General features: G+C 36.7%; 5 protein-coding genes and 1 long non-coding RNA gene across 6 annotated transcripts in view; all 6 read right to left on the minus strand.

Moving 5' to 3' along the window:
- Window positions 1–547: 547 nt before the first annotated feature.
- oscp1b (organic solute carrier partner 1b) lies at window positions 548–7,036 on the minus strand. Its single transcript, XM_041986754.1, has 10 exons — window positions 6,818–7,036; window positions 5,426–5,580; window positions 4,305–4,472; window positions 3,947–4,027; window positions 3,721–3,824; window positions 2,681–2,809; window positions 2,260–2,329; window positions 1,903–2,042; window positions 1,714–1,777; window positions 548–1,111 (listed from the first exon to the last, which is right to left on the minus strand). The coding sequence occupies exons 1-10, from the start codon at window positions 6,927–6,929 to the stop codon at window positions 992–994; spliced, it is 1,143 nt and encodes a 380-aa protein (XP_041842688.1). The 5' UTR covers window positions 6,930–7,036; the 3' UTR covers window positions 548–991.
- A 3,819-nt stretch (window positions 7,037–10,855) lies between these two features.
- On the minus strand, window positions 10,856–12,461 carry LOC121642405 (cornifelin homolog). Its single transcript, XM_041989133.1, has 4 exons — window positions 12,315–12,461; window positions 11,613–11,761; window positions 11,384–11,520; window positions 10,856–11,167 (listed from the first exon to the last, which is right to left on the minus strand). The coding sequence occupies exons 2-4, from the start codon at window positions 11,722–11,724 to the stop codon at window positions 11,063–11,065; spliced, it is 354 nt and encodes a 117-aa protein (XP_041845067.1). The 5' UTR covers window positions 11,725–11,761; window positions 12,315–12,461; the 3' UTR covers window positions 10,856–11,062.
- Window positions 12,462–13,448: 987 nt separating this feature from the next.
- mrps15 (mitochondrial ribosomal protein S15) lies at window positions 13,449–19,190 on the minus strand. The gene is made up of 8 exons (XM_041989132.1): window positions 18,939–19,190; window positions 15,283–15,351; window positions 15,118–15,193; window positions 14,990–15,038; window positions 14,737–14,821; window positions 14,572–14,630; window positions 13,954–14,145; window positions 13,449–13,734 (listed from the first exon to the last, which is right to left on the minus strand). Exons 1-8 carry the CDS (start codon window positions 19,078–19,080, stop codon window positions 13,630–13,632), a joined length of 777 nt encoding a protein of 258 aa, XP_041845066.1. The 5' UTR covers window positions 19,081–19,190; the 3' UTR covers window positions 13,449–13,629.
- Window positions 19,191–19,966: 776 nt separating this feature from the next.
- On the minus strand, window positions 19,967–29,893 carry csf3r (colony stimulating factor 3 receptor (granulocyte)). The gene is made up of 17 exons (XM_041989114.1): window positions 29,739–29,893; window positions 27,174–27,253; window positions 26,573–26,647; window positions 26,082–26,375; window positions 25,685–25,817; window positions 25,366–25,532; window positions 24,214–24,377; window positions 23,915–24,080; window positions 23,552–23,634; window positions 23,237–23,444; window positions 22,908–23,096; window positions 22,642–22,743; window positions 22,223–22,369; window positions 22,004–22,144; window positions 21,795–21,891; window positions 21,632–21,716; window positions 19,967–20,653 (listed from the first exon to the last, which is right to left on the minus strand). The coding sequence occupies exons 3-17, from the start codon at window positions 26,637–26,639 to the stop codon at window positions 20,171–20,173; spliced, it is 2,526 nt and encodes an 841-aa protein (XP_041845048.1). The 5' UTR covers window positions 26,640–26,647; window positions 27,174–27,253; window positions 29,739–29,893; the 3' UTR covers window positions 19,967–20,170.
- Window positions 29,894–36,166: 6,273 nt separating this feature from the next.
- On the minus strand, window positions 36,167–37,542 carry LOC121641987. Its single transcript, XM_041988420.1, has 3 exons — window positions 37,412–37,542; window positions 37,258–37,316; window positions 36,167–37,123 (listed from the first exon to the last, which is right to left on the minus strand). Exons 1-3 carry the CDS (start codon window positions 37,519–37,521, stop codon window positions 36,378–36,380), a joined length of 915 nt encoding a protein of 304 aa, XP_041844354.1. The 5' UTR covers window positions 37,522–37,542; the 3' UTR covers window positions 36,167–36,377.
- Window positions 37,543–59,040: 21,498 nt separating this feature from the next.
- The window catches only part of LOC121642092, a 22,846-nt gene continuing 10,378 nt past the window's right edge, over window positions 59,041–71,508 (minus strand). Inside the window, exons 2-4 of the long non-coding RNA XR_006010833.1 lie at window positions 67,795–67,801; window positions 61,424–61,431; window positions 59,041–59,052 (exon numbers count right to left, since the gene is read on the minus strand). This is a non-coding gene — a long non-coding RNA (uncharacterized LOC121642092). The remainder of the gene's footprint in view (window positions 59,053–61,423; window positions 61,432–67,794; window positions 67,802–71,508) is intronic.

Raw genomic sequence — 71,508 nt, forward strand, 5'->3', positions numbered from 1 at the left:
TTTTTATCACATCAGTTCATTCCATATTGTGTAAATGCAGATAACATATCTAATTATTTTCATCTATTTATTATAAATACTAAATTGTACATTCAATAATTTAACAATTGCAGTAATATACACTTTCCTATACACAGAAAAGTTTGCATTCAATAAATCCATTTAGCAATAAATATATTTACATATTTCATCAGCTTCTCACAATGCATTGCTCTGTGTTATACCACTGTCCTCACGAAGAAAAACATTTCTACGCCTTATCTCAACACTCATGGACACCACAGGGCAAAGGAATATGCTTTTAGGTTGATGATTGTATGCTCAACATTTTTTAAACAAAAACAAACATTTGAAGGAGCTAAAACCAAAACAGGAAGGGCACTTGGGTTTCTTTTGATTTTCTCACCGTGTCATTCAAGCTCTTGATGATTAGAATACAGAAATAGTTACTAACCTCCCCTTTTACACATGAAATGATGAGATAGACTTATAATAAGAACAAAATGTTAAGTAAACAATCATAAAATTATGAGGCATTAGCCTGGAAATTAACAAAAATTGTAATGCAACAATATTTGTGATAAAGCGCTAATGTTTGAAATTAAAGAGATGCTAAAATAAAAAAGCACCATGTACAGATGCTTTGGTATTACCACATATACACGTTCAACACATAAATATATGCCTACTGTATATGTCGTTGCACTAAAACCTCTCAGTTTACAGCAAACATACTATAATACCTTTGTGCAGTTCGTTGCTTTGCTCACCACATATTTTTTGTTGTTAGATGCAAATGAGCGGCTGCTAATTTGCCAACAAAAGGTAATATCTGCTCTCATCTGCATCTTAAATGCACCCTAAGAAGAAAGTCTTCTGGCTGAGTGTGAGGCTGTGCATTTGCAGGTAGAGACTGCAGGCTGATTTTCAGTGGTTGAGAGTGTTGACGATGCTGTTCCATTCTTGGAGTATGTCTGTTGAGCTGACTGTGTCACAGACCATCCATCATGGCCAAAAGGTCGTCTCCTTTGCTGCTAGCACCAGTGGACTGATCTCCAGACTCTGTGAATTCTCCCATGATTTTGGCTAGTTCTGCATTGGCCTGCTGGTCCTGAAAGACAACATATTATCCAACAGTCACTGTGCTGTAGTGGTAATCGCAGGACTTATACCTGATTATGGTAAATCCTGTTAGACAGGTAAAGACTCAGATCCCTGATCATTGACTATAGTCTGTTGGACTAAAGTCCAATCCTGTGGGCTGGCACAGGGGTAGAAGAGAGCCTATCAGCTGGTGGGCTGATATGTTGGGGCCAGTGCATACTAAAATACTTTGGCTAAATCTATCTACACAAGATTTGTTAGACTTTAGTTTAAAAAATGTAATCATGAAGTCTGGACTCATGTTGGCTGGCAAAAATACTGTAGCTCAACTACTTAACAAACATCAAGGCAATGCAGCAGAGTAATCTCTAATCAGTACACCTAATCTGAGATCGGATAAAGTTTGTTCAGTGATAACTGGGACAAAACTGTCCTGTGGTTGAGCACAGCTCTGAGATATAGAAGTCTGTAATCTGCAATTATCAACAGATTGCAAATGGCCTCATTTTTACCAGAAATTGTGCTGCAAAAGTCAAACTAGTGTGCGATTAATACTTGACATGTCACTCTTTCTAGAAAGTTTGTGAGCACACACTTAGTATTTGTTACCTTTGTTGCTTGGATGTTTATAACACCATATGAAAGCTCATCAGGTCTTGATATTAACGCTTCTCTGTGTTAAAAAAAGAGTTACAAAGTTAGTTTTGTTGAATTCAAGTTAAACAGTAATCCTTTTCACACGGGATAGTAGCAGTGTCATTTTATTATTTGTTCTACAGTGCACATTTTGACACTTACTCTTCTTCTTCATCTGTGGCAAAAAGGTTTACTCGGAAGCCACTGTCTGTGTTTCCTGGTTTCTGAACTTCTAATCCTCCCATTAACTTGGCCAAAAGATTTAATTCCTCTTTAGCCAGAGGGTTCGGAGCAGCATTGACCTGTTGACACAAAATAGTTTGTTCACTTCAATGTATTTATTGTTTAATGACAACTGAAGACCTTGAATCCAAGTTCCTGCTCCCAATAATGCTACATCAGAAAGTCACACACACTTACAGTATCATGTACTGTTAGCAGTGCAAAATATGTCAAAGTAACATATGCTTGTATAAAGTAACATTTTCTTGGGTGATAGTAAAATCATTAGTGTGTCACCTTTGTGTGCTGAGTAGAATGTTTAGATGTACCAGACATGTGAGTTTCCACAGGGCGGCTTACACTGTACCTGATGAAAAATAGAGAATGACCATTAGTCAATGTGGGCCTCAAAAAACAAAAAAACAAAACAAAACAAAACAAAAAAATGTACATGTTTTCTTTTTAATATGTGGTTCATAAATTTCATTCTTGTTATTTAGCAGTGGATACCAAAATTCCAATTCCCAAAATATATCTTTTATACATCGTTCTCACTATAATATCAATAAATCATGTGTAAACATGAACTTATCAAACCTCCAGGATGAGAGGTAACCTCTACACTCTAATTTAAATTCTGTCCTTAATTTAACCTAAAAACAGCCAGAGTATAAAACACAAACTCATGTTCACATATGAAAAGTTTAGAACACCTTACATGTTTGTGCCAAGTTTTGTGACCCTATCACCAAAAATCTCAAAGGATCCTTCCCGAAGCGCAGAAGTGTAGTTCCCTCCATTGTTGAACTGCAGCCGATTCAGTTCTTCACCAGAACAGCTAAAAATCCTAAAACGACCAGATAGGAAAACAATGATGGATCAGCAATAGAGATTTCAACCACCAAAAATAAAAGACAAGAAAATATGATGAGGCAAATCTTGCCCTTTGCTTGACCAGGTAATGGTCAAGAGTGGGTAATGAAGCTAGACCACAGTTTGCTGATATTTTGTCTCAATATTTTTACTTGTTTTTATTGTTTTTTATTTTTTATTGTCTCTTTTTTTATTATATATATATATATATATATATATATATATATATATATATATATATATATATATATATATATATATATATATATATATTAAATCAGTATTGTTGATTATTGTTAATTGTTGACGTGCAGCACTTTGGAGACTTTTCTTTGTTTTTAAAATGTGCTTTATAAATAGAGTGGATTGGATTGTAAACAGCAGAGTTGTTTTCCTAATGCAGCATCCGTCTCATTGAAAGCTCAACTCACCTGAAGTAGTTTGCAGAGTTCCCTCGTTTAAAACGCCTAACATTATAGCAGAAGAACTGATGAGTCCTTCTGCCACTGACATGGTTTAATCTATAGTTGCTTACATTATTACATTATTGTTGTCTATGAAAAGGGGCCCCTGCACAATAAGTTTGGGAACCACTTCACTTAGCAAATAAAATCCTTCAAAAATTTTATCCAAGTTGTAACTCATTTAAAATTTCAAGTCAAAAGTTTGTTACAAAAAACAAAACAACTACAGACAAGGCCTACTTAAGATTAGATCCTTGCATTTAACTACGACTATATGAAAGACAAATAGGCAAACATTAAATATCACTGGAGGATACAAAGGCTTTTTACTATCAAAACCACTTATTTAATTTCAGTCACAGGTATCTGCACGGTGAAGCGTGTTTTGTTTTGAAAGATAAGAAAAGTGAACTAAAAAAACCTTATCAAGCCAGGGACTTGTGTTCCATGGGGCACAGGACCACTGGTGGGCAGAACAAAACGGCCATTTGAGTTTTGCACTTTATCCTTCAGGAAAATAGACACCTGACAAAAAAAGAAGAATGATACAGAGAAAGGCATGTTATAAAATACAATAATAATAATAATAATAATAATAATAATAATAATAAATGTATTCTTTTCCAATGCTGAAACAATAGACTTACCCTTATATGCATGTCTTGGAAGAAGATAAGAAGGGTTTGTCTAATCAGCTGGAATTCACCAACAGACAAGGGTGTATACATCTAAAAAGTAAAAATAAAGAAAACAATAAATAAATAAATAAATAATCTTAACTGTTAAAAAAAAGAAAATCTTTAGAAGTAGCTTGGACTGTATAGGTAGAGACATGAGACACCAAAACGAAATGTTTTGTTACCATTTTGTTGTGTAGATGTGTGTATTATAATAACACAATAAGAGAGAGGGAAAAAAATAAACACATTGTGGCACACTACCATAGAATATATGGCAATAACAGAACTGTCAAACACCATGATGGTGAAGTCCCACATTTTGTACCTCTATGAGCTGTTGGTAAGTTTCATCAACCTGGCTGAGAATACTGGGAGTATCTTTCACAAAGTCTTTGATTGCATCCATGTGGTTAAAGGAGACGAGAAGGACGTCCTTTGGCCGGGAACAGAGCAGCACCTGATATTTGAAGGCCATGGTCATCAAGTCATAGAGCTGTAAAGGAAGACAGATACTCAGTCTCACTTAGACATCCATTGGTAATAAATGCTTGCTGTTGTATAATAAACAGCAGAGGGAGCCACATTCAGTACAGTGAATAAAAATGGTGCTGCAATGCAGTTTCAGTGTATTACAAACAAATATATCACTAAGACTAGGTTCACATTGCAGACTGAAGTGACCCAAATCCAATTTTTTGGCCCTATGCGACCTGTATCTGATCTTTTCATAACAGTCTGAACGATACAGATCCGATTTTTTCAAATGCGACCCAGGCCACTTGGATATGTGGTCCTAAAGCCGATAAGTATCAGATTTTTGGCCATGCAACCTCAGTCTGAAGAGCCAGGTAGCATTAATCTGATCTACACGTCATACACAACATTGTTTATAAACTCCTTTTTTGTAAAGGCGCTCGCATCACTCTCCCACCACTCCTGGCTACGACTCCGTACCCACACGTTTCTCTGTACAGACATGGCTACCACTGCTCCACAAAATGCCATGGCCAAAAACCTGGCTCTCCTCTTTTGTAATCTCCTCCTTAAAACGATGCCATTGAAAATGTGCTGGCTACGGTTTGACAATAACTTTAAAATTGCAACATAACGCTCCAGTGTTAATGCAAACACGAAGACAGGCACGCTCACTGTCATGTCATCGTGTCTTCTATGCATGCGGGACACTTTCGGTGCGCATAAGGTTCATACAGGAGATCATATACAAGTCGCATTTAATTGGAAATGTGAACAGACTCTCAAAAAAATTGGATTTGACAAAAAAAATACGAATTGAGCATTATGCCCTGCAGTGTGAACCTAACCTAATATAACAGATGAATTAATCTATAGATTTATATGATGGTTTGCTCTTAAAACATCATTCTGTATGTAATTAAGAGCCTATAAAAGGAAAACAGAATGCATAATGTGCATGCAAATACTTACCTTATCCATACTAGCTTGATTGAGTCTCATTATAGATGCATGGGCCAGTCTGTCAAACACAGTCCTCAGGGCCTTCTTAGAATAAAGCTCCTGTGGTTTGAAAAGCTCCTCCAGGAACTTTTTGTTGAACATGGTGGTGATGATGTCATTCATAACTTGTCAAAACCAACCAATATAAAAACAAACAAAACAAACAAAAAAAATCCACAAACAGTTAATTAAAGTTAGACAAATGTACTTTCTATTTTGGAAGCTCAAAAGCAGGCAGATGAGCACTCTATATGTTTACAAAAATAATTCTATTCAGAACTTAACCCCAAAAGACCTGAAAAAGCAGCAGCATAGTAAGACATTAGCAGTCTCCAATTTTGGCAGCAGGTCTGTTGTTATCCGTCCTCTGGATCAATATTGCAATCTACGTCATCAGCAAACTACACTTGACTCACAGATTTATTTTTTTCTGGAATTGCAGCAGTTCAGCTTACTTTAAAGAAATAAGAGAGAGATAGAGAGAGCGAGAGAGAGAGAGACAGCTAAGACAATACACCTAGTGATGAGTAAGAAGGAAATGTGATTAGCTTGGAGAAAGGTCTCAAAAAAATACAGAAAGCCAGTTCAATAAATTTTGGTTTGTTAATAGTGATAAAACATGAATAAAAACCTACATGAACTCTTGACAAGGTTCTTTACTTTGAAGCAAAGAATTCACAAATCATGTGGCTATACAATTAAGATGACTGCAGCTGGTGTATATGAATTCTCGTCTATTGTCCATTTATCAAACCTGATTGTTTATGCAGTGCACTAATTTAAGATAAGCCAAAGCAGAGCAAAAAGCTACTAATGCAAAAGCGCACGATCAGACTGAAACTTTGAGTAATACCTCTCTTTCTGTCCTCCTCTATCCAGGCAGCTATGGTGGAAACTTCATATATTAAAGGAAGATATATAATTAACTTCTGTCTTAAAAATCAGATTGATTCATTATATTTCTAGATTGCATGAAATGTAGTTTTAGAAGTCCGTATAGAACTTAATATTATTTTGTGAGAGTATCATTGACTAAAAGAGCAGATTCCTTTATATTGGTAGCAGAGCTATGTTTATTTCACAATGCCATTTGCTCTGAGATGTTAAGTACATTGTCCTCCACAACACCAGCTGTAGTTGATGTGGGTAAATAAAAACATAAATAAACGAATAAATGTGTACTGACAAAATAATATTAACTCTTATCTCGTGTTCATAATATTTTCTAAATCAATTATATTTCCACTATAACAACCAGTAAATGAACAAACTGAAGAAAGTGAATGTGCGCTTATCGCGGTGTTACATTAACGTTAACTGCAACAGAGTGACATTTGTGTTTATAGCCGAATAGCTAGCTACCTTTCTTAGCCTTATCAGCGGGTATATTCTGAGCTCGAAGTCGCTGGTCTAAGATGTACAGCATTTCTCCGCCGAGATTAATAAAAAGTAGCGGCAAAGTCCTTGAAGACATGGTGGTGTTCTCAAGCGACGAATTTCCTTCCCAAAATTGAAGCAACTACAGGATGAAGCTAACTAGTTGCTAGTAGGGGGGGGTCTAACTGGTAAAGCCTTTTCTGGTTGCCAGGCCACGAAGAAATCAGCCAATCCCAGCATAGTGACGTAATGACGTAGTGAGACGTAAGTGAGACAAGAGTTTTAACCACTGTGCTTTCCTTCAAATTATCATCTTTCGTGCTCAGTGTGTGCAACTCCTTCTTTATTGAAATTGCAATGAAACTCGTGAAGCATAAAATAATGTTATGAATATAAATACAATCTTAATTTAGTTATTGATAACATTTTATGTTTTCATAATATGATAAGAAACAATTTGTGCAATGTTTATAAAGAAAACAAAACAAAACAAAATGTTGCAACAGTTTATAAAATAAATAAAATAAAATGCAACCACTTCTAAATAATTAAAACTATACATTTAATTAAAAATAATTAAAAAATTAAAAATACATTTAATTAAAAATAATTTAAAAACACTATACGTAAAAAATGTTAATATTTATTTATTCATTTTGAGGTTTTAGAGAAATTGACACAATATATTGTAAAAGAGGTTGTCCAGGTAGTTAAAAAAAAAGCTCTTTGGCATGGGGGAGCCTGGCGTGGAGGAGATTCACTCCAAGTAGCCAAAGGTTCTAAATAATTTGGGACTGTCTTGGATGATTTGCTTCTTCAGTGTCAGACTGAGGTCTGGGGCCAGTGGCATTGAGCAGCAGACTGGGTTGGTGGTCCCCATTTTCAAAAAGGACCAGTGCGTGTGTTCCAACTATCAGAAGGTCACACTTCTGGCTGACTGTTGATCCTCCGATTCAAGACAAGCAGTGTAGGTTTAGTCCTGGTCATGGAACAATGGACCAGATCTTAACCCTTCCAGATATGCCGGGGATAATCATGGGGGTGATTATCTAGTCTACATGTGTTTTGTGGACTTGGGAGAAGGCTTACAACAGCAAACCTTGGGGGATTCTAGGAAATGGGGTTGGATGGGGTGGCAATATAAAAATCAGTCCTAAATCTGAGGCCATAGTACATAATACCAGAAACTGATATGGCTTTTAGTCCGTTGTGATGAAGAGAGAGCAAAACTTTCAATTTACTAGTGTAATTATGTCCCAACCATCACCTATGGTCCCAAGATTTGGGTAGTGATCTAAAGCATGAAATTGCAGATACCAGTGGCTGAAATTAGGTTAGGAAAAATAAAACTATTCCTTTCGTGTTAGGGTTGGCACCAGTCCGTTTATAGGTTTTAAATGAGTAAAAGAACCACATAAATATGTCTATTGCACTGAGGCTTTTTAATTTAGTCAGAAACCTCTATTTCATCTAATTAAATAAATAAATAAATAAAATAAATTACTAAACACTCTAGTTGAAATTATAACCTTTGTTTTGTTAGGGTTGGTTTTGATCCAGTTGTAAAAAATAATATTATAAAGCAATAAGAGCCAAAACTGAAATAAGTGCACTGTCATCCACTCACAACGTCCTCTCCCAATCATTTGAGCTTTAGAGGATTCTTTTTTTGTGTTTTTTTTCATGTATACCTGCACAAAAACAAAACAAACAAAGCTGGGCATGTCCAGCATTCAGTATAGAATTGGTGACTTGCAGAATGCACATCTCCAGTTTGCAGTATGCAAAAATGAGAAGAAAATTTTCACTGAGCCAAGTTCTAGACAATATTCTTGGTGAAAATAAGAAAAAAGCAAAACAGATGAGTGGTTTTCTGAGAAGGACGACACATCTGATGTGTCTAATGAGGAAATTACTGTTAGTGATGTTGTTATTCCCGAAAAACTGAAATCCAAGATGATCACATCTGTTGGAGGTCAGTACCCCATGAAGCACATGGCAGGCCAGTTACTGTAAATATCATCAAACTGACCCCTGGGATCACAAGCCGTTACAAGTCAGTGACATCAAGACATGTTTTGAGCTATTTATGTCAACATTAGTAAACAGATGCATCCTTGCTTTGAGAAATTGAAGGGAAAAAAAGTGCTAAAAACCCTCTTTTTGGGCTTTTTCTTTAAGCAAATACAAATGGGTCAAAACTGACTTGTAACACCATAGATGTTACTATAGTTAATGAGACTTAAGATCTACTTCATTATTAAATTATTATCAAAATAACACCAAAGTTAAAAAAAATGAAAGCATGAATTTAGCAAATGGTGAAGGAAGAAGTTCTTGGAGCATCACATTGCAACTTTGTGTGGCATTTCCTACTTTACACCACATCTTTGTGTCACAAAATCCTTGTGAAATTTGACTCAAGTGGAACAAGCAATAATTCTAAACTGAGAAGTAATGGCAAGTAGTCTGTAATAATATGATGGAAAATACTGATGGAAAATACAAAGAAACATTTAAGTATCCGCTTTATGCATATGAGCAAAATAAATCTAAAGTAAAAAAATGGAGACCATCATTTAGTGAAATAACACCAGCTGCAACAGCAATGAGCTGTCAGTCCACAACTTTAAAAGCTGCTGTTATAACACTATCATGTTGGTGCAATCTGTCCTCAAACGTACAGATAGGCAGTCAGATAATGCCTTAGCGGTTCTGCAACAAGAGGTGTAGGCTACTCAGGACCACATTTTGTCACCCAATATGTTGACTCAAACAGCCCGTGTGAGTTTCTCATTGGTCAGTTTTTGTGCCTTATATGGACATGTTTAAATGGAACAAGTATACAGTAAGTTTATTAAGTTGTGCACCTGTTCATATCTATATTATTGGAGTGTAAAGAATGACTGGGGATAGTGCTGATGAAGATGCTGTAACACAAACAGATGAAGCAATGCGATTGCTTATTATGACATTGAATGTATTATAAGTTATACGGCCAGCCTTGCAAACACAGCTTGCAGAACTTTCTAATAAAGCTAATGTGGCTGGAAATGTGACACAATCAACTATTTGTTGAACACAAAATTTATAATAGAATTCTAAACTATGGGAAAGCTACAGAAAAGTTCACAAGCTCAAGTCAGACAAATCAAATTTACATGGCACACTGTACTGTCAGAGGCAGACAGATGAGCAGTTCATTTCCCAAATGCTGGCCAAAACCACTCAGTCCTGAGATTAAAGCCAAAGGGCTTGAGCTCTTCCCACTTGGTTGCAGGCCTAGAGCTGACTGAAAATACTTTGCTTTTAAAATCGTGTTTTGCTGTTAGCGCCTCTGTGCAGCAGTGTTGCAACTAATCACAGTGAGAAGTCATAACTATCATCAGAAAGCATTGCTTTGCATTTCATGCCAGTTGCAACAGACACGCTGAAATTGTCACCTATGTGAGTCAGAATGTGGTCCCTTAGACATTACACATGCAAGAAAACCCATTGTGAGTTATTGTCTGCAGAAAGACTTAGTCAACATAAATGTGTCAGAACTTATTTTGTTTGTAGTTTATAACTAAATAGGTTTAAAAGTCAGCAACTCAAACGTTTTAATAATGGCTGACTGTATGTCTTCATGCAGCCAGTGGTAGACTTTTATAAGTAAAATGACAAACTCACTTAAATTATTCATTCATTCATTTTGCTACATCAGGATAACATGCTTATAGTGTAAAGCTGGGGATGTAGAAATATAATAAATTAAACAACACTTTATTAATCCCCAAATTAGAAATGAATCATTCTTATAAATAAAACAATTAGAGAATAAAAACCAGTCTTTTGCTCATAGCCCAAGCATGACAGGATGGACGCATTGCCAATATAGACATTTCTATGTCTTGATGTGCCACTTGACCACAAAACTTCTTATTTTTGAGTTGCACTTTGAAAAGTAAATAAGGTAAAAAAAAATATTCAAAAGATAAAGCTGTTCATAATGTAAAATAAATAACATGATAAGTCTGAATATGTGTGAGCAATGCCATTTATTTACAGTAATGCAGTAAGTAGTCTGGTTATTTTTGTTATTGCATAATATAAGGATGTGGGGAAAATGACATGTAATACACTGAACTACAGATTTTTTGTTAGCTGTTTTGTTTTTGCTGATCACACAACAACAGTGAATACCAACAGAATTACTTCTATGTGATCTGGACATCAGCGAATATCTTTTTACAGTGAAATGTCCCCATTCCTGATGCGGATTTCTCGTGCCATCCTGCACACTTCAAAGTGTCCACAGCAGCAGGTCATGAGGGCATCATTGCATATGGTCCCCTATGGTTGAAAAATTGCAACAAAAAGTCACAGGATAAAATGTTAGCTCTGCATTAGGAAATGTGTTGCAATTCAGGTTTTTTAGGTTTAGGCAACACTCATCATTTCTTATGTTCATGAAATCCCTGGCTTTCCCAAGACCTAAGGTGGTGTAGACAGTAAACCTTCCTAACCTGATTCCTTACAGAGTGCATTATGGCAAGAAACTGAACATACCTGAATACCATAAGTCAGTCTCATATGAGTCCTCATGGCTGTCATGCCTCCTGGCACACAACCCAAACAGCAGTTTTCACCATATTTATTTGCTGTATAGCAGTTCAGTGCAAGTGGGCAGAAAAAACCGAGCGCACCTAAACAACAAAGTTAATTTTTATTAAGAATTGTAAGTAATAAACAATTACATGTTTCTCTACATTTGGAGAAATTACAGAGCTGTACTTACAGACTAAACAGTCACTGAAGCACGAGCACAAGCCTGTGCTCCACTCTCCCGTCTGGACATTTGTTCCATAGCCGCCTGCACCAGGTTGATGGGTGACCACTGGATTTGACATTTGGAATGCTGGATCTGCTGGTCTTAATATAGCTGCCCTATGAGGAACACACTGAGCTGTTAACACTGCTGCAAGAGTGCATATTGTTGCAGGTGGAAAGAAGAGATGGCTTACATCAATCTTTCTCTGTGACACAAATACTTGGATATGATGTTCTTTTTAGTTTGTGATTAATAGACTTAATATAGAACACCAGTTAATAACACTATTCTAGTGCTCTTTAAAATAGAATCATAGTTGTGGCCAACTCGATCACTTTATCAACAGTCAGGCTCTCCACAAAGTATACGATACTCCAAATAAGACAGAAAAAGTCCCTTCCTATATGAATTTGTGAAATAGTTAATAATGCTAGCTTGTTTGAATGCTTCTTGTGGCAATTGTTTCAAGATGGAGACGTCAATCAGAATTGGTAACGATTGTGGAGCTATGTGAAGAAATGTACACAAAGTTTTTACTTCACCTCAAGAACATAAAGACCGCTGTAATAGTTTGCAAATGTTAATCATTTTAACTAAATCAACTGATAAACAAAAAAGAGTTAATTCTTAAGACGATTTACTGCGAGAGGAAACAGATTTGTGACTTACCAGAAGTGTCTGAGTCTGAACTCCTCCTGATCAAAGTGACAAGCTGTACAACCACACAGGAAACTGTGACGAGCTTGAGCTGCGAAATGCTGGTTTGCCAACAAACTGTTTCTGAGGATGACAACGATCTGTGGTGAATTAAAATGGGCCAATTAACAAGAACTGTCGCTTTGCTTTAAAACTGCAGGTAAGTACAGGTCAAATGCTGCAGATCATGGCCCACATGGTCTGGTAACGACTTCCATTTGAAGAGTTCTTATCTCACATCAGATGATCAGAGTTCAGGGAACTCTGTAGCTGTGAGAATTGTTTAAACCACACTTTCATATGAAACCTACTAAGACAACAAGTCATTCTGGTTGAGGTTTGGATCAAACAAAGTAGAATGTCATTAATGCAGTTTCTCAGACAGGAGAGGGATTTACTGAGGATCTGAAGAAGCACAAAACTGCACACAGCTACAAAAACCTTGCTTTCAGATTGAGTAAAAACTTTGAGGGAAGGCTTTAAACATCTCAAAAAGATATTTCTGGGGGTGGAAATGTGATGTCATTTGAAACTAAAATGATCTCTGAATGTTCTTGTTCTTGTCATGATGTACAGAATAACTTCACAAGCTTCACTAACCTCATTTGCACTGGCTAAAACTAAATCTGTTATGTCACCTTGTAAACTTGTCTTTAGCTCTTCTCTGACTTTGAGGTATTGGATATACTCATGAGACTCAAGAGTATTCCCCACATTATATAGGTGTTAATGGAGTTGCCTTTATTTAGTTCTTAAATGGGAGCCATTTAAACAGTGCACTGAGATATACTGAAAGATACATTTGAAAGATGAAATGATATAAAGCTTACGGAATATGATTAATTGCGTACATACAACAGGACTATTATTAACAGCAGATGGAAAACAACCAGTTCTGACATCACCACTTAAAAACACTGTGGACTGTGTCTAACCACAGGTAGCAGAGTTAGTACTTCTCTACTATGAGATGTTAGATTTGTGCCCTACTTATCATTTTCAGAATTTCTGTTATTTTGTTATTTCAGGTTTTCATTTCAGTAAATGTGCACAAATAAAATTAATTGATTTTTTTTGTCATGTTACAAACAAAATGATTCCCAAAGAAAATATCCACACAACTTTCTGGAACATTTTTATTTTAATTTAAGCAACACAGCTAAATATGGTATGATGGGAAGAGAAGACAAAAAAAAAGAAAGTAATTCGTCCACATTTGAAAGAGGAACTAAAACATTTATACAAGTCCACTATTAAGAATTGACTGTTGCACAGAAAATGATCTTTATTAGGCTTTAACCTCTTGTTTGGCTTCCTCTGTCTCTGTGGTGTCTAAGCTCTGGTTCAGCTGTAACTTTTGCTCTGCTTTCTGTTTCTGGATAGCCTTGAAGACCTGAGAAGAGAAGTACATGACATGTTAGGGTGTTAGGTGTAAAATAACACCCTAAAAAGCTGCAGCAGCACCCTGAGAGACTATATGTGGTGGAGTTTCTAAGTTTAAAGCACTTTTTTAATAATAATTATTCAAACAAAACAATACCAATAAAAAATAGCACAAATTATTATACACAGAAAGTATTAATGTGAACAGAATAATGGGCTTATTTATCACCTTAATGCAGAACTCTTTCTTTGCCAGCCAGCGGCGGGTGGCCCGCCTGTAGTACTCTGGGGGCAAGTTGTAGGTGATACCCAGCTGCTCACACACTTTCTCAAAGGCATCATAGCGAACCAACCTAAGATTTTTCAAAAGCTTTTTCCTTCGGTCAACAGCCATGAGCATCCGTCTCTTGTTTGCTTTGTCCTGGCGTGAAACAAAAGATAAACAGGAACTAAAAGTGTGACCAAAACAGACTTAAATCAGAAGAAGAGAGGGCAACTACGTACTGAAGCCCATGTAGAACAGTTACTGTGTTTATGAAATAGTTACAAATCTGAGACATGGTTTTAAAGTTTTAACTTCTATTGCTCATCTGTATAATTATGAATAAAAAACCATTTAAGAGTGATGTAACATGGAAACTTCCGACTATGGCCACAAATGGTTTATTTAATCTGGGGGAGTGCACAGGATTTCCTGTAGCACATACGTGCATCACAGCAGAACGGGGCAGAGAGGAAAGTTCTATATGAAAGCATTCATGATACAAGACATGTTACGTAATATATATGAAACCTGTTTTTTCTTTCTCGATTAGCATGCGAGGAAGAAAAATCTCATTTTGTTCACCTTGTGGTGTTTTAGCAAATGCTCCTGGTAGTTTCTTATTCTTGCAGTCAAAACAGCCACTGAAAAGAAGAAGAAAGGGGACTCAATCCTCAGAAAATTTACATAAGCTTGGCCTTATCTTTGGATTTGAGTGAACACGTGCATTGCTAAAGCATAGAATCTCACCCTGGACTTCTACTGAGCTGTAGTCATTCTCATCCCTCTGCACCTTTTTGATCAGCTGTTCTGTCTTCAGCTTTAGCTTTTCCCTCTGAAAACAAACATTCCCAGTACTGTTAGTCACTAATATTAAACAAACTGGTCTTAACTTCTTCCTGAAAAAAAAGTATATTGATGTATATCCACAGAAAAACAATCATAAGAATGTAAAAATGAAAACAGGATAAAATATAAGATGTGCTGAGAGATGAGTCCTTACATGACTTGCCAGCTCCAATGAAAGTAGACGTTTCACAACATCATCAGTCCTGTAAGAAAAAAACATATCAGTAAAGTGTCTCTATTTTTTGCTGCACTGTTTTAAGCTAGGCAAATATGTGGCTTTACATTTGAGCAAGAGGAACAGCTGCATAATCCATTTTCAGCATTGTTGGAGGAAGATCGCTGAGCTGGCTCTTAGGGTCTGGAAGAAAACAAACGCTAACATAAGACGTTTCATTTAGCAAAAAAGATGTACATATGGTTTAATGATAACACTGCCTCATTAAATACCTGTCTTCTCTGTCTTTGCAGCTCGAGCATAATGTCTTACTGGTGGAGGAACAGCAAAGCTTCCTGTAACTGAGAGAAAAAAAGAAAAAATAAATTGTACAAAAATGACTAACATTTTGCCCTTTAAAGAGGTTTAAGTCAAGAGCAAATGAATAAAAACAAAATAGTTGGGGACAACAGGAAGGCATTCACCAGTAAGAAGGACCGATATTAAAGAAGCAATGTAAATGGAACAAAAGTCCTGATGCACCAAACTGACAGACACTCTGCTGTGTCTCTTCATTTTGGCTGTGTTTGGGAAAAACAGCTGAACTCCCTGAAAATTACATCCAACTTATAACAAGGAAGTATAATTTATGTCTACGCTGACCCAACTTTGCAGTGTATAAGGTAGAAGCTGTTCAAACATTATTTAATAGGAAAACTCATAAATGTGGGGGAAAAAAATCTAAAAGTAATATTTACATAAAATAATAAAAACCAAACAAAACAATTAACATAAAAATGACACATAGATCTTATTCACTGCATGGAACAGCTAATTATGGGGATCCGACTAACAGACTTAATGTTGATATAACAGGCTGGAAAAAAAAAAACAATAAATAAATGCCAACATATCCAAACTACAGCGCAGGGCACAAAAAGGACAAAATCAACAGAAATCCAGATGTTTCCCATGTTCCCGACAGGTGGCTGTCAGATTGATGTGTCACAGTTTAAAAAGGGAAAGTAGATTTATGTCAAGATTGAGTAAAAAAAAAACAAACAAAAAAAAAACACAACAACAACAAAAAGAAAATGTAACATTTTTGTCACAAAAATTCACTAAATCTGATAAAGTTTAAAAATGGCTTTAAGTGGCTCCACGATAGCTAAGAATAACAAAACTAAATATCAGTAAAGGCATCTTACAGGTCCAGGAGGGTTCTCTGTCTTATTCTGTGAAAGAATTCAATCAAAGCAGCATTTTTATTTTTTAATTGAGAATCCACCTCCACTTTACAGGTATAGAATAAATCATATTCACATCTCCAAAAAGGAAACAAGATTCTTAACAGAAATCTTTTGGGAAAACCTTAGTGCAAAAAAACAGGGATGGATGGTGATGCAGCTGATTTGACTTTAAACTGTGACAGACTGAAGGATGCTCAGAGCTTGACCAAAATAATCTAAGTGATATGGCCCTTCTGCATCACAAAGTAAATGGCTGCATACATAAGCGGATGGTATTTTTAATTATCATCAAAATATCAAATAATCTAATTTCCTCAAAACACTGAAGTATCTCTCTTTATGAGAAATGCATCTACAAGCACAACTGATGCAAAGCTTCACATTTCATAAGTAATGCATGGTAATACATTTGCAGACATTTTCTTCATACGAGTGACTGAACAGAATTTAGATGAGTTTGAGGCAAGCGAGGCAATTAAAGTTATTGTTGCTTTGGCCAGCTTAGCAAAAGTAAAAATAAAGTATGCTAAAGTGTGAAAATAAGCTCTCACAATCACACAGACTTAAGGGGGAAATGAAAGTATAGCTTCTCTTGATGCTTTTGACATGATAATAAAGCAAGATGTTGAGTTAGATTAAGCAGATAGTGAAAAACAGGGGAGGTAGCTACACAAAACACACAGCAAAAACAAGCATTTTATTATAATATCAAAATCCTAATCCTTAATGATTTATGTTAGCCTAAAATATTTTAGGGGACTCATGTAAACCTTGAAAAACTGATGCTAATAAACATCAGTTTTATTTGACAAAGCACACCCAACCCACACCCCAAGGTGTAAGTAACAGTGTAGAGTGCTATGCAGTTTCAATACCGACCACATCAATGCTCGAACTGTTTTCATTTTCTAAAACACCCTTTATCTACTTCCATTAATACACTAGTTAAACCAGTATGCATGCCATTGTGCTTTTTTCTCAGGTCCTTGTTTTGTAGTTACTGATTTTATTAATTTTTCTGTTATAATTTTTTTCTGGTACAATAAATACAGTAGCTTTTCAACTTCCTGTCAATGTAAAATTTCTTTTGTGCATTTTACCTTTTCCTTTAACTCTTCTAGAATAGGCTTATAATATATGAATATATTTGGCATTACTCATCTATTTCAACAGCTGGGTGGATATTACAATAATGAAATATTTCCACATATGGATATTTTTAACAGTTTTACAACTATGCTACTTACTGAGAGTTATTAATGCTATTTCCTTAGATTTACTACAGTAATCTGATTTCACCAACATCTTAAATGCTTTAGTGTTAAGTTTTATCGGAGCCACTGAATTGAATTACAGGATTTAAAGTACACATGTTAAATATGTAAAATGGTACATTAAAATGTATCACTAGATGACCATAAATAACTTTTATTTCATTACATCTGATAGTAATGGGAATAATTTAAATGACTGTATGTACAGTACTGTGCAAAATATGGTGCCACCCCTCATTTCTTTATACTTTGCTTTCAGGGAGCCAGACTTTTTAGTAAAGTGGTCTTGAGGAATATTTCTCCAGTCCATGTCCATTTTTAAGTTTTTCTTTGTCTGATCCTTGAATCTAACTCAATAGAGCAAAGTTCTGTCTCTTAATTGACAGACAGCTTAGCAAAGAACCTATATATATATATATATATATATATATATATATATATATATATATATATATATATATATATATATATATATATATATATATATATGTATGTATGTATATATATATATCTAAGAAAAATATAGAAAATATAGAGCAGGGATCCTCAGTCCTCGTCCTCCAGGGCTGGTGTCCTTCAGGTTTTAGATGTTTGCCTGAAGCAACAAACCTGAATAAGACACAGCTTGACAAGAAGCTCTGCAGATGTCTGTTTAATTAACCATTTATTTGAGTCAGTTGTGTTACAGCAGGGAAACTTCTAAAACTTGCAGGGCACAGGCCCTCAAGGACCAGGACTAGATCCCTTATACAGATAAATAAAGAGTGTCTTGACTTTTAAATGGCGAGCACAATATATGCTGTTTTGGGCAGCATTTATACAGTTATGCTGCCCAAACTCTATAAACTGTAATTTATAAATTTCACCTATCATAATGTGTTAATATTATTAATATGCAAAGTAAATGGTAAACCAAACATTTAAATTAACGCTTAATGCATAAATTACAGTACAGGGTTATGAATATAAATATATAATAAATGCACTGGAGTCAAAGATACATAATTTAGTGGACTAGAAGTAGGCTACAAAATAGTAGAAAATAAAAATAACTGTCAAGATAAAAGTGGTCTAACTCAATGGTTTATTAATTATACCTAGGAACAAGATGAATGAGGGTCATTACAGGGACCTAATGTTCCTAAATCAGATTAATAAAACTGAGTAAAAACCTATATAACCTTAAATTAATTTTTAAAAGGGGTTTTCTTCCTCGTAGTGGTCACCTTTTTAAATCGAATAGTTTTGTCAACACTGTTGATAAAACTTGTCAAGTGACAATACTACGTTAGCTAAGGAAGAAGGGCATTAATGGCATCTGGCTACATTTAGGCATAACAACATGCGGATTTTAGAAAGACAATTACGCCACAAAGCAGCAAATCTCCAAAGAATGCAAAGTATGCTAGCTTTCCCCTCACCTACCTCTGCTAACTGTCGGTCCAGATAATAAAGCCGAACTGCAGGTCCACGGTTTGACTGACACCGCGGAGCACAGAGTGGAGCTTTCACGCAAAACGCCCGCTGACGACTTCAGAACAGCCCGCAGGCCATTGTTTATGAACATGGCTTATACGATATGTAACTAAGCACAGTGAACTCTTAAAAATGATTCAATTTTTACACTAAGCCACACTCGACCCCTACATGTGGTTCGCCATTTTGGCTAGACTTTACTAGCCGAGTATAGACCTGAGAAAAAATGGTTTACTAGGCTGCAGCCCGCACTACCGATCCCAGAACACATCGATCGATTTAGAAAAGAAGAATAGAAAAGGAGAAAAGGAGAAGAAAAGTATATATATATATATATATATGTATGTATGTATGTATGTATGTATGTATGTATGTATGTATACTTATAATAAATAAGTACTTTCCTTGTTCCATTGTCCATTCTCACATGAAAACTTTTATTTTCATGTGTATATGAGAAATACCAGTAGTCCCTTATGCGAGCTGTATGTTGGAGCAGTTGTAACATCCTGAGTTTGTATGTAATTCAAAACATTTTTAGGTAGATTGCTTAATATTTTGCATTAGTTTCATTAATGTAGTATTCTAAATGCCATCTGTTTTTGTTTTGTTGCCAGAAAAAACCCTTTCAGGCACAGTCTGTTCTACTCCGCCTGTGACTGGCTCATTCTATTTGAACTGATATTCATCCTACATGCTTAAAACAATCAGTCCAATGAAACTGATAAGTTTTAATTAGTAATAAGTAGGGTAATCAGTAGTAGAGAAGGGTGTGTCATGCCATGATGTGCAACAAGTTATTAATTTCATGAGCATCAGATTGGAACGTAAATTTGGTATAGTCATTGCTCACTAAAATTTAGAATGTATATTTTGTGTACCTGCACATGTTGTTTGGTACCATACAAATACTAGTGAATTGATTTTTTTCTGAAAATGTACATGTAATCTTTAACAATATAATCTCAACACATAAATACATAAAAAATTTTTATTTTCCACAGAAGTATCTACAAAATACGGTACAACCAACAATAATCAAATTAAAATCAAGAAATACGGAGTGATTTTAGCACAGATCAAACTTGCATGTACTATTTATGCTATGCAGGGCCAGCTAAATTTGGTTTAAGACAATCGGCATTCTAAAGCCAGTTGCTACCACAATCAGCAAAGTATTTTCAGTCATTTTCAGTATCATTAATGGCTAATGCTTGTAGAAAAGGAAAGTCATCCCAAATGCTGATCCGGTCTTCCCCTCTTTCCGGCACATTCTCATTGTTTGGCCCGAAAAAACACTGTTCAATATGCATCTCATTAGCTGCCATATTCTGGTAGCATTTAGGAGAGAAAGATTCTTCTGATGCTAGGAGAGGCTGTGTGGATTCAGAGCGCAGATACACATGCGACTCCATGGGTGGTGGGCTGCTGTATGGACCAGAGAATATTACAGTGGCATAGGGAACAGAGTCACTGTTTGAACCAGTGTATCCAGGGATGAACGGTGAACCACAAATGGACTCTCCTAGATCACTGGTGTTCTCTGAGCTGTTTAACCAAAGATCATCTTCCTCTTTGCTTAGCTTGGTAGTAAGGTCCAGGAAGCTGAGGTGGGACAAGTATATTGGATTTGGCTCTTCATTGTCCCAGGAAGGATGTGTATACTGTAAAAAGACAGGAGGCCAGTCATTTAAAAAGTAAATCAAAACCTAGAAGCCCAGTGGGTTGTTAAATTTCAGGAGCATGAAGGTATTTTTATAATCCTCATATCACCAATTCGAGGAAGAAAAAAAAAAAAAAAATCTAGTAAAAGTGTACTGGATGAGGAATTTGTGTTTGTGGGTGCTGTTTTGTTAGAAGTTTAGTACACATTTGAAAAATGGAGGATATTTATTGAATAATGCCAGAACAGGCAATGGTGCATGGGTGCATGAAGGGAACTTGTAAAATTAGTAAAAATGTAAAGCAAAAAGGTTTTGCTGTGTTATTACAGTCTACTGACCTAATCATAAAAAAATGTATATAAACAATGGCCTAGGTGTACACTTACTACTGATCATGCTGGATTTTCTAAACTATGCTTGTGACCTTTTTCTTTTCTTTACTTTCTTTTTTTTGTATGGAGATAAAAAGATCCATTGTGTATTAGAAGTATTAAATAAGTGAACCTTTTTGTATTAAACGATTCACAAAAACAGGAACTTGGATTTTCTCAAATGTCAGAATCACACTGCCTGTTTAGCTTCAAACAGTAAATATCTACACAAATTCGGGGCAGTGAAACAAACAGTAAACAGCAAACATGAACCAACAAAAGCTGAATAGAATACATTTTCTTGTTTTCACACTCTCATATACAGTAGAACAATGAGTTTGAATGTACTACGCTGAATCTCTAGTTAGCTTGGTTTCGACCAGCTGTGATGGACTAAAGTAAAACAGTATTTACTCCACTGTGCCAGATTTTTGCTTTGTTTGATTGAGCAAGCGATAAGACCAGAGTCAAGATTGGACTGGACTTTACTGTCTGAAGAGAGCTCAGAAAAGAGTCAGGATGCAAGACTGATGCTGAATTAGCCTTTGTAAGTTTAGTTTAGTAGCTCTGCTTTAACCTAAAAGCAGATGGATGTTAACTTTCCCACCTGGGTTGATTCTGATGCCCATCTTTTGATGCTGCTGTTGGCTGGGTCTGGAACAACTGGCCAAAAGCGCCCCTGCAGCCTTGAACTAAAGGGACAGAAAAAAAAGATAATTAATGAAAAAGAAAGACTTCCATAGCTTAGGGCAATGAGATAATGATGTTACCTTTTGGGTTTGGAGAAACAAATCATGACAGTGACAATAATCAGAAGTGACAGTCCAACACCACATGTAATTACAATTATCACAATAGCAACTCCATCTGAGAAAAGAAAAAGATGTGTCATGTTTGGATTTGAAAAAAAAAAGAAAAAGAAATTCTGTTCATTTTTCATTTCTATTTGGCCAGTATTGCATGTTAATATTGTACCAACCAAAAGGTTGAACCTCAAAACGAATTGTTGACCCATTCAGGCTTCCACCACTTGTGCTAACCATCATAAAGGCTTCATACATAGATGCAGTTTTTAGGTTTGTCAGGATCACCTTCCTCTCTTCCGGATTTGCACTTATAACTACGAGAAAAGTCAAACATTCAAAGACTTAAAAATAGAAAAATGTTTTATAACATGAAAATTAAAGCTTCATCCTACCATCAACAGGTCCGTTCTCAACCCCGTAGAAGACCTTGTAATTCTGGATAATTCCATTTCTTTGTTCCAAAGGTATTTCACCCCAGGTAATCTCAATATGGGAATTCCAGGTCTTTTTAATTAGCATTCTTGGGACTTCAGATGGGGCTTTAAAAAAGAAAGAGGTCTCAGAATTTGAATTTTTTTTTTCTGAAAGCATAATTTCAGACTCACTAGACTAGAGATAGCAACAATAAACATTTTTTCTTTCCACAAGAGGGCATTATTTCATCACAAATCATCTGTTTCCTGAGAGATTTCACACTTCTTGTGTTCCATCTGATGCCAATGCTTCTTTCACTTCTTTAAAGTATGGCAGATAAACTCTCACACCTCTGCTTGCTCTTTGTGTGATCCTCCCTGTGTCTTCGGTGACTTACCCTTTTGTCTCACATAGGCATTAACAGTCTGAGGAAGACCAATCCCATCCTTAAACCTAGGATATACAGAGATCCCAAAGGGCTTGTAAGGCTCAAAGTTGCCTATTGATGAGAGTGAAGAGGTTAGAGTGGATCAGTGGCCACAAGCTGATAACAGTTTGTACAGGCAGGCAGCGCACAGGAAAAGTTTTTGTTTCTTTTTCTTTTGCACAAGAGTGATTGTTTGTATTAATGTAATACATAAAATACAAATATTAAAGACATACCTGTTATGATGAGACTTGATTGCTTTTTGTCTGCCTTTTCAAACTGGATGTGAGAGGGACCAGTTTTTAATAAAGGTAGCCATTCCACCACATAACCAGTGAGACCCGAAGTAATCACCCTTTTCCACTGGACCAGAAATGATTTGTCATCATTAGGAACAGCCGTGACATCTATTATCCCTGTTTGAACTATAGACACAAAAACAAATAGTATTTTTCTTAAATAAATATGTGTATTATATATATATATATATATATATATATATATATATATGTATGTAGTTAAAATAATTTTGCAAACCACTTGGATTTTTCTAATGTTCAGTTACCTTTGCTTTGGTAAATGCGAACTTCATTGGCGTTGGATTTTCCTGCTCCATTCACTGCATACAGACAAACCTTCTTTACTTTCTCAGGAAGTTTGAAAGTGCAGTAATTCTCACTTGTAGAGCAGATTTTTCTCTCTGTGCCATGCAGTGTTTGCACTGAGATGGTATATGATACATTTAGGCTGTTTGCATGGAATTGTTTTGATGGCTAACAGAGAATAAAAGAAATAAAAAGTTAGGTATAAATGGAGGACAATGGCTGGACAATAACTGGAAATACAAACAATGCTGGCTGTTTAGCACTGATGAGTGTACCTTCCAGAACAGTTGTATGTTGAGTTGTGCGGAAGTGGTATCCCCTGATACCTTCATCCACGTGTCTAAACGTCCAGTGGGAACTGAGAGGAAAGAGATTGTCAGCATGTCAAAAGCCTGAACTGCTCTTTAAACTCTTTTGAAAGTAAAACTTTGCTATACAAGACAGCTCTATGGATTCACTGCCAGAGTGTGCAGCAAAACTCAATACTTTAATTCAGCCTCGTCTGTAGAGCTGAGCAATGGGAGATGCAGAACATGGCATTTGCATATACTGAAAAGACCAGGAAAAAGGAAAGAAAAGGCCATAGATTGGGAAAATGTTTGAATGATTGTGTTACTCTGAATTGATCTGAGCCCTACCCTGCTCCAAGGTGACTCCAGAGTGGCTGCTGCTCCACTTGCTCCAGGGGCTCTCTTTGTATCTGACTCTAATCTGAGCAGAATACCGAGTCCCATGAAGGAGGCGACACTGCGTCACAGGTACGGATGGCACACGGTCACCTCCTTTTACAGATTTCATGACGATCTAACATGAACCACAAAATGTATTAGAGCAGACTCTAATACTCTATTTATGTTTTTAACTAACTGGAGTACATTGAAAGTGACATAACTGTAAGTTTTCACTTCTTATTAACATTGAATTGATTTGAACTCACGATCTGGTTACTCCTCTGACTGCTGCCTGTTGTCTTAAGTCGAACTTCCAGATTTAGATCGTTGTGACGCATCCAGTTCTGCTGCTGGGACAAGCTCCAGCTTAGATTCAGACAGCCAACCGTGTCTGTCACCACTTGAACAATGTTGGGTTGCTCTAACTTAGCTGACATAAAAATAAATAAATAAAATATTAAAACAGTTAAAACTCCTATGGAACTGAGATTAGTCTCTGATCACTTTAGTATTTTTCTAATCTATGCACAAGAAAGGAGATGTTTGAAACAGAGTTTGTGCCTCATGTGGATTACCTTCATGTTTTAATTATGGAGATAAGCATCCGGCTTTACCAAAAATAAGAGATGACCTTTAAAAAGCCAGAGGAACACTTTGTGCAGTACTGAAGGTATTCCTATAATCCTCAAAGAATTTTCTAACCATCTGGATAAAACAATATCCTATTTGGTACATAACAAAGCTATTCCACTTTAATTTAAACAAACAAGGATGCTGCCAAAAAATTACTACTTTAAACTTAATGACACTTAAGCAACAGAAACGAAAATGCTTTATATTCCACTATGTTACCAAATGAACATTACATTTTTTGTTGATCAGTTCAGTTCATTTCGGCTTTATTTGTATAGCGCCAATTCAGTGTGGTCCAGTCAGTATTCATACAAGCCAATTCATAAAGAATAATAACCTAGCAGGGAAACCAACAGATTGAAACAAATGACTAAGACAGACATTTTAATGTTTGACCTTTCTTAACACACATGTAGTAGAAAAGCTATTTTTGGTTATTTGTATAGAAATTACACTTTGTGTTGATACCAAATTGGCAAAATATCTTTTTTTTTAACTGCACAACAGATAAAATAACCGTCTGGGTTGCTGTTTATTAATTCTGTAAAGAAAAGTGATGTTCAGGTTTTATTTTCACATGCAACAGTAATAGATAAGATTTGCAAATGGTGTCAATAAAAAACATGAAAAATAAAAAAAATGAACAAGCAAGTAAATATTTTTCAGGCTAATTATATATGTTTGCTTATTTAACACAATGTCTGGTAAGTAAAACTCTGAGAAGAGTGCCCGTTGGAAACAATCATGTTTATAAAGAAGTGTTTTTATTTGATCTAAACTCTCACCTGCACTAAGTGGTTCTAAAATGATGGGTACCGAAGTGTTCTCTCCAAGGTCATTCTCAGCTTTCACATATATTTTCATTTCAACAAAAAAACTAAAGTCAGAGCGAGTGATGATGTAGGAGTGGACCCCCGGTGGCGGCTCATAAGTATAGTTCTTGTTCGAATCCCTGGAATGATGAAATCAAGATATGGGAAACAGTTTCACAATCTCACGGAGATACATTTTGTAAATGACACACTAAACGTCGCTAACACCGCAATGACATTTGCTTTCTCACAACTTTTTCCAGAGCATTCATAGTTAGAAGCAGAGTTTTACCGTATCTCAGTGTGTAGGGTGTACTTTGTGGGAAGGTAGGTTTCCTGCTGGCCAGGGTCCCATCTACATGTCAGGGTGTGGGGGGTGGTGAGGTTTGTCTGACAGCTGAGGTTTTGTGGTGATTCTGGTGGATCTAATGATAAAAACAGGTACTGAATATAAACTTTACTACAAACGGATCTGTGCAGGGCTGTCTTTCCTGACCTATGGTAATCAGGAAAGGGTATTTCTTTTGCATATTTGTGGATGGATTATAAACATTCCTCTCTTTGTTCTTATTTTCTTGTTTGGTTTTTTTTTTATATTTGACTCCATCATACACATGGCATATTACTTTTAGTGCCTAAACTATATAAACTCTAATAATAAAACTAAAAGAACTAGAAATCTTACTCACATCCAGCTCGGATCTCCACTCCAGCAACAACTTGGTGAGATGCCTGGATGCTGCAGGTGAGGACCGCCCTGGTGTAATTGAAGCTCGATATAACAACCCTGGAGACCCTGTCACTCTCATTGGCCACAGGGCTGCTGGGAATAAAGCGATTATCAAGGCTCCACTCGATATGAACAGCTTGTCCAACAACCAGAAGGCAGTCCTCTCTGATGACACAGGTGGCCGTTACATTTGACCTCAGAGGCACCACTGAGCTGGAGGTGTGGACCTTCGCACATGGCTGTGTGTCATCCTCTTAAAAAAAAAAAAAAAAATGCAAAGTGATCATAATGCCAAACATCCAGTCTTTTACTAAGATCAAAGCTTTGGACCTAAGGCAGAATTTTCAAGGCAAGGCAAGAAAAGCCAGAGAGTGTTAAGAGATCATCACTGTCTTTGGAACTGATGGTTAGATATTTCCATTTAGATTTCTTTTTGAAAGTAACACTTACCATTCCTCACTCCATTCGTAAATACAACCAGAACAACAATCACTGACACCCATGTGGATATCATCATGGAAAAACCTGTTGGGGAGCCAAATTGCAAAGCATTATTCTTAAATTACATACTTTCATACCCTGTAAAAAAGAAGAGGAAGAAGAAGAAAAAAAGACCATTATTTACAAGAGACATGGTGCATTAATTGTGTGAGGGAGGACTTAAGGTAATGAGATCAAGACTTCACCAGCATGACATTTTAAATGTTTGGATGTGGACTCCATGCACAACATTTCTATGCAGCTGCCGGAATACACTGTATTTTTACACAGTTTAATTAAAAGGATGAAAGTCTTCCAAGGAGTCAAGGAGATGATGATTGCAGGTTGTTAAAGAGTAATTAGCCTTGTTGCACATGTGTTCCATAATTCATCGGTCATGTATAAAAAGCAGAGAAGAGAAGTTGGTGGACTAAGCAGATGGAAGCAATTATCCAACTTATTATACATCTGATATTAATTCTACAACCTGCTTTCAAATTCAGTAATTAGTCAGAACCTCACAATACAAGCACAGTTGTCATGGAAATTGGAAAATACTTTCAGAACTCACCATCACACAAGTACAGACTTTTAAAAAAGTGTAATCACGTCCCAGACATGCCTTCACAGCATGACCGTATCCATGTCTCTCTGTATTTAGAAGGAAAATATTCATTATTGGTAACAGAAAAGCAAATTAATCACATATTAAACATCATTATGCAACCTTATTCCAATAAAGTTATAATGATGTATGAAATGCAAATAACAGAACACATTGATTTACAAATCTTATAAAACTATATACAATTCCCAAAAGAACATAAAATACCTAACAAATGTTAAAAGTGAATCTTTTCAGCATTTAATTAAAACCTTTTAGTTACCCCTAAAAAAGTTGGTATAATTGTAGCAAAAAGCTGGAAAGGAAGCAGTGCCAGATGAAAGGGCTAACTGTTACAACCAATTGGATTAATTGGCTCCAGGTCGGTAACGTGACTGGGTATAAAGAGCCTCTCTAAGGTGCCTCTCCGTTAAAAAGATGAGCAGAGGTTCAGCAATCTGCAAGAAAATATGTCTACAAATTGGGGAGTAATTTCAAAATTGTGTTTCTCAACTTAAAATGACAAAAAATTGAATTTTCTATAATCTACACCGAATAATTTCATCACAAGCGTCTGGGAATCTGAAGACATCTCAGTGTGCAACACTGTTTTGTGGACACCATCAAGGCTGAAAGATTTAACCAAGATGTGGAGTAACGTATATCATCAACAACACAGTGCCGATTGATTAGGATTGGAAAGACACGGCTGGAATTAGAACTGACACTATCATGTTGTAGCAGATACAAATCTCTGTTTTCTCCTGTTCTCAGGCTGACAGCCCCCCCCACACATTTTGCTGTGAAACAGGATCATAACCAAAACTATGACATACACATAGTGGTTGGATGCAGAGTTTAGTAGATAAATGGAAAATTATTAAATACCATGAGAAGCCTAATATGTGCTATCTGTGGCTGATGAACCACAGTGATTTCTTCATCAGAGATTTATTTCACATAAACATGCCCAGATATGTGTTTCACACTCATACACACAGAACCAGCAACAAAACCACAAGATTGAGAAACTTCCTGTTGTTTTGTGATATCTCTCTTAGCTTTCCACGCTGACATGAGAAGCTGAAGAGACAGTTCAGGACACTTTACAGACTAAAGACAAAAATAAAAATGATTTTGTTAATCTCTTCTTCTGAAGATTTCTGGTCGACTACAAGATTCTACTTTTGGGTGGAAATTTTTATGACTGGACCATCAAATCACAACGACTCCATAAGAAGTAAAAGTTATACTTTGAACAATTTGTAGCTATCAGTCAAACTCTCAGATCTCTGCTCTCCGTCCACAATAAGCGGAGATTTGGTCTGTGTTTTGCAATGAGAGAGAAATGGAATTTCTCCAGTGTTTCTTATCAGCACTGTGCAAAAAGGCCTCCATTTTCCTCTGCTTTCCTTTTTAGAATTTTTTCTCACTACTAATGGATAATTGCCTGTGGCTGTGACAAAAGGCAATTGAGAGAAAGAGTGAGCGAGAGAGAGCGAGAGAGAAGGGACAGAGCAGGAAAGAGTATTAAACTTGGAGTGCATGTTGTCAACAAACGCAATGTGGCTTGCTTGGAATAAAAAATAGCAGAAATTCAGTCTGTCTATTCTTTGTGCATTGGGTGATTATTTTCCAAACTCAGCCACATAAATATGCTTTTATGAAATGTTCCCTTGTCTCAGTGAGTCATACCACTGCGTGTAACGAAATGTTTCCCCCCAGCTTCTGTACATTTCCTTTCCCGTTGCTGTTGGGGTTACAAAACACCTACTTTCAGGATTTGGCAATATCCTTCACACCAAGTGTTGTGACAAACTTACTACTAGTTCCCCTTTTTGGATGTATTGACACACTAGGCAATGTGTTATGAATTACACATTTAAAAATGATATATTTTAATGAATTTAAAAAGAATATTTACACATATTTTAATCTCAACGCCAATTCATTATAGCACAGTTCCTCCGAGCTCAGAAAGGGAACTTTAGTCAGCACTTCTAAAACCCCCACACTTAAAAACCACAAATGTAGTCTGTTTCATATCCTCTTTCTATAAAAGATAATAAAACTTATATATTTTCCATACCTACTCTGAGAAAGACACCCTCACATGAAGGATGTCACAATCATAAAGCAGCTGACCAAAATGTTCAAATCTAATTTTAAACCCACAAAATTGCTCTACGTTTTCTCTGTACAAGGCATTAACATCAGGATCATGTCAGCATTTCTTAGATATTTAAAAAGGCTCTGCAGCCCAGGAAGAGATAAATATTAAAACAAACTACAAAGAATGATAAATGGCACATATGCCATACATAGTAGCCAGAAAACCTGACACAATTTAAGCTAAATTAGCTTGAATTGTCCATCCAGCTGTTAAGCTTGTACCTGAGTCGCTGAGAAATAAGTTTTGGGAAATTTTGTTAGGTTTTCCTTTTCAATCTGGCACAAGTATCAGAATGAAAGGAGCAGCAAATTGCTTGATGTGAAGATAAAGGAGAGTCATCAGAGAGGTTTGCCACTCACCATGCAGCGGCTGCAGCAGACCCAGAAAGACAAGAGGCTCTCATCAGCCCTGATAGCACCAGATGAAACAGGGTGGCTCAAAGCAGCTCAGATTGGAGGACGTGCGTGCGTGTGTGTGTGTTTGTGTGTGTTAGCCAAGCAGCAGCAGCAGGAACATCCTTGTTTTGAATGTGTAGAACTTCACTTTTTCCAGAAACACATGACTGATGGGGCCCTAGTATGAAAAAGAAAAGAGAGGGGTTTAAATTCTACAGCTTGTAAATGCCCAAATGTTCAAATCTAGAATGTATTTCCAAATTTTTATGGTTAATTTTTTATATTAGTTTCAATCTCAATATTGCATTGTGATTTTTTTTTTTTTAAATAAATAGTCTTTAAGGATTTTGACCTCAATTTATAACAGTCATGTGCGTTGATGAACCTATGAGTCTTCTGGCTTGCTATGGGTATGAAACTATGCAGGTATTTCATCTCACTTAGTGATTTCACCAGGTATTAGCTATAAAATCCCAAAGAATATATATAAAGGGAGACTTCATACCACAAGAATGTGATAATTCTGGCTCTGTTTGACCCCTCTGTGTTGAGAGTGACTTTTGGAGTAGCAGATTTGCTGTATCACCAAGGCTGCGTTCAGAATGCAGTCATCTCCCTCTTTGAGCCGTCTGAGTCTTTGTCAGCATGATAATAGAACAAGCTCTTAAATGGGATTGTAAGCTGTGCTTTGACCCCCCCAAGGGCACTTGAAGCTAGTTCCCATATCACGTTTATTAGCTTATTAAACTGTAAAATGACTTTGTGGATGGAGCTTCATTTCAAACGGTGAGTGAGGCTCGGCAGCAAACTTACCCTTCAATCTAACAGCTGGATCTGTGCTCGGTCACTCCACTGCTCTCAAAATCATAATGGTGGCTAACTCTTAATCAAAAGGCAGCTGGAGGAGGAGTTAAATGCACAGTGGTGGGTTTCTGAACAGGAATCAACCGAAGAAGAGAAAAGCAGGCACTAATTAAAAACACATTAACCGGTTATCATGAGATGACATATTTTGCTTCATCTTATTTTCTAATCAGCAGTAATGAACAAAATGTTTTCCCTCCACTGGGTATTACATGCAACGTTTCAGTGAGCAGTAAAATTAGCTGAGAGCCCCAAAGCTAAGCTGAACTGATGAAGCTTTGCTGGGTTTGATTACAGTTCTTGTACTCTACTTAACAGAATGCTGTCTCTCCTTTAGATTCTCACTTACATCAGAAATGTGGTCAATCACAAATTAGTCATTGCTGGAAATATAATTTCAAATCTATCTCCAGCTATACCGATAATCACTGTAGTTAACTGCAATCAAAACTGCAGTGGCTTTTGGTAACCATGAATTCTTACTTGCAAATCTAAAAATATTTAACTGTCTTCAGTTCATAAAATCATCCCAATCATGCATAACATTTTCATGTCTTGATATGCCACACATGCATTTTAACAACTAAGTAAAATAATCACATGTTGCATCACCAAACAAATGTTTTGGATACAGTAACAGTAACAAAAATGGTATTTCAAGAGAACTTTATACCAGGTGGGAGGCATAGTGGTGGAAATGTTATGGTTTGGTGTTACTTCTGCTTCCACCAAGGACTGATCATCTCTGAGTCATTGATTTATTGATTAATTCTACATGATCTTAAAGGTTAAAACTGGATAAGAAGTACATTTTTAAACAACAGAATAGTTCATGTTTTGAACTAAAGAACACCCTAAAAAGCAGAAGTTTTCTGCACTGGCCAAATCAAAACTCATACTTGAATATTGTTGAAATTTTCAGAGGATTTGAAACAAACATGCAAAGAAATCTAAAGGAGATTTGAATGATGCAAAATGCCCCGAAGATGTTAGTTCTGCTAAAGATTGTAATACCAGCTAATGAGATTTCAGGGGAAAAAAAGATGTGTGGATATTTTTTGCTAATAAATTCCCTTGTGTTATGCAAGAACAGGTTCTTTAATAGTGGGCACAGATTTAAAGAAAAAAAAAAAGAAGCTTGTTTTGATAGTGGCTATGATATAGCTGAAACACATTTAACATTTTCCCAATTGATTAGAAACATGTTTATTACATCCATGTAGAAGAAATCAGATGCTGCAACTGACGACAACTGTGATGACAAATTTTTTTTTAAATATGTTTATCTGCAGTACATGAGTCAGTGTGCAGCAATGCTCAGTCAGTATATTTGGAAATATTTTTCTTTGGGAGTAGAACTACTGGGCAAGAACTCTGACAGCTCATATAGAAACAGAAAATAAGGTTTTGCTTAAAATAAAAAAAAATAAAAAAATAAAAAAAATAAAAAACAACAACAACAAAAATAAAAACTTGAACTTGAAGATGCACTATGTAACTTTCCAACCTCAAAACTGTGTGTTCCTCCTTTGATGGTACAGTGACATTATTATGTACATTTCTGTAGCCATTGCTGCCCAGCAGCATCCTGAGGCTGAGAAACCTCACTTCACAACATTTTCTTCCTGGGACACCGCGTGACACTGCAGCTAAGTTTCACTTCACGCACTATGTCTCATGCTAGCAAATGGATATCAACACACTGGCTGTTTTAAAGAACCATGGCTGATTCAGCAACAAAATACAAGAAGAAATTGGAGGAAGCGCGGAAAAGAAAGCCATAAGGGGACAGATGAAAAAATAAAGACAAGTCAAAAAAAGACTGTCTCTTACTGGCTGGAAGGAGCTAACAGCATAGGTAGGATGCAAGATAGATGCTGAAATGGCCGTGGATAGGGACTGCACCACTGTAAAAAACCTGAAAAAGTTCGGAACATAGTCATGAGTATTGGAAATTTGTTGAGACTGTAAAAAGTTGCACTGAAATTTAAAATAGAGATATTAAAGAAATAATCATTGATTTAAAATGTCTTTTTTTCCCTTTTTTTTCATTGATAGGATCTTTGGTGTCAACTCTCTGTCACTGTTCTGGCATGAAGGGGCCGGTTTGAGGGATAGGTCATTCACTGGGCAAGTTGGTCTCCCCTGATCTGACATTCATTGTAGTTACACCACCATCCACTGGTACTGTCAGCGTTCCACCCATTTTGTTTGTAAAGCATAGTAAACAGAAAAAGAAAAGGAAAGAAAAGAATAAAAGAAGAAAACCCAAGATATGGGATAAAATCATGATCAACTTTGTGCATTTTGATTGTGAGCCTGTTAATTATGCTAACTCCTGCAAGTTATATTTACAAACCGACTCGTGCTAAACTTTATTTTTGGCCACACTAAGCAAATATATTGACTTTGTTTGATTGCACATATAGGGTTGTGTGCCTTACTTACACTTGCCTATCTTGCATGTACGGTTAATTCTTTTAGCTTGTACGTTTAGTCATAAATGCTATCATATCACTTATCTCCCAAATTAGCAGGTGGACATGTATGTCCAGGTGGAAATACACCTGGTCGTGTCCTCTACACCTGCAGCAGGTGCTTTGAGTAAATTTGCATCAAAGTAGAAGAGAATCCATCAGTAAATTGCCAAGATAACAACCCTAATATGATTCACTGCTATGCTCATTAAAAGGGTTGGTCGAGTAAGCATGTAAAACGCTGTATGCTTCTTAGAGAGAGAGAGGGGGAGGTTCGGACAAGCTCCGACTCAAGCTCCTGCTCCTTACATGCACCCAATCCACTCCTATCTAGTACCTGTCACACACCAGCTGCAAAATGGAATTGACTATCGATTTCCCCCTTACCACAGGTCAGTTGTGCTGGCAGGTTATAGTGAGCACTCTAAGAGCTCCGAGTGGGACAACAAGAGTCGGGCAGCAGAAACTTGAGAAAAAAATTCACACATTACAAATCACACAGGCACATATACTCATCCTTGTTAACCACCATATTCTCCTAGCTCACGTAAAGGTCAGCACTGCCTTAAAAGAGTTGTGTATCACAATGTGCACTGCAGTGCAACACACACAGGACAAAGCAATGATTTGATCCAAGTCTGGTGGGATTTTATTAGGATGACATGATGGAAAGTAGGAGTAGATTGGTTGAGGTACATAACACATCAACAAAGTAGAAAACTCAATATCAGAAGTTCAAAAGCAATATTTTAGGAAATGCAAATCAATGTATGAAAAGAAAATGTTTTTATGTTTTGTGAAGGTTTTGAAGTCTTTTCCTTTATGTTTTGTAAAATGCTTCTTGAAATACTGTTTTGTTCTGTGAGATGTTGTGTGTATTGACATATAATTATGTTCATTGTTTTGCTGTGTGTCTGGAAAGTCTGTTTCTTGAAAGGTTATGATTTATAACATGTTTCGGTTTGTGAAATTCTATGTACCTATATGTTTTCTTGTGTCATGTTTTTTTTCTTTTAATATTGTTTTCTAAAATGTCAGTTTTTTTACATGTCAGTTTTGTTATCATACTGGTTATCATGTTTATCATACCACGGTCACCATAACAAAGCCTAAGAAACATCTTAAACACACTCAAACACATTCAAACAAGTGTTTGCTCTTGACTGTCTTGTCAACAGTTTAAGCAACCATTACTGGTATTGTCAGATTTTTAAGCACATCAACAGTTCAGGCTCCAATGAGACTTAAGCTGGGTTTCCCTTCAGACTTAGAAACTTTACTTGGTTTCAGTCTGAATTATGATTCACCTAAGAAAAGAAAAAAAAAAACATCAAAAGAGAGAAAATGTCCATATGTCTCATTTTCCTGATTCTTTGGAGAAAACCATCATACAGACAGTTGTAATGAGCCAAACCAGAGGAATAAAACTTAATAAAACCAATGATAAATGAAAACAAGCAGAGGGCTGCGACTGCTGGTCTTAGTGTGGTCTGCAGTGGTATCTGCTATTTGCAGCTGCTCATTGCTAAATGTACCCAGTGTACCTTCTAACATGGCTATTGCACAGAGCTATTTAGTAGCTCATCTCATTTGCTACCTTCAAAAAACACAAAAGCAGCCATTATTCAGCGCAGTGAGAGGAAATGCAGAGCTTTGTGTCTGCACATTTTGCAGGCACGAATCTTTACACAGTGGATTGTGATAAAGAGTACAGTCCCTCCCTAAGTTATGCTGGTCTGGTTTGCAGGCACAAACCTCAACAATGTAGTATGGCAAAGGCCATGATGAATGAATAGGAGTGAATGTAATGTCTTCAGACCTTAAAACAAGGGAATAATCCAACCAGTGCATGTGGATGCTTGTAGTAAGGATTTCATGGAATATAGTAAAGCAAAAAAGATCTCTGAAAACCACCAGATTATAATGTCTAAATCCTTTCAAATGAGGGGGAAGAGGATGTTTGGCATCTTTTCTGTGCAGAAAAAGTAAGGTGGAGCAGCATGTCAGGAAACTTGTTTTGATATAAAGGTTCAGAGAGGTGAATTTGTCAGTAACTAACATGTACTGCATGTTTTGATGTCAAATGAGAGCTGCTGGTGATGAATATGATTCATTTTACAACCCACATGTTTACACAGTTTATTCTCTACTGGCTTTCATTTTTTTCCCTCTTTTATTTAAGAGCTTACAAAGAGCTATTGATCAAGACTTGGGTAGTGAAGCGTGTCACAGCACACATGTGGATGTCGAGTTTTAACCTTTCAGGGAAATATTTCCCACTTTCTTTGCGACCGAGATCAAAATATTTCTTCAAGATTTACTCTGTATTAAAGACCTACTTCACATCATTGCTTCAAGCTCACTGCTGCTACTGAATGGTCCTCTTGTTCTGCCCAACTTAATATCCTTTATGAAGTATGGCTGCTCTTGACCACCTTCCTTCCTGCTCCACATACAGAGTTGATTGCTTTACTTTACTTTGTTCTGCCACTCATTTCCTCTCTCACGTTCCAAGTGACTGCTTATAACAGACTCTCTCTGGATCCTGATTCATTGATTTATGGGGAGAGAGGGTCGATCAGTGGAGATCCTTACCCACCTACCTACCTTTTCACCCACTCAAACTCTTAGCAAGCTCGCAAAGGCTCAAGAGTGACACCTTTCATTAATCCTGTGCAGAAATCTTAATGTGCTCCAGGCTCTTGTTCTGCTTGAGAATAATAATTTAAAAAAAGTGTTAAACATCATTACTCAAATTTTAAACTCTAAAGCCATCTATTAACTCCAGATACCAGACCACCAGTAACACATGCCTTAACCGATGGACCAAAGCTACTTGGACAATGAACATAACCACTAGTAGTATTTACAGATTGTAAACAGACCACAGGATTTGTCAAAGGCCAACCTTCTGTTTAGCAGCACCTGTGTATAAACAATTTGAGCCAAAAAGGATAATTTACCATTAGAACCAACAGATGGCACTCTAGTAACATTCAGATCTCCACAAGTCAATTGAGAAGGGGGGGAAACCAAAAAGAGGCACAGCACTTTAAACATGTATGAATTTTATATTCAAAATAGAACACATGATGTGACATATTTTAGAGTTAGTGAGGAAGCTACAAAGCAGGGACTCATACAAGTTGGACATGACTTTCCAGCTAAGCCAGGAGCTGCAAATACATTCTTAAACTATGCCACAGAATTGATTGTCTGTTAACTATATCACAACATCTGACAGCTGTTTGGCCTTTTGATTCTAAGTTATATAAGGTTGACCCATTTTTGGTTTCATCAAATATTTAATAGCAACTTTACCTTGAACAAATGGTGGGACATGGTAGCCTCTGTACAGACTCTGAGCTAGGTGGACAGGATGCTTAATCATTTTCCAGCTACCATACAAAGGAATTCCACTCATCCCTCTGTTGAGGTGATGATACCAATGAAGGGCAGCGACTTTGTTTCCCAGGGCATTTATGGGACCACTGTGATACTCACGACCCCCGCTTCTTGGTATGAGGAATTCACTCGGAGTCATGCCAGGTCTATTTGGGGCAGACTCATCAAATGCAAGGTCATGCTCGTCGTAGATATACGAGAGTGGCTTGTGACCTCGAGGATTCACATTCACCAGGTCAGACTGACCAGGGGCTTCAGCCAGAGTTGAGAGGGCAATTTGTTTGACCACTTTAGAGCTGGACTCGGGGTTACTGACCGATCGTCCTCTAGGAAAGATGAGCATTTGGTTGGTGGTGTATTCTGGTGTGTAAGTCTCATGGCTCAGTGGGACTCTGTCAGAGCTCCTGGGGTGAACTTGTTCATATACAGAGTCATCAAAGAGGGCTTCTGGCTGATTGTGTTGGTAGGATGCCATGTTAGGTTCACTTGCAGCTAGGTCACTGTAATGTAGCATTTTAGGGTGCAGCACATTGGGAGCTGGTCCAGAGAGATCAGGAGCTCCATGGTCTCCAGGATACTTCAAACCCAAGGCAGCTGCACGAGCTATAAAAGAGCATCACAAAACACAAAAATATTTGTATTCCCTGCTAGCTGTGTGATTGTTTTGAAATGTCAAGAATGCCTGCTAAAAGGAAATTATAGGAAAGTAGAAACATCAATTACAACACATCACATACCTTTTGCTGTTTTAGCACAATATGATCCTCCAGCTGACACAGAGTGAAGCAGAGCAGCGCTGCAAAAGAAGAAAATAAAAAAACTCCTGAAGCCAAGCAGCCATGATTCCTTCCTTTAAAACAACAACAACAAAAAAACTTCACTTCTCAATACCTGACAAAAACCACCAGAGGTAAAGACATTTCTGTAGTTAAGTCAGCATAAACTTCATGACAGCCCAATTTACAGAACCAGTTGTCTCTCTTGACTTCTTTTGCAGCCATATGGACTGGCTAAGTCTTCACCCTGGCTTAATTTACTAATTACAGACAGCTGGTTGTCATAGAAACCTAAAATCCCCAAAACCCACTGAATGCAGCCACTGGTATATTGTTTCACATTACATGAAATGAGTTAAAATACATGCTAGAATTCAACAAAACTACATATTTAGACTTTTCTTATTTAAGAGAAGTGAAGCACACATCTGTTATTCACTCTCAGCAGCAGAAGTTTGCAAAGCTTTAGAAAAGTCCTTTGACATGCAATTTGATCAGTTTTGCGCTACTATAATGTCACCTTAGATCTTTATATTATCAGAACAGGTAGCTAATTAAACTTTCTAATGCACTGGACCTACAAGAATGATAATGACATACAATTTCCACATGATTGCCATAACCACAACAAATTTTAAATGATCTCATTAAGCTTGACCTCTTTCATTTTAAGGTTCACAGAACACAGAAAGAGAAAGAACATTTGGAAGTGCACATACATGAAGGCTATTTTTGTGTTTTTTACATAAACATGCTCAGTTAAAGAATATTTTTAAACAAAATCTTTTCAAACAACATACTTTGTACATTAGAGGGAAAAGAGAAAAGGGTAGATATTTGCAGCTAGGAATTGGTGACAATGAAGTCGCTGAGGGCAGTGGAAGCATTTAATAATTCACCTAAATTATTTCTGTCAGGAATGACAAGCCAAACAGGGGCTTGATTCAATTCTGTAATTGCACGTTCACCTTTACCATGAACCCATACTTTGGTAATTAATAGGCCGGAGCTTTATTTGAAAAGTGGCGTGGCTAGTAATGGATGTAAAATTGCAGGTGATTCGAAACCAAAGATGTGAATGCCCACTCGGACAAAGAGCTCATGTTACTTTCCAACCATAGTGTCAGCCAGAGCAGTGAGATGCCAAAAAGTAGCACCAACCCTCAATCAACCTACAGACTTCACCTTTTACTGCACCTAGAAGACCATCTGTCAGTGTTTAAGGGTGAACTAGACTTGTTTTGAACTTTGCTTTGTGACTTCTTGACTTCTGTGGAGAGTCCGAGCTTGATAAAGACATTCAGTCTTTCTGCTACACACTGTGGTGGTGGCGTCTCCATCAGCAAAGTGACTTCAATGGCCTGGAGTTGCTTAACTTTGCTAGTAACAGTCGAACACTTAAATCTCATGTGGACAAGGTTAAATCACTTGACATGCACCCTCTGGAGGCAGATAATGGTACACAAGGTTAGCGACAGACGATTGGTGCTCCACCTCTCAACCTCAGGGTGATGGTGAGCTCGCTCAGTAGACTCCCATCATTTCCTTTGGGCCTCATTTGTGACGACCAGACGGCCTTAAATGTAAGTTTCCAACAGACATTTTCACCGACCAAGCAGCCTGTTTGAATGACTAAATGAACTCTGATACCTCAAGGGTCTAGTAATGCTTTTCTCAACCAAAAGGTGGCACATAATGTTCTACTATTATATACATGATGAAACCACTTACATTTGTTTTTGGCTAATTTTCTAAACTCATGTAAATATGTATCAAAATCAATTAGGCCGAATAATATATAGTCCTTAGAGGATTCACATCAAAGCTCACAATCCAATTAGGAGTGTTTACTGTTTAGATTGAAATGCTCAGCGTTCCGCTCTTAAACCCAATCCGCATATCAGTAAACAGTGTTCGCCAGAGTGTCTTTTCCAGTGGTTGTGTGTAGGCGTGTGTGTGTCTGAGCCTGCATGTACAAATCAAGACGAAAACAGAGTGAAAATATATGCATCTTTGTAATCTTTGATATGTATGTTTGCTTAGTATGTTAGTAAGACATTTTCAGAAAATTAAGTTGAGAATAAAAATGTTTAATTTGAATATTTTTGAGATGTAGACAAGATAAAGGAAAACACTATTATCAGAGCAAATTTTCCACAATACATACCTTTAAAAATAAGCATTTACACATGTTAATTTCTTTCATTTCTTCATTGTATGCAGATCTATGGAAAGTTAGCTGTAAACTGATTTCATGCATGCAGACTGTAAAGGAATTAAGAGTCAGGATAACTCATACAGAGCAAGGTTTTGAAGCTTGAGGCTGGAAGATGACATGCAAGTGACAAACACAAAATGCAGTTGGAGCATCATGGGTGTGATGTAAAGATTTTCTCTCTAAAATACCAGTAAAGACACAGTAGTTTACTGTTATCCGACAGCACATCTACTGTGCATGCTTTTGAGATGACAGTAGAATAAGTGAGTTTTACACGATTTTACAGAGAGATTCACTGAAGCATGCATGATTTCACACGACAGCCACTCAAACTGAGGCTTGTATAATTTGTAGAAGATAAAAGTTTTACCAGTGGAGCCATATGAGAAGTCACATTTTACTTTCTTCTATTGCTATAGTTGTTGGGTCTTTTTGTAGAGCTGCTAAATACTTAGATGGGATCACTATTGCAGGAAGAACAATTTCCAACTTTAAATTGATGTATACCTCCATTAAGATGTTGTGTGAGCCTCTTATTTACAAAAATAGCTTGAATAAGTAACATGACATTTTATATGAATCATTAAATGCTTTCAGTCTTTCAACATACAGTTTAGTAAATTCTCTAAATATTCACAATGTGTGACACATTTCAGTTGGATAAAGTAAGTAAAATCCCTCATTGAGGTCCCAGTTGATCCTCACTTGTCACCATCCTTGCACAACCTGCCAGCTTGCTCACATTTCATTTTGTCTTGTTTGGTCCTGTGTGACTTGGATGGTTTCATGTTAATGACATTTCGCGTTACACCCACCTCACACTACGTCTCTCTCTCCAGTTTTACAGTGTACATCAACATGCTGTGCAAAATCAATGGTCTTCTCATCAAATGATGTACCTTCCTTTATTCACATTTACCCATCTGTGCTCACTGGGATCATTATTGATTCATTAAGTCACCTCACACAATGTATCAGAACTTTACTAATCTAGCTAAATGATAAATATATGACAGCGAATGAATTCATTTCCTTATTTTTTTCTATGTTATTGGCTGGGAACCACATGAAGTGTTATTTTATTTTTCATTTATAAGCAAAGATACAGTTTTAAATTCTTTGTAGTCATTATGCAGATCATTAGATCTTATTAATTTTTATCAGAATAAGTTTTAGTCTAATAGTAATGGGTCTGTAGTTAAGTGGTCAGGTCAATGGACTTGAAATTTTGTTTTTAATTCCACCACTTCCCAGCCTTAGAAGTGACCATAGCTTGGAAGGTATAGAGTGGTCTTTCTCTTGGAAAGTTGTGGTTCCCAAGTTCTCCAGTTCCACCATTTGGCAAACATTTGTTGTGTAAGTTACTGATCCCCACATTACATCCTGAAATGTCTCTCATTTGTATGTTGCTTTGTGTAAAAGCATGAAATAAATTAATTCCTTCTGTTATCACATCTAGATTAATAAAATAGCGTTTAAGGTAAAGGACCTTTTTCTTTTAAATTAGCAAGTGCAGCAAGAGTTTTACTGAAATTCTTCACATTTATAATGTTTAACTGCTGCCTCCTCATTCCTCCTCTTACCATAATGGACGGCAGATACTGAGCTCTTTGAGCTCTTAGGCTCAGGCTGCTTCTCAAACATGAATAGCAATCAGCAGAGGGAATGAGGGAAAGAAGAAAGCAACACACACACACTCAACAAGCAAAAGTTTCCTTAAAAAAGAAAAAGTCAAAGCATGCACAGAGATGGTAGAGAATGACTTGTACCGGAGGAAGCAAACCATTTGTTTCCATATTACTAAATTAGTAAGTCTTCCAATTCATCTCCTGTTCATACAGCATTCATTATAGAATCTTAACTGCACCAGGCATGCTGAGGCTGCGATTTGAGCCAACAATTAATTTAGCCTTCTCTGGAGCCTATCTTTCTCATCTTTTAACTAACTGAGCATTGCTGTTGCAATCTGTCCCCCCTCTCTAGGATTTCCAAAATGAGAAAAATATGCAACAACAAAATGCTGTGAGGCCGAGACCATAATTAACAATGACACCACCAGGATGGTTCCTTCAAATCCCAAACCAATTAGGAAAAGGGACCAGTCAGCAAACATTGCTTGTGATATCCCAAACGAAAGCCCCTCATGGCTGGAAACTGTGTGCGTGCAATAGTTTGCATTGGTGCACAGTCACCTGTCAGGCTTCATTTTATTGTTGCGGATTCCACGTCGCATGGTGCTGTCCCAAATCATCTTTATGTGCTCTGAGCTCAGTGTCAGGGATTAATTAGGTATGTCCAGATCTACACAGGCCAAGAAACTCAAGCAAGCTAGTCAAGAAAAAGAAATGATGGACCAACAGTAGTGTCTTCTTCACTGGGTCTTTCATGTCCAGGAGATGCAAGCACTTCCCATAATGCTTAGCTGCATTTTCTAACAGCATTAGATTTATAAGCAAATAATGTGCGCATGACAAATACCTATAAAACTCCACTGTGTCCCTGTTATTAGTAAAGCGCAGCCCATGATGGCAAATTGTGCTGATGAACATGGAAATCTTTTGTCGGAAAAACTTCATAAATATATTCAATCAAAATAATTTCAGTCATGGGTACAATATGTTTTTTGTCAGATCCAAAAGGGTGTGTATATGCATTATTCTCTTTTATAAATTCTAATGTCTTTAACATTTAGAGCCTGATATTTTTCTTCCAGGTTTAGCCATGAATGGTTAAAACAGGGGCCGTCTTGCTGTCAGGCAACTACTGAAATGTTGTAGGATAAAAGCACCACTAAATGAAATAAGCAAATGAGACAATTAGGTCTTTAAGCTCAAAGCAAAGGAATCTGAAAGAGGTAAAAAGGATTTTGGTACTACAAAGCCTTTGTCCTCTACCAGAGTCAGACTGGCCATTCATGTGCACAAACATTCAACATGGCTGCAGCAATATGTAGCCCCATAATCACCCACATGATAATTGTGAGTGTGTATTCAACATATTAATAGAAGCATGTGTTTAACAATCAGTTACACAGACTCAGTGACTATTTCACATTATAGCAGAAAAGACTTGATTCAAAAGTGTTGCATCCATGAAGTACATATTTGGTACACATACTCTCTGGCCACAGAAATTCCTGATTACAATTCTTTGAAGGCAGGAAACGAAGATGCTGAAGTCTGAGACTTTTATTCCATATGAAATAAATTTTAGATTACAGATGACTGAGTCATTTCAGTTTTCTACCTCAAATTAGTCATTTTTAAAATGTATTAAAATGTAATTGCTTTATTTCTAAATCAGTGTTTAATTTCAATGAGCTACAGTACCGTGTTAAAACATATTTTAATCAAGATTTAAGTATCTGCTGAGTGATTCTCATTTTTATCGAGGGACCTTGATAAAGATGTGAATTCTTTGTGAAGTCTTCGCTGTAGCTTAAAAGACCCTGGTTGTTGCCATCATATCCAAAATCACCAGCTGTTGAGGAGCACTTGTCTGTAAATGTCAAACCATGGTGAAACACAAACAGGTTATTCTCTTGTTCACTAACTTGATGTTGTTGTTTTGTCAGGTCTGCAGTTTCAGTGTGAGATTTTAGTTTATGTAGGAAATCCTGCTGATGATCCAGCTGTGTCATAGCATGGCAAACAAGCACCTCCTGGTTGTCTAATCTTTACATAAAGAAAAAAAGAAATCTATTGGTTCTGAAAGCCTGCCTTCATTTTGGCTGCTTCATCTGTATAGTCCTTTCTACATTGTTGGATATGTCCTAAAACATGTAGTGCTGATAGCAACAGAAAAAGTCATGATAATGGATTAATTGGCTGTGCTATAAACATATCACTGCAGTTTCCTTAAATCCCTTTTTTGCATGATGTCATATTTTCTGCTTGCTCTAGCCAGGCAATATTTTGGATTATTTTTAGTTATGAGAATGCATCTCGCACAGACAATCTCCCATTGTTGGGTATGGGTGGACACGGTACACATCTGTAAGCATCATTTTCAACTAACAACATCTGCCTAACATGACACTACTGCTTTAAACAAAGTTAAATATCATAGAACTGTTAAATAATACAGGTTTTATTTCAATATTGAGGTATTTTATTTAGGAATATTGTATAATTATAATATTGCATGATTATTGTGACGTCTTTTCCTAGTCAGCAGGAAAAGGCTATTACTTAGGGAAAATCATTTAAATAAAAACCTTGTGGGTTCACCAGTCAGTGTCCCTGACTGATTCCATGCTCTCCAATCACCCACAACAAGCCATTTGATCCACGTGTCTATGGAAGATGACAGCTGGTGACATCAATTTCTTCTGCACACAAAGACATCAGTGATGAATACTGTAATTGGTCATAGCGTCACATTCTAACACTGAATACATCAACTGCCAAATGAAGGACCTATTATAGTTATGTAACTAACCATCTGTACAAACCTGTGAAATTCAGTTCAGACTCAGCTCAGGTTAAAGAATGAATCTAAAGTTTGTCTCTTCAGAGCAAACCGTGAACTCCTGTGATCGAGTCAGCAGGAAGTTACTTGGGCCTGGATCAGCTTTCAATACCTCATAAATGGGAAGCCAGGAGCAAGTATTAGCTGGCTGTGACAGACTGTGAATCAGCCAAACGCCTGTGGGTGTAAAGCCTGCTGGTAACGCCAGTCTGATCCATTGCACATCTGGATGTGCACTGCAGTTGCAGCCATGCTGCTGGTGTAGTTGGCGGTAATTAAGTTCTGGAGGCTTTTGCATTGAAGCTGCACCAAGTGGTGCTGTGATGGAAGGAGAGATGGGGGGAATAGGCCTTGAAAGGAGGAGATAACACTGAAAAAGATGGACAGCTCTTATGGGTGATCCCGAGATTGCTGCCATGCCTCAATTCCTCCATCATCTCTATCTCACTGAAAACCTGACAACTATTTATTTCACCTCCAAAGAAACTGGAATAGAATTTCTTTTTCTTTTTTTTAATGTTTAAATCTTCCTGGAGAAAAGCACAGCCATGCAAAGTCAAAGTCAAGGTCAAGCACTTCTTCTATTGTCTCTTTTTTGGCCTGCAGACAAGAAGTATGCATTTAATGAATGGGTGGAGGGAGGTCTGAGTGGTTATTGGCCTCTGCTACATAAACGAGAGGGGGGCAGATGATGCAGAAGGCAATGCATCGACTGTATTGATTGTATCAACAGGAACATACATTCTAATAACTTTAGTCTACTTTTGAAGTCAATTTATCGGGTATTGCCTTGCCATCTTTGACACTGGGGGAAAAATGTTATTGCTAACAAGCTTCACTGATTCACTTATTACATGAAATTAGGTGCTTTCAGCCGAGAGGCTCTCTGTATGAATTGGAATATGGTTTTGCATTTCTTCTGAGGATGCTTAACATGGCTGCCATTGTTGTAAAAATAGCTTTTCAAATTCTCTGCTCTCTATCACAGCTTTGTACCTGTTTTTCACAGAGCTGCTGTGTGGCAGGAAAAAAAGGAAGAAAGGATGGCGGGTGGAAAGATTCTTTGCTATTCTCCATATGTTGTGTCATTTGGGGGCTTGCTGGTGTCTGTGCATGCTTGGCAGGTTTTGGCTTCTTTCCTCTTTTCATGGTGTCTATGCAGCCGTCTCTGTCTGTCAGCGCCCACCTGCCCCTCTGCCTCTATATCTAGCACAGTTATATGTTTTACCACTGAGACACAATGAAAAGTGGAATTAGCCAAATTTTCAACTGAAATTCTATGTTTTCTGGTAGAAATTCGTTAAGCTATGTATTAGGTTTCTTTTCATTTGATTGAAAATACATTTAGAGTTGTTCTCTGCTAACGTAGTGCTGTCTTGTTGGACAGCTTTAAACAAAAAGTTCATTTTGGTGCATCACAACCTGCTAACTGTCATTGGCTGCAGTTTTCCAAACACAAGTTTATTGTTAAAACTCTTGGTGCCGTATGACAAAGATTTAATGAAGTTATATGATGCCAAGGGGTCTTGATATTAGTAAATGATGAGGCAGTCTCATATTTACCCATCATGTTTTTATGTTGCTAATGCTTTCAAGGCCACGAAATGTATTCTTCATACATAAATTAAATTAAATTAAAGTACTTAATTCTCAAATATCTATTAAAACTGATTTATTTAAAAAAATATTGTAAATCCTTTGACTGAAATAAAATAATTAACTATATTTAAATAATAATAGTTCACATAATAGTTTATTCATAGTCAACAAGATAATGTACTTATTATGCTATTAAAAGGATCATTTCATATAAATGCTAATTATATTATTCTAAATAAAATCCATATCTATCTGCATGCACATACACCACACAGGGACATATTGGGAGAGGATATTCATGTTTTAAAGTTACAACATGCTTCTGCTGGAATGATGTAAAGATGTAAATTGACTATATTTCCAGGCTTCAAAAATATTGCATGCCTACAATTTTGTTTTCAAAAGTGTCATACCATGTTCAAAAACTCGTGGGGGGCAGGACAGTAGATCTTCATGCAAAACACCTGTATTGAGCCCCATCTGGCCAAGTATTGTCCATGAAATTTTCATGTTTCAATTTTACTGTCATTCATAGTTGATTAGTGTTGGAGATAAAAAGAAACAAATCTATTATTTAGGCTTAAATGATAATACATACATGACATCAAGTTGGCACCTTTTCACTCTAGGTGCCTTATACAACTCCAGGCTAAATAAAACATTAATAGTGTATAATTTCCGCTCATTTATCATGACACTACTATATATATTCTTGATAAATGTTCCTATTACACAATTTTTTGAGAGATTGCCCTGCCAAAGCATACACCAAATGTGTTGTGAAAACAAAATAGTCAGTTATACTTTCACTCGGATGCTTAGTAATTGTCATACACAACTAGTATAATTTTATAGTAACAGTTGTCACACCTTCCGCTGTGGTGCATTAAAACATATCTGTTTGCCATCTGGAAGCCACCCCTTAAACCTTTCACAGGAAGTTCCGTACCCCCACACTGCAGGCTTCTGCACAGCAGTCAACAGTCATTTGGTTGTGCTGAATAAAACAAATTTGGGATTTTTAATTGGCCATCATCCTAGTGGGGAAGAGAAACGGTACTGCAAATACAGCAGAAATCTACTCCAGAAATGAGCACAGCTTCAGAGGTGCAATGCCTTATCTGTACTGACAGGAAATGTCAGTGCTGCTGTAAGTCCTGCACTAAATGATGCTCAAATGGACTGATATTCTAAAAACAATGTTACAACAAACATCACCCAACATAAATATTGCCCAAATATATTTCTGCTGCTTACACTGCTTGTTAGAGGGCAGACTGACAGGCCAAACAGGACAGAAAGGGACAGCAGTGCTGTGTGCTGTGAGGGTGGATAGACTATACATTATAGATGAATGATATATTTGACTTTTCGCCACCTCTGGCAGCATAGCAAAGCTCATCTCCACACCCACCTTGGCAGAATATCTACTGGCTGAGGGACCAAGAGTTGCCCTCCAGGTGAGGCAGCAAGTGCAAGGTCAACCACATTGTGTGAAAAATGGCTTCAAACAGACAAGCCGGCCACAAGGGGAACTAAATAAAGGAATATCTAATTCCCTGGTGAGTCAGACACATAAGCCTTGGCTTATGTGTGCTGAATAGAATGGATCTTGTGGATATTTGATGACAAATAATGACATAAATAAATAATAAGTCTAGTATTAGGTTAGGGGTTACAATATGTGTCAACTTATTTAGCTTACCAGAGCCTGTGCTCACATGTTTACACCTTTGGTCCCCAAATAATATCATGCAGACATGTTTGCTGAAGTATTCTAGTCATTTGTCAGTACCAGCACATTCCCTCATAGTGAATAACCATAAGCAAAGTTGCAGGTGAAGGGTTCTGCCATAGAAATGGAAGCACACATGGAGTCTCGTATGGTTATCTTCAGTAATACTTTCTCCAGAGCATGGCAACAGTTCTCCAAGTGCTGGAAAATTACATTAATTGAAATCTAAATGGCTGACATAACAACCCAGCTACAATTCTCCCATGTCTGTCATTTGTAATCATCTTTTGTGATATGATAAATTGATCCAGGATCGAAAATACCAAGTCCTTCATAGAAGAAAATCACTTGAGATCAGAAATTCACTACTTCAGTGTCTTCACCACAAGCTTGTACTTGTAGAAACAAGCAAAAAGAGACTAGGTAAGGTAAGAAGAAAAAAAACAAACAAAAAACAAACAAACAAACAAAAAAACAACGACAAAAAAAACAAAACACCACAGCAGAATGAAAGAGCTCAGACCTTGATTGCAGAGTGAACACTGTGATGCCTTAAAGTGGAGCCTAATCACAGCTGCCACTTTGGCAGCCAGTGTATGATAAATCATTTCAAATTACCTCCAAATGAAAAAAAGAAATGTCAACTGCCTTTCATCTTTAAACTGTACAACACTTTATTCAGTGAAGTTAAAATTGTACTGGGTTGTTTCAATGTACAGAGAATAAAATTATTTTTCTTTTTTTCCATGTGCTCGACCAATAACAAGAGTAACTTTCTAAAAACTGAATTGATTACTTTGGCTCTACTTTTCTGTCTCCTTCCAAACATTATTTTTTGAATACATTTTAGAGTCCTTATTTAAATGTTTTTACATAAAGCTTTTCCACTCATACGGTTTCAAAATGTGCTTAAAACCAGCTGATGTCACTGCTGTAAGGACATATGATACAGAAAGAGGTTACACAGTAATCCACTTGATTGGAAAGGAAACATTTGGAAAGACCATCTTAACATTCACCTTTGATGAGTCGATGCATTGCTTTTCGTAATAGTTCATAGATTTCTTGCTTAAATACAAAACAAAAAACAAAAACAACAAAAAAAAAAAAAACAAACAAAAATAATGCATATGATACAAGATGCCCTCCTTGCCATGTCACTAGCCAGGAGTGACAAAGCAAAGAGTTGAAGATGCTTCATAGTTTATATACAGGATAGTTGTTTATTTGCAATTTGCAATTTGTGTTGCAGGAAGTTATTATAGCCCACTGTCCTTAACCTTTAAGCTTCATTTTGTAACATTCTAGTATTTGTCCATTGTTTTTAAGTTGGCATAAATGTCTGTACAACATTCAAAGCTAATCCTTTTGATGATCATTGAAATATTGTACTTAAAGTGCCTCTCCATATTTACACATTCCTAAAAAATAGAAAAGAAATAAAGGACAAAAAAAGCAACAGAAATTAGAAAGGATGACCCTTCCTTCAAAAGTCCCATCTGATTATGGATTGACTGGAGTGTCCCACAATTCTGTATTGTGACAAAGTGGGTGAGCATGTAGTTCACCACTTGTCCCTATTATTTGTACTTTATTTCTTCTGGCATCTGTTATACTCATGTTTAACATTGTTCTGTGTTTGAATCCATATTACAGGCTAGGAGTTTGGGAATGGCCAACCCAGCACTTCAGAGCTACAGGTGTGGGTAATTTAAGGAAATGGTTTAGCCTAAATCAGAGCAGGTGTGTTTTACAGGGGTACATTATCAGTTTGTTGGGGAAGCTCTCGAGGAGGGAATAAGGAAACTGAGAATGCTTGTGGATGCAACTGGGTTTAATAAACCTTGCTTCATTAAGAAATACTGGACTGCTGATTTTGTTTCGTCCATCTACTCGACCAGTTTGGCCCTTATCCTACATGTATCAGAAATGAAAAAGGTAGTTTTACAATGGATGTTAAATTAGAACAACCCTCCAATGTGCAGAACAAGATGTAAAAATCTTAAAATAGTTCTACAAAAATGGCAAACTTCATAATATCACTTTTATTATCTAAAAAAACTCCCTTTGTGCCATTTTTGGTCCAGATTCTGGCACATTGGGGAAATGTAGTACAAAGCCATAAAGATAACCTGGGACGTAACCATAACCCCTCATATACATTTGGAAACAGGTCTTCATGGGTTAATAGTGACCGCTAAGGAAACTTAAAGAGAATGTCTCACTGAAGAGAGAAAATATTTTTGCATGCAGTTTCTGCTAAGACGTCAGACCTGACTACAGTATTGGGAAGACCGACTACCAAGCAGCTAAGTAAATATCTCTTTTATTATGGATGCTGAAATCATTCCACAAACTTGTTTACATAGCAGACTTTCCATTGTCATCCGTCTTTCAAAGTGATTAGTTGTCATTGGAGAATTTAGCCGTTTTGATGTTTCTATTCTGGGTTACAGACCGAGTTTGACAGCATGACAGCGCTCTTCACTTCAAGATGCTGTGTGCATTTGTGTTTCATTAACAAGTGAATAACAAACTCCAACAAACATTCAAACAACTGAGAATCTGGTCGTCTGGAGATTTAATCAGAGCAGTGATGGAAAGGTGTTTAGTACACAAAAGCCTGTTTAAAAGCCAGCTAGAGAAAGGAGAGCCTGTGACATTGGCTTAAAATGGAGTTAACGTTGAATATTTCAGCTGGTCTTTTTTAAACTGAAGACTCAGCTTCCCTAGAGAGTGCTGTGATGTGCTCTGATTCAGAATGGCGATACCTGCACTTTCACATCAAGGTAAATATGAAAGGTATTGATCTGAGGAGGAATCAATCTCACTCGTGGAGTCTCTAAGTGTATTATTCATTAGTTCATCTGTCAGTCTGTTTATCCAGACACATTTCCGCTTATCAAAGGCTTTTCTCTGTCACTCATTGAAATCATCTTTAATTTTTCATTTGCCATGGCCTTTTTTGCCAGGTGACCCTGCTGATCAAGCAGGTGTAACACAGGATGTGATAACCTTTGCCAAGCTCCTGCATCTTCATTGAAAAAAAGAAATATACATAATAATCATACACAGTAGTCTAGTTAATGATAATGAAAAACTAAAATTTAATTTTTTGCCACAACGGATCACAAACATTATTAGTGTGCACACTGTATCTGTAGGTATTGATAGTTTTCTACTACCACTTGTTTTATCAAGTCAGAATCATTCCTGTCAGCTGAAAGAATAAAGCAGGTTAATCAATATTTTTAACTTAGAAAAAAAGTCACATTCGTTCCAAAGCGACAGCACCTGAAGTCATTGTTTGTCACACAAGCAAATCAATTACTGTCCCAAATTAGTCACAGTGTTGACATAAAGGAAAAAAAAAACCCCAAAAACTATTCATTCTTAACTTATTGCCAACTTCTGACACCAGAGAAAGTGTTGTGATCCAGGAAACCCCTGCGCTGAGCGAGTTCAAACCTCCTAAACACTAATAGCATGCAAATGCTGTTTGACCTGGGTATAATTAACATGCCATGCTGCACATACATATTCATGAAGTCCTCATCGCTTAAAGACACAATATTGTCTGATAGAGAAAATGACCATGATATATCTGCAGTGTTGGCTCTTTGCCAGCCAGTGATGTCTTTAATGTCTGGCTTTAATCCTTACATGTTTTGAAATGAAAACACGACTTTGCAGTGATGTTTTCATCTGCTCAGTAATGCTAAAATTTGTTTCCCACAACTAAATGACTTGAAACACATGTTTTCCAATCAAATGAGACATAGACAATTATTCATTTAACTGAATAATTACTAGATTGTAATTTTGTTGGATTGCCTCCCTCAGGTTCTGATTGCAGTTTTAAGTTGAATTAAACTGACTTGGTCAAAGTTAAACAGAAAAAACTGAATCCAGAAAAAAATGACACAATAATAGGCTTGAGGCTCAAGTGAACAGCCATGCTCCAATTCATAAGGAGATAATTTATTGATGTAGCGTGATATCACCTGCTGCATTCTGTATTACATCCGTGAGAATAGAAACTCTTTCATGTGAATGAATGCGAAGGAAAACGTTGATTAGAAGCCAAGGCAGCCAGCTATCAAAAAGGAAATTACTTTTCCTGTGAATGAATTGCATATCAGGATCAATTAATGCTGTGGTGTCTTAATTAACTCGCCAGAGATGAGAAATGAACTGCTGGGAGGAAGAACGCTGATGCATGAGGTCCAGTTTACAGGTGAGGAACTGATGTGGGTTAAAACATTAATCACACATTTAGTTTTTTATTTTATATCAGTTCAGTTTATTTTTATAGCCCCACATAACATAAATCATCTCAATGTAAACTAGCTCAATAAATGCCCAATTACAGCCCAATTAATTGTAACACATTTATAATCAGATTTATTGTAAACCCATTCTTTACAACCCTGTTTAGTCCTGTTCATTATAACTATTTGTTACCATAAATATATTGCAAGTATTCTGTAAAATGCTAAGCAATGCATACAGCATGGAACATTTTTAGGCAATAATTAAAATGCCTTTAATATTTCAATACTTTTCCTAGGCATTGGATAATGTACCTAGGCATTATGATGAATGACAGGCACTGTTTAGGCAAAGTGTAAAACATGCATGCAATCCTATCACTAATCCTCAACTCAGCACAGTATGCTCCATCCTCTGGATAGGCAAGTATACATGCTACCACATGGGATAACAAAGACCACTGGTGCTCTATATCCCACAGTTTTACATTCTGACATTGTATAGAATGCATAATGCATGTACAAAACATTACAGTATTTCATATTTTGACCACCCATTTTTGGCATTGAATACATTTCCTAGAAATTCTACACAATACAGGATTTCACATCTCGAGGGTAACAAATACATGTAATTATGTAGCTCCGTAAACCAACTGACCGAATATTTGCTTCAGTTCAATTCCACATTATACTTAGTTTGAAGTCATTTAATTTTGATTTATGACATTTAATGTTTTTCTTTTTTTTAATTGAGTAAAAATAATTTGATTAATTCAACAGATCTTATAAAGTTGATTTAAAAACACAAACAGTGAATGTTTTAAAATATGATTTTCACCAGATTGTTTTTTTTTCAGATTTTTCAAAAAAGAAAAAAGTTCTGACTTAGAAACTATAAAATCAACCTTAAGACTGTAGCATATTCCAGCATATTCGTCACAGGAACAGATGAGACCCATCAAGAACTTTACTTTAATTTTTCATTAAATTAACATCTCTGATAGATTTTTCTTCTCCCCAAGGAGGAGTAGAATCTGTCTTTTGGGCGGTTGAGACCACTAAGGTAATCATGACTCTCTTGGAGTTTGAGTTGAGTCTTGGCCTTGTCTTCTTTCTTTTACACCTTGTCCTCCTTATACACATTTCCAGAGAGGTGAAGGAAACAGAGAGAATGGAGTTTGCAGAAGAATGAGGTTTTGTGATGATACATGAAAATGCATCCAAGCTGCAGCCTGCATTTTAATATGCATGAAAATGTCTGCTTAGGCACGAGAGGATGGAGGAAGTCCGCCCCAGCACATGTCTGGTTTCTTAGTCTACGTTTTTCTTCCTTTTTCTTTTGTAACTAGTTCCATGTTTTCCCTTTTTTAAAAAATAAATATTTTTGTAACTGGTTAAATCAAGTCTATCCTCTTCAGCACCAGTTTACTAAGTTTTTCTCCCTCAAAGCTGGACGTTTGATCTTTTTGCCATAACGCGGCAGACATTTTCACTATCCACCATCTGCTGACACTTCTGACCAGCAGCTTCTCGGGAGGAGACTGAAGAAGCAGAGAGAATCCTTCAGATTCACTTGTGGTGGTCCCAAACCTGCGGATCACCATAAGTGATGGACCTTTGGCCTTCATTGGAGCTTTAGATGGGACTCAACTACCAGCAAGGCTTCCTCTGTGCACCGGAGTTGTTCACCAGAAACAGTTGTAAGTGGGTCTACTCAGTCCAAATGGAACCAGACGAGTCTCTGCTTGACTGCTAAGAAGTACGGTTGGTTGTCTGACAGAATCACAGTAAAATAATTAGCTTTTCCAGTTGTGTTTCTGTCTTAAACAGGCAATACCGTTTAGCTCCATAGGATTCAGAAATCCTTTTAGCCTCCTTTTTAAACAATTTAATTAACACCACAGGTTAATTAACTTCTGTTTTCATTTTTGCTCCACACTTTACATTTCCTTACAATAAGAGTCTGGTTTGAACATCACACTTGCATTTACCATGTACCACTTGCCCCGTGTAAAAATTCCTTGATATTATGCAGTTTTATTCACATTTATTTAATTAGTCGTTGTTCGTGGTTTGTTCCTCTGAATAATGTTTTGGTCCCTTCGAATGAGAACTTGTGTAATTAACGTCTTGGGACTGATTTGATTTGATAATGTTTAATTAATTAATTAATCTGATACTTTTCCATGCTTCCATCAGGAGAAAAAACGTGGTGGTGCACAGAGATTTGAATGAATAAATAGTACTTTATATTGATGACTAAAATTGAAGTTTTATCTGAACATTATTAATGTTTATTGACACTAGATCACCACATGTTAGGATTTTCTGCTTGTAATTTATAGCTCAGATTCAAAACAATGCATGAATGCAACAACTAGGTTTAATTTGTTAGGAAAAGGGCCATATGGTTCACATTGCAACTAAGATAGTTGTATTTAAATTTACATACTACGCAATCCTGGCTCTTATCAGATACATTTAAGAATGCATTCTTACACAGTAAAGTCACACCATAAAAAAGTGAGCTACAGGATAACTGAAAGGGAACACTGTGACTCAGTAAAAGTAGTTCTCTATATTTTTCCTCCTGATTCTGCCTTTTTGACAACAAGCAGTAACCCAGTCGCAATGGTAATGCATCCAGGACTCATGCTGCTGAGCTGGTGCTCCCTCTGCCCACCTGCTCACAGTGTGCTCTCCAGAGGAAGGCCTCCCATTGACTCCACACACGCACCTCCATGATTTATGAGCCATCTGTCCCATCTGATGTTCCTGTCGCCTAAGACAGGATGTTCCCGGCTGGCATTCTACATCGCTCTGCGTGGGCGCTGCCTGGGCATGCCAAGGTCCACTGTAATTAAATTACAGCAAGTGGGAATGCAATGTTTCTCATAATGGGAAAAAAAGAAGTAAAAAAAATAAATAAATAAATAAACCATCAGCCGCAGAGAAAGCATGTAAGAGTAGTGCTGCTTTGTGTTTGAGAAGGGTAAAATAAACATCATTACAACGCATCAATAAAAAAACAATCAAACCAAACTCTTTTACTGCATGTTTTCCAATATTAGGCATAGAAATTGGGTTTTTCCAGAGGTTTGTATGTGTATCCATGTGTGTCGTCATATTTGAAGAGACACATCAACATTTAAGAGCATAAACCCTTGAGAAAAATATTGATACTCACTACAAAAGCAGCATTACGTCTTTCTCCAGCTGGCTGTTCCTTGGTGATGATGATCGCCATTTATGCTTGCTTGCATGTCTATTTCTTTCTCTCTTCAGCATAATTATCTAAATTGGGCTGAATTTCATTAAACATCTGATGTAGATGCAGGTCCAGTTTTAAATTACAAGTAGGAGATTTGCTTTGGCAGATAAAGTGATAATGGGCTCCAGTCAATTTAACCCTAAACAACTTCTACAACAATAATTACTTCAATTATTGTTCATCATTAGTTCTTTTTCAAACTGTAGAAATACAGACAGTTAATGCTGCTGAGGACACACAACTGATAGAAAAGCTGGAGTCAGCAGTCAAAGGCAACAACCATGCTGGTCTGTTTCGTCCCAGTCCTGTCTTGTGGCATCTCATTGCACTCTGTTTTGATAAACTATATTTTGACCTGCTGTTTACCTGTCTCCTCCCTTCATGTCAGGTCTTTGACCTTCCTGTCCAGTGCAGAAATAATATGACATGAGCTCTAACTTACCTGTTACTTTATCTACAACAGCTGATGAAGCTGTGTAGACAGTGTGAGAATACATCTTCATATAGAATGAAGCATGAGACAGATAATATTGCCATCACTCAGTTACATTTTTTGAGACAATACTACTTACAATCCTTTTTTGTTTCTCCTTACAATCACCTTTCGACCTGTCGATTCATTAAAAAAAAGGCAATTTGATCCACCTTTGCTACTAGATATTTTTGAATTAGTTAATGTGGCTGAGACGTTTGAGTAGCTGAGTTTATGTGGTAAAGAAAGGGACAGCCAGTTTGGTATGCAACACTCTCTGTGTGGCCCTGCATTGTCAAGCAAATGAAGTCCACCAATGTGACAGTAAACTTTTAAAATGAAAGATTCATAAAGCACAGAAACAGCCTGGTAGATGAACTATACTTGGAGAGATGTGAGGAAAGTACAGCAAGTCTGCCAGAAATATGCTGACAACAAAATGCTAAAATAATCATTCTACATAAAGTATAAAATCCTAATGGCAACTTTCTAAATACAAGGATCACAGAGAAAAAAAACTAAATTAAACTCATCAGATTCAGACCTAAAGAAATGACACAAATGCAGTACGAGAGCATTTCAGTAATGACATGATGTGTGTACTTGTACACAGTCATATTTTTTCCATCGTAACTGCATTACCAAACCAGTTCATGGACAATTTATAGGAATAACAATATAATGCTTTCTTTGGCATGTCTGCAAATTGTCTATCTATGGCCAAAGTATAAAATCAGTATTACACTAAAGACATTTTGATAGAAAAGGAAATGAGATGTGTCGTATTGACTTCCAAAGACCATCAGTGCTACAAATAGAAAAAGTTATTCTGGAACCCAATAAGAATTTCTCATTCTTATAAGCTCCTTTAAGAATAGCTTTTAAGTCACATTTTAAAACGCTAATTGCATACTTTCAGTATCAGTGATTTTATCTTAAAAACAGCTCCCCTTTTTAAAAAATAGAAATCAGCTGTTGTTTTAATGTTGGCTCAATGCTCCTCCACTCTATTGATCCCTAGTTTTCATTAGCAGCAGCCTCCTTGGGCTCTTCCACTGAGCTCATCAGTGATGATGACATATTGCATCTGTTATTCCTCTCCTCTGCTTTTCTACCATATCTCTGTCTGGGGATATTCCTGTAAAGATCTCACAAATCAACCTCTAAAAATGTTGACATCTCTTTAAGGGTTATATCTACAAAGACTTTTCACACATCTTACCCCTTTGAGTCATGTACTTATACTTTTAGGTCTCTCTGCTTGAAATTTGCATACCCATAATGAAATGAATATATCTCTACAACCTCAAGATTTGTTTGAATACTTTCACAGCAAAAAGAACACTTTAGAGATTTCTTACTCTTGATGTGTAAATATCTGTAAATGTGTTTCTGGTGAAGAATAAATGAAGATGACAGAAAACACAAAAGAAAAAAGTTTTACGGTTGCTTAATAAAACAAAACAAACACTTTCAGGATGAATACGAACCTTGTTTTGGAAAGACCCAACTGTAGCTGTAAACCACAAATAAACCCCTGCCAAGGCCAACCAGGATAATGTGAAGCAGAGCAAAGTTAGAGAGGTTTTAGTACAGATAGTTTGGTTGAGAAATTTGGCCAACTCAGGTTAACCATGCACACTTTAATGATTTAACAAGCCAACCACTTATTATGCATTTTTATTAGTTAAATTAGAGATTTTAGTTATATTATGAACAAGGTTGGGCTGTGATGGGTTTGGGTCATCTTGGTCCTGGGATGGGGCATTGGGCTGGGTGTTGGCCACCACACAAGTCCAAAATCACAAACTGTGTCCAACTGTCCACAGTCGCCCTGATTGTGGTCGCCGGTGCAGGCTTGTAGGAGCTCCTCTCCTGGGATTGGTCAGCCATTCCAAAACTGGGGCACGAGTAGACAAATCCTGGCATGGGGAGGGTGGATCCCAGTTGAGATCCGCAGTTAATCACCATCAGGACCAGCTGCAGCCTTTTAGTCAATCAGTCTTACAGACTGGAAAGGCTGACGGCCGTAACACATGGCAGGGCCAGTAGCTGTTTTCCTTGGTCCTGGGGCCTGTGCTCCATTGCCGTCGGGGCTCTGGCTTGTGCCTTCCTTTACTGTCTTCTGGGTGGGTACGTGGGCATCCCTGAGGTGGGCAGGCTGGGTTTCTGTCTCCGGGGTAGCAGTTTTTGCACTCTTTGTCTGCTTCTGATCCTCAGAGGGAGACACATTTGCATTCTCATCTCTGAACACAATTCATTCCTTATAGTTTGCACTCTCACTCACACTCACTAACGAGCATGTTGTTATAGTAATGACATTGTCCTACAGGTTTAATCACCAAAAACCGCAGTTATGTTTTCATTTACTTGTTGCTGGTCTTCTTTGTGTTAATAATGTTTTTTCTCAGTTTGTCTTCTTATAGGTGCTCCAGATGATTGTCTACTTTGTTTTCTTACAGGGTCTGTAAGATGTTTTCTGTTAAATTTCTTTACAGGTGTAGCAGCTGGTTGTCTAGTTTCCCTGTTTTGATTGTAGTTGTTGCTTTCCATCTATTGTGCCTTTCACTCCTTTTTCTTCTTTTTACTCTTTCTTCTCCTCATTTGCCCTCTTCCTTTGTTTCCCCTTGGCAGGTTCAGCAAGCACATGGGATGTAGCAATAACCAAATTTAAGAACAACACTTGAGTATCAAGGAGACCCAAAAATCCATAAAGCTTTATTTCTGTTACATCAACTAAACTCCCCGTGGCATCATTCTGCTGCCATGAGGCTGGACAAGACAAGTCTAAACATAACATAATAAGTAATAAAAATAAACAAAAAAATAAAAATAAAAGCCAAAAACATAGTGTTTTCTCTCATATTTGGTTTTCTTTTAAGCAAATAAAGCAGAATTTTAAATATATGTTGGGGGTAGATCAGTAACAGACAATTCAGAAAAAAATTGAAGTTTGGCCAAGCCGACTAACATCTGGCAGCCGTGTAAACAGACACTAGATTGATAGGTCCACCTGTGCACAGTCAAAGCTTATTCTCTCAGGAGCACTGAAGTTAGATTCCAGCAGCTTTTCTCCTGAAAGTAGCTGGCATGATAATGCATGATTTTCTTTTTTTAACATTGATTTTTCTCATACATTTGCATCATATGATGTGAGTTAAACTGTTATTTTATTATTATTATTATTATTATTATTATTATTATTATTATTATTTTGCTAAAGGTCACTGGTGGCAAAAAATCGTTTTCTTCCCTGGAAAAGACATCTTTTGTATTTTTGAGCCATTGCTCAGCACTTAAGGAGTGAACAATATAAAAAGATACTCTCAGTGAATTCTTTTTGTATTTCTGACAGTTTCATTTGGTTGGGGCAGGCAATGGGAAGCAGAAACTTGAGTCTGCTTTTAGACATGAAATAAAATGCCTTTCAACTCAAAGGGAACTGAAACCTGAGTCATGTAGAAAAAAGGCTGTATTTGTCATTGTTTATAGTTGGATTTCAGATAAACTGAATATATATATATATATTCAGTTTCTCTGAATATATATGTATATATATATATATATATATATATATATATATATATATATATATATATATATATATATATATATATATATATATATATATATATATATATATATGAACAATAATTGGATATAATTGTAGCAGAACATTCATTGAGTCGTCTTTGCAAGGGGGGGTTAAACATTTTTCTAAAGAAGCGAAGGAGCTTGTGAAAGGATGGAGCTGTGCAAAAGGGTGCAAAGGAAGGCTAAGCTTCAGAGAGTGAGGTTGAGGGGAACGGCCTTCACAAGCAGCTGCAGCATTTGGCATCAGATCCTCCCTCCTCTGCTTATTCCCTGAATGACACTCCATTCATCGAAGATCACTGAGTCCTCAGGTGGAGTTGCTTCATTCTTCTCACCCAAAACACCAGACAGGCTCTCTATTGATGCTATATTTATAAGTAGGTAGCTGCAGAGTTAAAAGAGATCATGTGCCTTGGCGTCTTCTTACCTTCATTGTGTCAGCCCACAAGCTCACCTGCACACAAGAACACAAGTTATCTGATGTGAGCTGCTGCTTTGATTTACACAGACATGCATTATATTTGAGCATGTATGTTTCATGTTTGTTGACACTTTATGGGGGCCATATAATATTGATTGTTTGCTGAGAAAAATGCACATGGATCATATTGTTCTGACATGGTTAATCTACACATTTTCTGTGTGCAAATTAATTTATTTATCTTTTTATTTAAGGGTTGTTCTGTAAATTTGTGCTGTACTCTCATCAAAGAAATATTTAGAGAACATAGACCATGCCGACATCCATTGATGCATATGTCCCTACAAAGAAAGAACCATTGAAGCTACTGTTGCATGAGGATCACAGATTGCAAAACACAGGAACCAGATGGTGTACTTAGTTCTTTTTTCTGAACCCCCCCCCCCCCCAAAAAAAAAGACAAACAAAAAAAATAAAAACTTGTATTTGTCTTGGTTGCTTGTGTGATTCTTAGAAAGTTGACACATTTTACAGTGTATAGTTTTTAATTTTCTTATGTAAATTAAGAACATAATTTTAACCAGCCTCAGTGGAAGGTGTTAGGTGTTGACACATGTTCTGAGGAGCACAACTTAAGTTGAGACCATTAGTCCGCTTTCACATAGAAATAATTTACAGATACAAAGTTAGCGGTGATGTTTCAAAAAACCTGGTCTTCTTTATATAAATGATTGATTTTCCCACAGCTTGAAACAATGAAACCACTAGCTGTGCATGATGATGTGTGCTGAGTCTGTCCACCAATGTCTTACAGAGTATAACAATTTGTGGACCAATATGACTCTTATTGTCATGCTATGGGTTTTTCAGTTTCAAACACATTGCGTGAACAACTGGCAAAATCTGGTCTCATTTTTTTTTTTTTAACCACATAAATTTGATTGAACTGAAAAAACAGAGGAACAAAGAAAAGCAGTACAAATGACAAAAAATTAAAATGACAAAGAAAAGTTATGATAGATTTGGTTCTTTTATCCAGCTAGTTAATCTGAACCACTCACTGGAAAAGAGGTAAGATACTCATCATTAAGGAATCATTAATTAGTCATTACCTATTTAATGATTAATTAGCGATTAGTCATAGATTAGGTTTCCAGTCATTTTATTATTTACTGACTACATAGTAATCATTAGCTAATGCAAATCTTAGTTATTAATGAATCATTAGCTCTTGATTAATTCCTCATAAGTCGCTGAATAACTAAATAAACTTTATGTACCATTTTCTAAACTAGCCCCAACTTTCATTTAAGAAAAGTAAGTTTGACTTCTGAACGAGATAAGCATATGAGGAATGTCAAGTCCTGGATTAGTTACAAAAACAACCATAAAAAATAAAAAATGAAGCTTGGGAGATAAAAAGCAAACAAACAAACAAACAAACAAAAAAACAACAGAAAACCTCACCTTTCCTATGGAACTGACATTCACCGATGCCACTCAACAAAACCTGACCAAGATCACGTGGAGAAATACAATGAATGGCATTAATAAGGCACTGACCCACCAAACTCCCCAGGTCCCATTCTGATCAACCATCGGGTTGAAACTGTTAAAGCCTGAGACATGGAGCCCACAAGTCACAACACAAAGGATTTAAAGGATCAGCTGTTATTGTCCCAGATGTTACTGAGAGGTCCTCTGTCCATGCTCAAGAGGTATTTTGGCATCTTTGGTGGGACCTAAGCAGTATTATCTTAATTATTTAAATGTTGTGGCTGATCAATGCATGTATACATTTTTAAATGAATGTCTAGAATTTTAACCTGTACTGTCTACTTTATTTTCTGCTCATAATGCAACAGTTACTAAAGTTAGCGTGCTCAAGAAGAGGAGATTTTATGATTCAATGAACTTCGTCTCTTTGTTGTTGTGCCAAAGGCAACATGATAAGCTCCTGAGGAAACATCTGGATATCAAGGAGAGAGTTCTCCCTGTCTCCCTCCTCCACATTTCCTAAACAAGACCTTGAACAATGAGTGCCAATGACTGCCTTTAATGTTTCTTCTTTACACTTCTGTCTGCATTAATAATTTAAGTCAAACACATGGTCAAATGCAACTATTTTGCTCTACATAAAAAATGTATGCAAAAAAAAAAAAAAAAAAAACTTTTGGTAAATTAAGTGATTGACTACAATTAAGAAAATGGCTTTAGTTTGTCAAATGTTTACAAATTTGATCAGTTTGATTTTGCTGTGATTGCTGAGGTTGCAGAAGGAACTTTGATGCATTTCACATAAATTAGAAGAGATGCAGGTTTAATTTTTAACACGCATGATGATTTCAAGTTCACCTTACTTAAAATAATTAATGGTTTCAAAATTGTTCATGCAGCAGGAACTTTGTGTGGGCGGGGTTTCTATTAAAACTAACGTGAGAGTGCAGCTGCCTTGATAACTGGTTTTAAACACAGAGATAACCAGTAACTGGAGAGCAGAACATGTTGTCTATACACTGAAACTATGGTGAAAGGTAGGCTATTGCTGATATGAGGTCAATATGGAGACCAAAACATGTTTTCCTGTCTGTTTAGCTGAGAACTGGTTTCCTCACACCAGGAGCTTTGGAGGTAAAGATCAACAAGGGCGACATAAGATGATATATTTTTTTTCTCATTTTTCTTTAATTAAGAAAACTAAACTAGAGAAAATTGTTTTAGTTTGGATAACTATAAAAAATGGACACGACACCTTTATGAAATCAATCCAAACATTTTGTATCATTTAAATTATTAATCAAAAAAGTACTTTTCAAAAAGTATGGTGTAATTTGAATCACTAGTATGCCAAAAGAAAGTAAAAGTGCAAGGTTTCAATTATCTCTAATTTTTAAATATATAAATGTATTCAACATTTTGCCCTCCAAAGTTCATATAACACATTTAAGACTAGTATTAATAACAACTAGATTAAAATTAAATAATACCCCCTAGATGTGTTCTATACAACCAATGTTACATTTTGCAGTGTCGTATAAAAGTATATTTTTCTGTTGTTTTTCCTTTTTGTCTAAATATAACTGTTAGTTAAAAACATGTGTTAGTCCACAGCTTTATTTCAGAGTGAATATAAGCCAGATTCCCACCACTCAGTAAAATACATAGCCAACAAGAACAAGTTATCTCTTTCAAAGAAAATATTTCCACTATGCCAGTGTGTAAGGAGTCAGCCTGTTCATAATAAAGCCCAATCATAGTCAATACATTTAGCAAGTTTTATTGTTATTTGCTTTTTTTTAAGTCTTGCTAGTTTTTAACTGAAAATTCAATTCGGACTGCCAAAGTTAAATTTTCAACACAATGCATTTTTTTTTAATTGTGAAAGGTTTTTTTTTTTTTTTAATTAAGAAACCAACACATTCCACCCTAATGCCTTATAAAGAATGGGGATAATATTCTATATAAATGCAATACTCCACCAGCAATTAAACCACCTATTAATAACAGATTTAACCAGCTTCCACATCTGGTGTTGCAGTAGCAGAGCTGGTGATCCAAGAACTGAAAAGTAGGTGATTTAAATCCTGCTTCATCCTATTAATTTTTTCCATGTGGTTTTGGGTAATACACATCATCAGAGTGAGAAATGGATTCAATGTAAACTACTTTGGGAGCCTTAGTGCAATATATTACTTATTCAAATTTTGAGTCTTTAGGTTTGGGAGGAATTTGATGTTTGGTCACATGATTGGTTTGAAAGGTGTCATTGCCATCATAGCACAGGTTAGTTATCATAGACTCCCCAGGTTCAAAGCTAGTTACCATGATGCTAGATGATGGCAGAGTTTAGCTTTTCCGTTGATTATCAACTTTTCTACTAGCATGAACTGCACCACAGGTAGAGATGGATAGATTAATTCTTCAAGCTTGTTTTGAATAATGTAGGAGTTTGTGTGTGTATGTGTGTGTGCGTGTCTGTGTGAGTATGATCAATATTTGTGATGTATTTGGACTGTTTTGAAAAGAAATATTTATCAGAACGAGACTTTCTGCAGAAAGAAAGTTCAAATAATTTAACCAAAATCTACAAAAACCTTTCCATCATCACAAAATTTTATGTATAGCCTGCCTCTCCAAGGTGTCAATAAAGTTCCACTCAATTCCATTCAGTTCAATTTAGGGGAGTGATAGCCTAATGGTTACAGAGGTGGGCTTGGGTTAGGAGAACTTGGGTTGCAAACCACTGTGGGCCCTTCAGCAAGGCCCTCAACCCCCTAACTGCTCCCCGGGTGCTGGAATCTGGCAGGCCACTGCTCGTCACAACTAGAATGAGTTAAATGCAGAGAAAGGATTTCCCAGCTTGGGATTAATGAAGTAAAATAAAAATTCCATTAATATTTTTAAACAATAAAATACTGCTTGTCAAGAAATCTGTGAGTCTGTACTTTGAGGGTAAGTTTCAGTATGGAGGATATGCAGGCTCAATATGCTGCCTGCATGCTAAGATAGTGGTATAGGAGACCAAGAACAATGGTACTCCCTTAAGAAAGTGCCTGGAGCATGCTGCAGATGATCTTCAGTATTATACCTGATGAAAAGGCAACATATAGTATAAATTACAATACCAAGCAGGTACACAGTCTGCTCTTGAGAAAAGGCGACACTGCGTGCAGTCAGCTTCATGTTTCCTCAGCAGTTAAACTATTTTCAACCTTCTCAAAAAATACAAGTTAAAAGCTTAATGATTTAGAAACAAACAAACAAGCAAACAAAACAATCCTCATTAAAGTGATTTTCATGTAAATACTTAAATTTGATACATATGGCTTATCCAAGTTTCTCTCTGTTTTGACTCTTGTATGTAAAAATTGACAGACTAGGAAAATGCTCCCTTCTGATCTACACAACGTGGACCAGTTTGGTCATTTTGTATTTGTCTCAGAGACGTTGCCGACAAGGTACATGACATTATGCAGGTCATCTGTCAGGGCAGTTACATCTTAATATGAAGCTGTGCTATCTGACTATTACACAGACCAATCATGTCAAATCATGAACATCCAATGAATCCTTCACACTGTGTTTCATCAAAATTCTGATTTAATCACACAAAGACGGAAAGCTCTGGAACAACAGCCAAAAAGCTAACATTAGAGCTAAAAGAGCACCTGAATATCACATTTAATGATTGCAATCAGTGTGAAGTTTCACAAAATTGATTATAAATAAATACCAAACGTGCATTTCAGGACAGCAAGTAGTGACTGAATCCCTGGATATTTAGTACAGGTTAGTGTACTTCATGATACACAGAACATTATAAATAACTGCTAATCTCAATAAATTTTGTTTAGTGGAGACACAAACTTTAACAATAAAATACAACAAGGAACTAAGATATAAAACAGAATGATAATTAAAAAAAGAAAAAAATAGAACAGTATATGCACATAAATGTAAATTCCAAGGATAACAAACTGACTTTTAGAACAACAATAATAATTCAATAAATACATTCACAAATTGTTTTGCTTCAGATCAACCTCTGGGGTAACATTAAGCATAATAATATCACATGGTGGGAGTTATAGTGATTCTACTCTCATTTTTTGCGCTGTCTCAGCTAATTTAACAGCCCTGACCTCTCCCTCTTTAACAGCCATTATTAATACAATGATTATCCAGTTATTAAATAGAATAAATTTACTCAATGCCTTATTTAGTATTTTTAGTCTCTCTTTCTTTGACCAGACAGGATTGACAATTGCAGTCTAGAATTAGGTTATTTTCTCTCCCTATATTTCTCAGCATACTTAACTGCATATGAGTCATGGCACATTCATGCAAGTGGAAATCCAAGGTGTTTAGCACCATATTCATTCATGATACTTACATAAAAGTCCGTGTACTGCACAGTCTGTGCATAAGTTTGATTTAAAAATTCATTCCTTTACAAAAAAGGATGAAGTAATACGTTTTAATCTGTTGTTAGTGATAATAGTGGCGTTGAGAGCTGGAGCAAGAGTCAGTGAGTCAGTCTTACATAATGGTATGATGTTTGTTGAAATCATCCTTCGATGGTTTATTTTTGGTTTCTCTCTGGTAAATATAAGCTTTCAAACACAACTTACAATGAAACTGTTTTATTGGTTTATTATATAGATGTCCATAATGTCCAGAGGGATCATCACATGTCACAGTTTGTGTATGTGTGTAATTTGAGCCTAAGTTGATGCTCCTGTAGCTGCCTCTGTCAAAAAGCTTGGGTTTCTCTGGCTATTTGGCATCCTTCTCATAGCCTGATGACAAAATGTCACCAGTAAGGCAGTTTAAAGGCAGACTGGGCTTACTACACTGCATATTGAATTGTCGTGTGAGGTGGTGAGGGCCAATGAGAACCCTATTACACTGTATGCCAATCTATGAAGAAGATGCTGAAACATTGACGTTACGAAGTGCTGCATCTTGCCAGGTCTTCTACTGCATCCTTACATAATTGAGCACATGTTAATTTACATAGGAAAACCACCTAGACAGATGTTTTTGTCATTTTTTTTTTAATCATTTATTGACTTTACAATATTGGTACTTGGTTAAGGTTAGAAAAACATTCTGGTTCTATCTATTGTTGTTTTATCTGTGTTTTATTGCTGCAACTGTGCTTTTAGACATTTGCCATGACAAGACAGTGCAATGGGTAACATGCCTACTGAAAAAAAGCAATGCTAAGAGGTATCCTGCAAGTTAAAAGTCTAATTCAAACAGCTCCTGGTCAATGTCAGTATTTAATAAATTGGGGGTGACAGCAGGTTGGCTGATGGTGCAAGAGCTAGAGGCAGGTTTCAAGTAATCGCTAAAGTTATCAAAAGTTATTAAAATTCACCATTTTTCACTGTGGGTATCTGTGCTGTATCTGTACCAAATGCTGCTACAATCCATATACTGGTTCATATATAAATACAAACATGTACTGTACATGTTGAAACTGCAGTACAAATGTAAAAGTCCTGAAAGGATCCAAATTTGGAATATTTTAACAGTGACATTGGGAAAAGTCATAGTAAGCCCTGAAGGAAAACTATTTGCTTTGGTTGAGAATGAGGACAAGAGCTGGAAGAGCTCCAGTGACCCCTGTAATCATTGAGTGGCAAAACTGAGGCTATATTTGCTTGAGGTGTTGGCAATTAATTCAGACTGGGGCCTACTCCAGACTTTTGTCCCCATTTTTTCCTCTAGAATATGCTGCCCCTCTCTTCTCCTCACCACACCCACCCCACCCTCCAATCAAACACAGCACCATTCTAACAACCATTTGAGAAGCAAATCAATGCCTTCAGCTTTCCTTCAGCCATTTCTGCTCCTCCACCTGTCTCACTAGTTTTAATATAAACAAAATGTCTGCAATGTCTGCATATTAATAAGTGTTTTCTGAACATGTGGTCTTACCAAACAAAATTCTTCATTACTGCTTTAGACATCTTTTCAGTAAACTTTAAATTTAAGAACGTTTCTGTGTATTTTTGCAGTAAAGTTACTTTAATATCTGGATGCCAGGAAAGTTTATTAATTTATCTATTTGTAAACTCATTTTTTTTCCCCACAGGGATTAAATATTCCTGAATAATGCAGCAGTCACAGCAGGACAAAAACTTTAACTTGTCAAATCGGTTGTAGAGTAACTTTAACATAAACTTTAGAGGCAAATACAACATTTTTTTTAAATAGTGCTTAACTCGGCATTGAGACTGTGTTTTCTGCTATGTCTCAGACCTCTCGATGCAGAAGCTATTGTACATGTCTTTATATCTGTGAATATAAGTGAACTGGTAAAAATTTAACTAGCAGAAAACACAGGAACAATGAGGTTTGACTTTTGTGACAAGGGTTTGCAGGACATGGACTATGTGTAATCACCGGTCAGGAAAATTGATGACAGCATCTGTCTGGGGGTTTATACCTGCAGTGCTAAAGATGTCACTCTGTTACTGGGGACAGTTGAGCACTGGGGATTAAAATAGAAAAGGACAAGGCCTTGCTACTCAACAACAGCCATTTTCAAATTTCACTTTTTTTTTGACAGCTATAAAACCTCAACACATTTCATGCTACTCTGAACCCTTCGATTTTTTGCACTTCTTAACAGGCTAGGTCTACCTTGCAACAGACATTCTCTCTCCAGTTATAGTTGCATCAGTTCTCTACCCCCCTAAATAGGATCAGTGAGGGATTAGTTATGTGGGGAGAACAGAATTGGCAATCACAGTGACATGTTGCCTTCTTTTCACCTGGAGAGCATCTTAGTGCGTTGCATGTTTGTGCTGGAAACAGATATCAGCTCACAACATCTGATACACCTGCAGAAATGTGGTTGACACCTGCATGAGACTTATTTAAGCTCCCCTCCCCTGTTTTCTTCAGTTGCTTTAAGCAACTCTAGATGGCACTGTGCAGCTGTTTGTGAAATGTTGCACAGCCGAATGATACCATGCTTATATGACTGCGGCTTGACTGGTTGGATCCACTGCTGTGTTCGGAGGGACATTTCGATGCCTCATTTCACTCTCATGCTGTCTCTCTTCTTTTCTGCCTGGTTATTTTTGTTTTTCACAGTTAATTTTCTTTAAAAAAGATGGCACTTTGGTCATTTAGGTCAGAAACAAACAAGGCATTGCACAATGGGAATTGCAAGCTCTCTAATAGTTTGCCTCCATTTATTTTAGTTATAATGACTGAACTTTGTCCTGGTTTTTACCATCACTACATTTGACTTCACAGTAACTGGCAGAGACAAGAGACAGGCTTAAGATAAATAACCTTGAAGCAACCCTTGGCAAAATACCCAAAGCTGAGCTTAGAGTCTTGTCAAGGTCACTACTTTAGTTTGACAAGGAGTAGGATTCTGTTCTTGATCTGTTTCCACTTTCAAAATTTGATCCCATTCTGCTTATTATACAGCCAGCAAGATATGACCCACCTGGATACATTAGTCACCCCTCTGCAGCCCCCTCTGTCCTGCTCTGGATGTCACACAAAGGACACAAAGAAGCCTTGTAAGCAGAGTGAGGGAAGCCTGAGCCACCATATTGTCTGTGCAGCTGAAATTAATCATTTCTGATGCTTTGTGAGAGTTTGGCTTATGCAAGGGAACTTCAGAGGCATTTGTTTTGTCTATTTAGAAAAAAAAGTTTCCTGAAAAAACTGATGAGAATCAGATCTGTAATACGATTAAGATCATTTTGTTGAAGCTCGTTTTCAAAGAAAAAGTGAAAGCTGGAATATAAGTACATTTATTCAAGTGCTTTGTTTTACTGTCTTGAATGCATGTAAAAGATATGCCTTTTCCTGACTACACTAAATTTTATATGTCTAACATTATAAATCACATATACAGCAGTATGAGACCCAAAGGATGACTTCTTGTTTTCATGGTAATTTTAATGTTATTACTTGGAAAACCAAAGAAAAATTTCAATGACTCAATTTTGCACTTAGAACAAGTATGAAGTATGTGTATTTTGTTTCAACATTTTTACAGTTCTTGAATTTTAACCTTGCAACTTGTATGCTGATTTGTGCTCAGGCCAATGCAGCTGACTAATAAGAGCAGAGTGGGCTTTTCAGGAGTGGGGCTGTATCCCTATGGTCTTCCAAGAAAACACTTTTCCATTTCATGGGAACCTAAATGTAGACTTTGCCATATAGTCCCTAACAAGTACCAGCTGCCTGTACTTCTACTGTTGCTTTGGTTATTGGATTGAATGTGAATCAAAGCCTTCATTGCAGGGAGAGCTGAAGCTGAGCAGAAAGGGATGAAAAAGTGCTGTAAGATCTATGCATTCAATTTTTAAAGTTTAATATTTCTTTCTTTTTTCCCCCTCCATTTATTCACAGATTGTTGTGCATGTTTTTTGTAGTGGAAAATAAAACAGAGAGCCTTCAGACATTAAACATCACAAGGGAACAGTTATGGTCAATAGCAAATGTTTTTATTCTTCCAGCCACAGATCTTTAAGGGTTTCCCATGATTTGAGGGAGAAATTCTGAAAAGAAAACAAATGCAAAACAATCTTTTTTTATCATTATGGATGGAATATTGGATTTTTTTTCTTTCAAGTGCACAAGCTGGAGTTGAACCTGGTTGTGGTGAATCAGCAGTGGGCTTAGTAGTGTACATTGTTGCTACCCACATTAATGGAATAATTTCATCTGAGTACATTTCTTCTGCCTCCAACTTCAAACAAACCAAGAGCTCTGTTTCTCAGTGGTTTGGTCAACCATGACATGCAGACATGTGAGAGAAATTTCCTTTTGTGGACCTTTTGTAGAACTGAACGTAACAATTTTTGGAAAGGTAAAAAGATTGTTCCCATCCCTTGAATAATGAGGACTGCTCCTCTTGAATGAAAATCTTTTGTTATAATTTAGAAGAACTGGGTGAAATTACAATTTATTTTCATGGAATTTTCTCTATGTAAATAATTTAAAACATTGGTATTAAAAGATGTGGCACTATGAAATGAATATAACTCTATTGTAGTAACTTCCTTTCAGGCCGTTACAGCATCAAAATATAGTTTACTAGTTAATTAATCACTATTTGTTAAAGTACTGCAACCCGTGCAGAACCTGGATGAATTTTATCTGCTGATAAGGATCATATAAACTACGATGTGTGGAATACACATGGTAACTGTGTGTACTTTAAGTACAGTATTCTGCTGGATCAGTTTGGGATTAAATACTAATATTACTACTTGAATATATTTCCAATTTAGAATTTTCACTGTTCTGTAGCCATACCAGATATTATCATAGTGAAGTATTTTTTGCATGAATCATACTTTGTACTAAAATCCAGAAAAATGTTTAACTATAGAAATATGTCCGTTATCACTCATATGCAGTCCAAATAATTTCCCCTTATCCTCCACTGTGACAAACTTCTTCAGTCCCAGCTGTTACTGTCCCTTTCATATGAATTGCTGGAAATAGTGCAAAAGAAAGTGGAAAGAAATATGTAAATGCAAAATGCCCTTCTTATGACTCCATGTCAGGAACACCTGTAAAGTTCAGTGAATTTATTTCAGTTTCCTGGAGTTCTCTCTACTTAAATGAGGTTAGATAGTGTTTAATACCGGGACTTGGCGACAGCTTTCAGACGTTAAGATCCCACAAATCCATCAGCAGAAACGCATGAGTAAAAAAAAAAATATTTTAGTTGTTATTGTCAATTCCCGCTGGAGCTGCGGCATTGCTAAGACTGCAGAGGATACTGATAAGACGGCAAAAGAGACTCAGCACCTTATCTCACTCGCACAGTCCTTGTTCACTAAGATTCCTTCCTTGCTGTATGAGAAAAACTCAAGCAAAACATTTTTTGGCCTTTTCTTTAATTAATACAACAATTTGTTATTGTAAGAATCTTTACAATTCAGACAATTCAGTTACCACTGAAGAATAAAAAACCTTTGACGTTGATTGTGACAAAAAAGTGGAAAAAATGTCCTTTCAATTTTAACATATTTTTAATGATGTCTGTGTTCCCTACCACCACATCTTTTTGAGGTATACACTTACTGCAAAATCAATTATTTGAGATCATAACTTAATGTCTGCTGCTGATGATAAGAACATCTGCATCAGGCAGAAAAATTGAAGAACACACATCATATTTAAAAATTCATTCTGACATTTCATTAAAACAATCTGACTTTATTAAGAGAGACTAATAATGCTGTCCTTTGGATTTTACAGGGGTGTGCTGTGGGTCATTAAGCCCACCAGCATTAGAGACAGTGCTGGTGAAAAACAGCACAGCTGGGACAGTGACAGTGACAAAGATGGCAGTTGTTAACTAAAGTAAAGGTCTCTGTCTACCATCTGATCTGAATGCAACCTTTCAGACACAGGATTTAAAGCAGGTTACACATGAGCCATGAACACATGAAAAGTCACCTTGCCAGAGCTCCGTATTTGTCCGGCTCAGTGATCCGGCTCTACTTGTGTCACTGCAGGGCTTGGTAGTCATGTACCACTGAACATCCTGCAGCCTTACATGATGACAGTTTAACATAGTCTTATTTCATATATGAATGACTTTGTAGAAACCCTGTATAGCTCATAGAATAAATTGTAGCTCATGCATTGTTTGTAATGGA

Source organism: Melanotaenia boesemani, chromosome 6 (genome assembly GCF_017639745.1).
Source record: "Melanotaenia boesemani isolate fMelBoe1 chromosome 6, fMelBoe1.pri, whole genome shotgun sequence".
Classification (NCBI taxonomy): domain Eukaryota; kingdom Metazoa; phylum Chordata; class Actinopteri; order Atheriniformes; family Melanotaeniidae; genus Melanotaenia; species Melanotaenia boesemani.

Coding starts and splice junctions, on each gene's coding strand:
- LOC121642405 (XM_041989133.1), bottom strand. CDS start 11,724: ATGTCAAATCCAGTGGTCACCCATCAACCTGGTGCAGGCGGCTATGGA. Junction 11,521..11,612: donor CTTCAGTGACTGTTTAGTCT/GTAAGTACAGCT, acceptor TTTGTTGTTTAG/GTGCGCTCGGTTTTTTCTGC. Junction 11,168..11,383: donor GACTGACTTATGGTATTCAG/GTATGTTCAGTT, acceptor TTTCAACCATAG/GGGACCATATGCAATGATGC.
- mrps15 (XM_041989132.1), bottom strand. CDS start 19,080: ATGTTCATAAACAATGGCCTGCGGGCTGTTCTGAAGTCGTCAGCGGGC. Junction 15,194..15,282: donor TGCAAAGACAGAGAAGACAG/GTATTTAATGAG, acceptor GTTTTCTTCCAG/ACCCTAAGAGCCAGCTCAGC. Junction 14,631..14,736: donor CAGCTCAGTAGAAGTCCAGG/GTGAGATTCTAT, acceptor TCTTCTTTTCAG/TGGCTGTTTTGACTGCAAGA.
- LOC121641987 (XM_041988420.1), bottom strand. CDS start 37,521: ATGGCTGCAAAAGAAGTCAAGAGAGACAACTGGTTCTGTAAATTGGGC. Junction 37,317..37,411: donor CCTCTGGTGGTTTTTGTCAG/GTATTGAGAAGT, acceptor CTTCTTTTGCAG/CGCTGCTCTGCTTCACTCTG. Junction 37,124..37,257: donor TTGTGCTAAAACAGCAAAAG/GTATGTGATGTG, acceptor GCTCTTTTATAG/CTCGTGCAGCTGCCTTGGGT.
- oscp1b (XM_041986754.1), bottom strand. CDS start 6,929: ATGTCTTCAAGGACTTTGCCGCTACTTTTTATTAATCTCGGCGGAGAA. Junction 4,473..5,425: donor ATCAAGCTAGTATGGATAAG/GTAAGTATTTGC, acceptor CTTCCTTTACAG/CTCTATGACTTGATGACCAT. Junction 2,810..3,720: donor CAAGTCCCTGGCTTGATAAG/GTTTTTTTAGTT, acceptor TGGTCGTTTTAG/GATTTTTAGCTGTTCTGGTG.
- csf3r (XM_041989114.1), bottom strand. CDS start 26,639: ATGATGATATCCACATGGGTGTCAGTGATTGTTGTTCTGGTTGTATTT. Junction 23,097..23,236: donor TCGCATTTACCAAAGCAAAG/GTAACTGAACAT, acceptor TTGTGTCTATAG/TTCAAACAGGGATAATAGAT. Junction 22,744..22,907: donor ATCAAGTCTCATCATAACAG/GTATGTCTTTAA, acceptor TCTCATCAATAG/GCAACTTTGAGCCTTACAAG.